This window comes from Polyodon spathula, chromosome 22 (assembly GCF_017654505.1).
Source record: "Polyodon spathula isolate WHYD16114869_AA chromosome 22, ASM1765450v1, whole genome shotgun sequence".
In the NCBI taxonomy this organism is placed as follows: Eukaryota; Metazoa; Chordata; class Actinopteri; order Acipenseriformes; family Polyodontidae; genus Polyodon; species Polyodon spathula.
The window spans coordinates 10,657,649-10,729,464 of record NC_054555.1 but is presented as its reverse complement, the minus strand read 5'-3'; the positions used below and the strand labels follow the sequence as shown (position 1 = coordinate 10,729,464).

The window sequence follows — 71,816 nt, the reverse complement described above, 5'->3', positions numbered from 1 at the left end:
AAATCAAACACACATCTTTAGAGCTGCTCATAGTTAATTCTCATAAAAAATACATTTTAGTCTGTAACTGAATTCCTGTGATATATAAATCATAGAGGCTGGATTACTGAGGATATATTGCATATAGAAGGAAAGTCAGTTTCTTTAGCAAATAGATTAATTAACAGAGCTTTACAGCAACTGACCATGTGAAAACCTACACAACCTTGTGCTATAGCTACTATAAAAAAGGACCAAAAAGAAAGTATGCAAAAATAGTACACAGAACTGCAAACGCAAGTCAAAAAGGAAGTTAGAAAGGCCAAGAGAGCAATAGAAATGAACATTGCTAAGGCAGCTAAAACCAATTCCAAAATGTTTTTCCAATATTACAACAGCAAGCGAACATTCAAAGAGGAGATTAAATGTTTAAGCGATACAAATGGCAAAATCTTAGATGAAGAAATAGCAAATATATTAAATGATTACTTTTCACAAGTTTTTACAAAGGAAGATACTGACAACATGCCCCACATGTCATCCAGTTCCTATCCAGTTTTAAATAACTTTAGCATAACTGAGGCAGAAGTGTTAAAGGGACTAGGAGCTCTTAAAATAAACAAATCCCCTGGGCTGGATGAGATCCTCCCAGTAGTACTCAAATAAATGAAAGAAGTAATTTACAAACTGCTAACCAAGATCATGCAGCAGTCTCTTGACACAGGGGTGGTACCGACAGACTGGAAAATTGCAAACGTAGTACCGATCCACAAAAAGGGAAACAAAACTGAACCAGGTAACTACAGACCAGTAAGCCTGACTTCTATTATATGCAAACTTATGGAAACTATAATAAGATCCAAAATGGAAAATTACCTATATGGTAACAGGGTCCTGGGAGACAGTCAACATGGTTTTAGGAAAGGGAGATCGTGTCTAACTAACTTGCTTGATTTTTTTTGAGGATGCAACATCGATAATGGATAATTGCAAAGCATATGACATGGTTTATTTAGATTTCCGGAAAGCTTTTGACAAAGTCCTGCACAAAAGATTAATTCTCAAACTGAACGCAGTTGGGATTCAAGCAAACACATGTACATGGATTAGGGAGTGGTTAACATGTAGAAAACAGAAAGTACTTATTAGAAGAAAACCTCAGAATGGAGTGTGGTAACCAATTGTGTACAACAGGGATCAGTATTAGGTCCTCTGCTATTCCTAATCTACATTAATGATTTAGATCCTGGTATAATAAGCAAACTTGTTAAATTTGCAGACGACACAAAAGTAGGAGGAGTGGCAAACACTGTTGCAGCAGCAAAGGTCATTCAAAATAATCTAGACAAGATTCAGAACTGGGCAGACACATGGCAAATGACATTTAATAGAGAAAAGTGTAAGATACTGCACGCAGGAAATAAAAATGTGCATTATAAATATCTTATGGGAGATACTGAAATTGGAGATGGAATCTGTGAAAAAGACCTAGGAGTTTTTGTTGAGTGCAAAGAAGAGCGACCAGAATTATTCCGGGCTAAAAGGCATGTCATATGCAGACAGGCTAAAAGAATTGAATCTGTTCAGTCTTGAACAAAGAAGACTACGTGGCGACCTAATTCAAGCATTCAAAATTCTAAAAGGTATTGACAATGTCGACCCAAGGGACTTTTTCAGCCTGAAAAAAGAAAGAAGGACCAGGGGTCACAAATGGAGTTTAGACAAAGGGGCATTCAGAACAGAAAATAGGAGGCACTTTTTTACACAGAGAATTGTGAGGGTCTGGAATCAACTCCCCAGTAATGTTGTTGAAGCTGACACCCTGGGATCCTTCAAGAAGCTGCTTGATGAGATTTTGGGATCAATAAGCTACTAACAACCAAACGAGCAAGATGGGCCGAATGGCCTCCTCTCGTTTGTAAACTTTCTTATGTTCTTATGTTCTTACTGTTTTTATTTTCTTTTTTTTAACAGGACAAACTGTCACAAATTCCAGTAAGACTATGTGCTGCTGGTTAAAGATATATATCCGTTTTATTATAGACTGAATCTGTGCTGGAGAAGACCAGTTTGTCAGACAGTAAGACTGCTTGACCTCTGAAACCATGGATACAGTAGAGTAATGAGGAACAAATCAATTGTCCCAGTGATGTTCAGGTCACCTGACAGACCTTTTATTGCAGGGAAAGGGTTTGGAGGTGCTGGTGGCGCAGTGGGCAGCACTGCTTATAGGGGCTGGAGGAAGTGGTTCAGTTGGGGCACTCGTCCATCTTGACCTTAACATGATTTTAGAGGACGCTGCTTACTATCTGTTGTATTAGATGGGGGCATTAAATAAATTAAGACAGTCTTTCAGGTCCAGTTTGGACAAACTCTGGACCTGGCTAATTCCCCCATACCCGGTCTAAATTCAACACCAATTTCAGTTTTGCCCTGTATTTTTCTACCCAATTTGAAATGTCCAATTCGGATATCGCTTCACCACTGCAACCTCACTTACCGAACGGGTGGATCAAAGGGCAACCTTCATTCACGGTGTCAAACCAATACTTCTTTCACATGCTTAACCTAAGCAATGAATGTTGTCAAACAACTGACCTAGCCCATCTGATTTTCAAGCATCACTATAAAGAAGTACAAAAGCCTATGGCATTTTTTTAAGGGACAGTATGTTTGTTTAAGGTATTTCAGTAATTGCTAGACAGGGTAAACATAATGAGAGCTTGTTTTAAGATGTATGTATACTTTATAAACATGTAAGTGAAAATTGGTAGGCGTTTTAACAGTGTTATATATTTTATATTTAAGAAAGTTGTTACCTAAAACTATTTTTGTGGCACATAGTGTTGACAGAATCAAATGTAAATCAAATGAAAAAAAAATCCCATTTAAATGCATCAAGATTTCAGGTTGTAACACAACAAATTGTGAAAACATCCAAGGGGGGTCAATACTTACTATAGGCACTGTCTGTACTTATGTGTCTTGGTGACTTCTAACAATTATGTATAATTCAGGTGGTCGGAGTCAGTCCCTGTGTTTATATGCATGGTAATGTTATATTATTATTAAGAATACATAGTCTAGTCCTGCGCTGCATGTTTGGAATATGGTGTGCAGAATTAGGAATCTAAACAAAACATTTCACTTCTGTAGAAGAGCCAAAAAGACAAAAGGAATAAATCACAAAATTATTTTTTTTATACAGGAACAGCATGGAATACAGAAAGAAGGTAATGAAGATTTAAGGAAAAAAAAAAAAACCTACAATAATTCAAGCATCCTTATTCATGACTGCAAGAGTATTTTGATATGAGAAACATACACCCTCAAAATATTAACTAATTATATTGTGCTTTTTGTAAAACTGCCCAACAATACACAGAGCTCACATTTTTTTTTATTTTCCTTAAAGAAAACATGATAAGCAAGCACTACTAACTGGACCAACAGAATTAAATATGCATTGTTCTAGTTGTGATGCACCATATTGCTAAACAAGCTTTTTTTAACGTGCTTAATACAATGCTGTTTCTTTTCATGGAAGCTTGCTAGACCCCATTAATCCACTCTGTCAGCCAGTCCCTTGGGATGTACTCCAATTTTTGGCAGCCGATATCATTGACTGCGTAGATCAGTCCTGTTTCTGTCAGAGCTGTGTGAGTGATGGAAGAAGGCAGGTATGAAGCCTGCAGTCCAGTCTGCTGTGAAACTGAGGGAAAGGCTGTTATATTTTTAGAAACAGACATGAAATCTACCTTGTCTTCTTAATGCAGGCTGGCATAGAGTTGTTCGCAGACATTTACCTATACATTGTCACATGCACCCTAGGAAGCAACGTGTTTTCAGCTGTCAGAAAGCAAACGTATTGAAAAACACATTGGTCGGTCTTGTGAAATGTTATCATTATATACAAGAACACATTTTTAGACCTAGAAAAATACATTGATCAGTGGGTTCTCTACTAGACAGTGACATTTCAACTGTTTAACATTTTGAAGTTGGCAATTATTTATTTTACAAAAAGAAACATGCAGTCAGCGATACGACAGTCCACAATTTCACCTTTTCAGTACTGTGCTTTTTTGATTTACCCTATTTGTTTCATAATTTGTCACTGCAACTCACATGCCAAATCAGAAGTACTGTAGATTAGTAGGCATTTATAGCTGGCATAGAGTTATGAGTTAGTCATTGTTTTCTTGCTGCTCTGAAATAACCTGTGCCAGTGAAGTCTCGTGACCCAGTTGTTGTAGCTGATAACGAACAGCATTCTTGTCCTATTGAATAAGAGCTACAGTCATCATAGGGTTATTTAAATTGGCTTAGTTTTCTTTCCTCTTTATGAGCAACAGCATATCATTTTGATTCAATAATATTGCCAGCTATATGTAGCTTTAGGCTGTAGTTATATACTGTTACAGATATGACATTGTCTTGTGAACACATATGTGAATTTTTAACATTATTTATAACTGGTTACTTAAATCTCAACTGGAAAATGGAAACATCATCTCTGAACTAAGAAATTACAGTAATCTTCCTGCTGCAATTCTTCCAGTGACACAGTCAAGAACAGCTAGGCTAAACTTAAAAGCAAGCTGTAGCTTTTACACAGTTGCATTGGCTTTTTAAAAATGTTTTCTTTACATAAAATCAGGGACGCTGGAACTAGGGGTGCTGTGGGTCCGGTAGCACCCCCTGGCTCTGCATGGCTTCCATCATATACAGGGATTACAGTTTTGTTCAGTGGCTTTTAGCACCCCCACTTTAAAAACTGTTCCAGTGTCATTGCATACATCACAGCATTCTTTGGTAGCAGCATAACTTTAAATATTGTTATGCTTGTCATAGGGCCACCTCTTACCCCCCTCACAGTTGCGACAGGTATACAGATATATTTCAATAAACATAGTTCTATTTGCACTTAAGTTTAATTGTTCAATTAATTATGCACAAAATATAAGTTACTAAACGTTGTTAACACTCACTCTAACTTTACCTAAATTTATTTGGCCAATACTGAATATAAATATGATAATCTAGCCCATGAAAATATGATTTTAACAAAAAAATGATTCATACAGTTTAGATGGGAAAACACATTTGCTCATAATAGTAATTAGTATCAGTTGAAAGTTATATATTAGTCAAATTTCAGGGGTGTACTGGCCAATAAATACTGATTCACTGCAGTGTAACAGGCGTTTCTATATATCAACAGTGTAACAGGCGTTTCTATATATCAAATGGACGTGCATGACAGGTAAGATTTGTGCAATCATTTAAAGTGTACAGTTGAAGATTTACTATTTAAAAAGCGCAGGCATTATGCACATTTTGTAGTTTGAATTGTTGTTTCAACATTTATTGGTCACGTTGTGCTTTGGGCAGTGATGTTACACAGCACCTGCATAAACAGAATTAACTGACTCTGTTGCTTATCCAAGATAACATTTGGAATGACCAGAACCTGGAGCCGGACTCAGATCTCCCCTCTGGATGGAGGACTATCCGGGACAGCACAGGGACCTATTACTGGCACATACCCACAGGCACCACGCAGTGGCAGCACCCTGCTTACAGCTCCGAGGGGGACCAGGCTGCAGTGAGTGGGATCACCACCACTGACCAAAAGGTAGGGCTGTCAGAGTGTCTTATCAGGCTGCCATGGTGGGTTAATAGAGTTTGACCTCTGAGGACCTCTGCACGGTCTTCATGGTAGAATCAATTTGATTAAACTACAACTGGCACTGTGCACCTTAAAATGGCCAAGGACTGGAAAGGTATGGACTGCCTATCTAGAAGTGTTTTTTCCATACAGTTATAAAACTGGCAACCAAGGCATAATAAGAAACCATATCACACCTTTTTAACAACTTGAAGCTTTCAATTTTTTTGTTTGTTTGTTTGCAAATCAAACTTAAAACAATGTTCTATTAAGATGACAATTTTAATTACATATTGTAATAAACTCTATGTAATACACATTTAACAGTGTGTTTATAAATGCTGATCAGTGGATCATTAAACTGAAGTGTTCCCCTCCACCCGTCCTCTCTCTCTACAGAGGTGGAGTTCCAGAGGCAGGCAGATTGAGAGTCCGCTGACCTCAATAAGCGACAGGTAGGAAACAGTCTAAAACAACTCAGTCGGAATGCCATTACTATATACTGTAGAAGCATATGTGGCATATATTTAGACACTTTGCAGACGGAATTAAATTCAGTAATACAGTGTCAAGTGGGTCTGACTAATGTATGTTTTTATATATATATATATATATTATATATATATATATACACACACACACACACACACACACACACACATATATATATATATATATATACACACACACACACACTTTTTTACATTTTATAAGAATGTGTACATGAATCCCAATTACAACCACTTACAATGTAACTAATGTATAATTTCTTACTAATTATATGTCAGTGGCTGTTTTTTACTCCCACCCTTCCCTGAAAATCAAGCCTGTTTGGTATCTCGACAGCGGCTCTTATGGCAATGTTCTTTACTGCAGAGTCAGTTTTTTAAAAGATGACATCAGACAACTGAACGTTTGCAGTAAAGTGATGGCTTGAAACCTACTGAACGATAACACTGTTTAACTCATTTATAGGGTACAGTATTATAGTTCACCATATATTACTGTACTGTGGTTAGGATTTAATAAAAACCCACCTCACTGTATAATTTGGAGGTGCTGCTCAGGAATGCATCAACAGCTGCAGAGGAATATTTCTCAAGGAATTGTTTTCTTCAATCAGTTCTGCTAAGAGCTGATTATAAGCAAAGGCTGCAGAGTCCTCTCTCTCTTCTTGGTCTGTGCAGTAGTAGCTTGTTGGTGACCTTGCGAAACCATTGACTGCCTCCTCACAACAGAGAATAGATTGCACATTTTGTAGTTTGTGGTGCTTTGTGCAGTGTCAAGCATCTACATTAGATATGGTCTGGTTAGCTATTGATAATGTCTACAGCCTGTGTCCATTTCATTCACAATACTTTAATCTGTAATCGATCTGCAATGCTGGTACTGTGATAATGATATGCAGTAATTCAAAATTCCTATTTTGTCACACAGTAGAAACCTGTACACCATATAGGAAAATCCTCCCCAAAATATTCTTAATAAACCCAAACCCCTTGATGAATCTGTACAGTAGTCTATATCAGTGGACTTAGGCTTGCAGAATGTGCCTGATGTCTGATGAGAACCTCTGGTACGTCTTTGACTTGCGTGCCTGAGTTGCCACAGGATACAGTCACTTTAGTCTCTTCGGTATACATAAACTCAACCCTATCTCTGACAGCAGTGTAGCAGTGATATTCCCGGGGGGAGGCTCAGCACTGCTGGTGACATGGGGATAGGCACGTATTAATGATAAAAATAACCCAGAAGCTGGTACAGTTGCTCTTGAAAATAGGGACAGAAGGCAAACCTGATGATCACAGCTTGGAAATCTCAAAGAGAGATGGAGAGATGGGAGTGATGGCATGCCCAGTGACCTCGCCTAGTAAGAGCACTACCGCGTGGGGTGCAGGGGGAGTCAGTTTGCTGGATCGAATCTGGGTCGTACCAAGTTGCCGGTGTTGGGATTTTCAATCTCGTAGGTTAGAGATCATCTGGGATAGTTCAGCTCAAATGTATTCACTCGATGAGTTTGGGCCCCTGTTAGCAGACTTCAGGATGTTTCGAAGCAGCAGCAAAGTCGGCTCCAGACAAATATGATTCTCTATTATAGCATCTGAGGGAAACATAAGTCCTTATATTTTAGCTAGCTGGTGCAGTAAGATCCTTTTTACCCTTTGGTACAGATTTTTATATCTTCCACTTTCAAGAAAACAAAAAATGAGAGTAAATAAATGTGACTTTTGTAGGTGTTTAGAATGGGTTTTGGGAGTTCAGTGTCCTACAGTTAATTGTTGGACTCTGTAGTATATTTGGTCAAATAGGACCTCCCAAAAAACAGAAAGAAAATACTAGCAGTACCGCTGTATAAAAATATCTGGTCTGTGATTCAATAGCTAGAGTTCCTGAGTTGACAAAAGGCTCTAGGTAAATTAATTTCAGACCTGTATTTTTGTTAACTTATATGGTAGCGCTGGGACAAATATTCAAAGATTCGACCATCCAGTACATGAAATGACCGGGTGAGTGTTTATAATTGACTATATCAAAAAGCACAGGAGACTAATGTAATGTCTGAAATAAATAACTATCAGAAGAGTGTTTATCTCCTTTGTTTAAAAGCTAATTTGATGGGTTATAGTACCTGGTTTATGTACTGTAATATGGTACACATTATTTAGATTTCCTGCTTATTCAAAACGAAAGACTATTTGAATATTTGTTTAAATATTAAAGTAATATTTGAACATGAAAAACCCAGGTCTCATTTCTAAAAGAGATATAGTTACAGCCTGATTTCTAAATTAAATGCAGTGTTGTAGCGCCATGAATATGAGAAACAGGCTCCTGAGATGCCTAAAATAACCACAACTAATGTCATAAATTATTCCCCTTCAATGACGGCATTGGCCACACAACTCTGCACAGCAGCCTACAGTTGCTGTCTTCTTGCGTATGGCAGTGCAGTTTCTAAAGAGCAGCAGTAAGGCTCATGAAACACATTTTCTACACATGAAACAGATGGATTTTAGACATATTCGTGCTTTGACAATGTCTCTCAGGACTCCTTGGGAAGGAGATGTAAGCTCAAGGCAAATTCACAACGTTTTTTTTTTTTTTTTAATCTTATCCTACTTGAAAGAACAAGCGGCAGCTTTGTAGTTGAGAAAGCCTTCTTTGTACCTTTGTAGTATTGCTCCTGCCTAAATGCAATCCGATACACACCCACAGTCTCTTATCAAGTTTTCTTTCTGTTTGTATTATTTTCTTTGATTGTGTTAGGGTAAGTCATTATTTCTGGTCTATTAAGACAAAATCGTTAGTATAGTTAGTGATTGAGCCTAACGTTCTCCTCCCCCCCCCCCCCCCCCCCCCCCCCCCCCCCCCCCCCCCCCCCCCCGAACAATTATTTTGGGGCTAGTCAAGCAGTAGTTCAGTGCATATTACTGCTGGAATGAACATTGGTTTGTAAAGTTACGATGCTACTTGAACAAATATGTTCATTACCAGTCGATGGGGGCAAAAACACACCTCTGTGTTATTTATTTCATATTTCATTTTTGCATTGGTTTCCTTTGCCTGATATGGTTTTGATCCAGTCAGTTATACATTGTGTTCCATGAACTAATATGAACATGGTCATTTTAACACTGCATACAATCAGTGTTTGTTTGGGTATTTAAATATTTGTCTTAGCACTATCGTATATTTGATGAAGGGTGAAGTATTCATTTTCAGCTGGACATTTTGCACACTATCCCATTCTTTTTTTAAGCTTTACTTTCATTGTAAATAAAGTCACCTGTGTAATGTATAAGAATTATTAAATCTTTTTCAATAAGTGAAGGTGGCCCAGAACATGTGGTTTATTTTAGAGTGGGTAATAACAGGAGGCAGGATAATGTGTCAGCAGCTTTGTTTGTGTCCAGTTGATCTGTATTATAGCTGGGCTAATGGATGTGTCTCTGTGTTACAGGAGCTCACTTCCCTGGCAAGAGGAGGAGTATTTTGGGGCCAACAGTGACCCCGACTCCAAGGTACCACACATCCAATAACACAGTGGATGCACCTGTATGACAATCGCTTATCCAACTGCAATTAAACTTTCTAAAAAGGACATAGAAACAATCTGGAGACATATGGTGGCACATTCACCAGTCCGTTCGTCTCTATGTACACTATGGCACAATTAAAGTTTTTACACATATCTGAGCACTTATTCAGTTCAAATCATATGATAATTAATTGTACATGTGCTGTAATTTACTGCCTTCAGTATTTCATGATTTTTTTCAAATGTGTAAATGATAGTGAAATAGCTACAGAGAATTATGAAAGAACACAAAGTTAAAAGAATTTGCCAGATGTTTGGTGAATGTCGCTCTTTTGCTGGATTCCCTGTATATGTATGCTTTGATGTGCGTATTCCACACCTGATTGCGTGGTCGCCTGTCTCCCTGTTGTAGTGTTTTGCGGTGCGCTCGCTGGGCTGGGTGGAGATCCCAGAGGAGGACCTGACTCCTGGGAAGAGCAGCCTCGCCATCAATAACTGTATCCAGCAGCTGTCCCACAGCAAGTGTGAGGACCGGGATGCCATGGGGGCCTGGGGAGAGGTACAGTGTGGAGAACTGGGGTGCAGACTAGTCAGATCATCATACCTCTTATAGTTTTATAAGCATTACGACTGCTCCTACCTTTCGGGTGCTGAAAATCTTTTTGTTCTTTGCTTGTATTGTATACTGTAATTTGGGGTTTTCAAATCAAATCAAATTTTTTTCCAGGCATCTTATCATTTCCTGTGTTGTAGGTCACATGGCCTGATGGCAGCTAAATCCATTGGAGTGGAACTGAACCACAGCTCGGGAAATGATTCGGTACCAGGAAGCTCCAAGACTTCACTGCTATAGCGAGATCTTTCAGACATCTGTGTATTTCAAATTGATGCACAGAACCAAAAGCTTTACACAGAAACATGTGATCATATTGCTAGCATTTTATAAGAGGTAGTAAAATGTTAAAACTTAAACAATGAATGCAGTAATGTTTACTCTGTCTTGTGTTTGTGTTTTAAAGTTATTAATGGTTAGGGACATTGAAGGAAACAGTGAAATGTTTGTAGATCCTGGCCATCTAATTGCCTTTCTCAAGAACAGATGATATGTATACAGTTTTACACAAATCCACAGTTAGGTACAAACTTAGTTCCTATTCATGTTCAAGGAAATCCATTAAACAGAAGCAGTAGATCATGACCCCATTGTTTATAGTTCAGACGATATAAAGAGGTTGCTGCAGATACCAGAATATATTCTGCTATTCCTGAATACTGAGTCTGATTTATCTATAACACTCAATGATTTTTAAAAAGATGTACTGTATGTTGAAAAGTTTGTCTTCTATCTTCTTTTCTTTGGTCCATATGACATTAGAGTAGAGAAACCAGAGTTGAGGCTGACACCAGCTGTATTCAAGTATTACTCTTAACACTGAGCTGGCACCTTTTAGTGCTGCCAATAGAGGCACATAAGATTGCTGGTTGACATCCCAGTCCCAGCTACATAAAAAAAAATAACTCTAAGTAGAGAACCAAAATACCAGAATCCCATCAGCCAGCTTTCAAATCTGGTTGCGCCTTTTAGCGCAAAAGGACTAAGGAAGACAAACAATTAATTGGTGAAAAATTAAACCATTTATAACAAAGGACGCATATTTAATTGAGGGAACCTGTGTCTACCTCCCCAGGGTCAGGACATGGTGATGATTCTCAAGAAGGACACCCTCAGCCTGGTCGACCCAGTGGACCACAGCCTCATCCACTGCCAGCCAATCATCCATATCCGAGTGTGGGGCGTGGGCTGCAACAATGGCAGGTCAGTAAAATCTCCTGAGGAAGAAAGCAGAATAAACAGGCAGTGTCTACAAAGGGAGCCTGCCTCCAAATTTACAACAAGACCTTCCACTGGGAGTCCCCACAGAAAACTGCTGCAAATGTTCTTAAAATCTGCAAAGAGGAATATTGATTTTCTGCAATGGACAATAGCTTTTCATTATTTATATGCAAGAAAATGTAAGACATTTTTTAAAACCTTGCAGATCCTGAAAGCTTGACAGTGTGTTACTACAGTTTATGTGATCTGCTGATTCACTTAAATATGACCGTAGAACAGGCATGAAAAAGGAGGCAAAACTGAAGAGCTTAGTTGTTAGATCCTGGGTTTGATTTCTGCTCACATTGGCACTGTTGTTTGCTGTTGTTCAGAAAACGAATTACTGTAAGAATTGTATAGTTAACCACAACCCTGTTACTTTCCTGCCGTATAAGCCTGTAGGAACTCTCACAATACTGCTTAGCAAACCGCAAACACAAGGCACTTAGTTGGTTGCGTTCTGGGTATTGGAATTTTCCTTGCTTTCTTGCCAATTGCTATAAGTGGAACGACAACCTGTGACTTTAACTCTCCTGTAGCGGAACTCTCACAAACCGGTTAGCTTTCTCCAGTATTTGGAGCCATTGGAACAACAAAAAAAGCCACAGAGGTAAGGAGGGCGAAATAAGAGGGATGAGAGCGAGTAAGACGCGTGATGTCAATAACCTCGGAACCTTGTTCCCTGGTTTTTTTTTCGGAGTCTATTCCCGATTTTTAGACTCGGTGGAGAGAGAGAGAGAGAGAGAGAGAGAGAGAGAGAGAGAGAGAGAGAGAGAGAGAGAGAGAGAGAGAGAGAGAGAGAGAGAACTATCCCGCCACTCTGTGTCATACAATGACCCATTAATAGTTAGTAAGGTTCAGTAATATACTTACTGGTTATTTTTTTTTTAAATAAAATTGATAACCAAAATGATGCAGATTTAAAAAAAAAAAAATCCTACGAGCACCGAATTGTCATTATGCTAGCTCAAGGTGGGGGCTTGGAAAAAAAAAAAAATATATATATATATATTATAAGTTTCTGACAGGCATGGAATTTCTTGACTATCACTACCATTAATGTCACTTTCTTAGACAAGATAATGTGTTTACTTTCACTAATGGCTTTGATTTTAAAATGAGGAACATCTACAAGCAAAAAAATAATTGAACCATTCCTACCTGCAATTAAAATGTTTCCTGTTAGTCTTATTATTTGTTCAGATAAATCAGGCCAGACTTTGCCCTTGCTTCAAATCTAGGCCCAAGCAGTCAAGTAAGTAATCAAGAATTGACCCCTTTGCTCGCAGTACTTGAAATCTATAGAAACACATCACAGGCCTCTTCATTACTCCATTATCAAAAGGAGATATGTGAAATAAGTTTTCATTTATAACATTTGTACATTTGGTTTGTTAGTGGGTGGAAATGTTTCAGTCTTGCAAACAGAACAAAAGGGACAACTGAGAAATGTAATTCTGAGAAAACTAGGGAACTGATGGAGGAACAGCAAGCCCCCCCCCCTGCGGAAGACGGAGAGCTCCGGCATTCAATCATGCTAAGAATTCTGCTGGGGCATGGAGACTGAACAGTACTCCCTCATCAATCTAATGCCATAGTAAGATGCTAAATGCGTGTATTTAAAAATATATCTCAACTGGTGGTTGTGGGTTCTGGGGAACAGCTTCCCTTAGACACTTAAATTCCCTATTATTTGACAGAAGGGAATGCAATATAATTAATAGACACCACAGGAGATGTTTGCAATGAAAGGACATCCATCATCCATGTCTCACTTAAAGTGTTCTGTTGTTTCTTCTTTCCTTTTTTTCTGCCTGCTTCCATTGCGACAGAGACAGGTAATACCTTTCTACATCTATTTCATCAAAATGTTTGAAAGTAAAGAAACTATGATCTCTTTATCATGGTTTGATGTGAAAAATTAATTTGTATAAACCACATAGAAGAAATGAAGGGGTAGAATGCTGCAGGTGGATGGATTAAACTGATGTAATAGATGTAATCTGAGAGTGTATGTTTCTGAGATCTATATTGAGGCCACATTAATGCTTTAAACTTCTGAGATTTAAAACCAAGATGTGATGACTAAAACAGAAAATGGTTTTAATGAGGTACAAAGTGATTTTAAACAAGAAGAAAACACTAGTTAAGGTAAATGTGTTTTTCCAGACCCATAGTTGCCTTAAGATACACAAGAAGAAAAACACAGCATTCAAAGGAATATTTGCTATGGAATTAACCGATGAAGATGAACAATTCTGCGGTTGCAATGGGATTATAAATACTTAACTAGATTAGTGTTAAAGACCTGCTGGCTGTTGATGGGTTCAGGTGAATGAAGCACTCAAAATAGAGCTATCAAATTATTTGTCTCCTGATCAGTTTTGAACTATTTGATGTCAAATAGTTGTATTCAGACGTTAAAGAATGCACAGATCTTTTAATGGAATGAGTGGATTGAATGGATTCTGTGTGATAGTTCTCCTGTTGGCAAGGCAACTAAATCCATTCTGATCACATTAGCACTGCCAAGGTTTTGCAAGCACAGTATATAATGAATGAATGACTGTAGAAAGGGTGTAGTTACCCACTCATTCTTGCACCTCTCCGTTCTAACGGGAGCATATTTCTACCAGATAATTGCCAATAATTGAATCTGTGTATTGAAGTACATTGCAAAAAAAAAGTTGTAAATGATTCATCATTGGCGCTCTACAAGCAACCATCGTACAGCATACGATACAGTTCTATAGAAACCCTTGGTAACTATGTGCATGATTGTGACCTGTGAATAAGTTAGTAATATGTAAACAAGTGGACATTGAAATGGTAATGAAAGTTTTCTAATAAAGTGTTCCCTTTGATTTGCGCTTACAAATTGAAAACTCACTGTAAGAGTTGTCAGTGGATTTCAATCAGGAATGAGCTCTAGACAAAATAAATGGATGTTTGGTATAGTAGTAATAATCAATAATTATCAAGATGTGTGCTGAGAATGGTGTTGCATAAAAAAAAAAATACATACATCTCTAGTAATTCTTAATTTTCCAAGTTTAGGTTATAAACTCTTGTGTAGAAACCTTGATGCATATTATAAACTTATCAATCACTGCAGCACATACAAGATTCTGTACTGTATGAATTATACTTATTTCAGCAACATCACTGGGTCTTAGATTTCAGAGAGACATAATAAATTTATTTAACAATGTATACCAATGACATTGTTCCAATCCCCATCTCCTCTACATGTTTGATTGCCCTTGTGAATGAGAACCTTTTTTTTTGTTTGTCACTCTCTTCAGAGACTTTGCCTTTGTCGCTAGTGACAAAGACACCTGCATGCTGAAGTGCCATGTCTTCCACTGTGACGTCCCTGCAAAGGCCATCGCCACAGAGCTCCATGAGATGTGCTCAAAGGTAACCGTTCCTTTTGGGAGCTCAAGTTAGCTGTCTTTTAATATATACTCTTCTGTGTGCAGACTGTGAGTAGATCTGTGAGACTTCACTGAACCCATTTTCTAGTTAAAGTAAATGAGGTCTAGGTGGCTCAAAGGGATAATTTATTAGGCTTTCATACATACGAAGGTCTGGGTTCCATTCCGGGTCAAGTACTATGACATCAGTGGTCTCATCTCCGCCCCATCAGAAACCGGATTTGAGAGAATACCAGGGGTTGTTAAAGAGTTAGTAGCGGGGTTCTGTAAAATATAACGTTACTGGTCCCCATGTGCTGCTATAACTGTTTCAATAACGTACCTCTCATTTTTCATTTCATTGTCAACATCCTGAAAACTTTTTATACTTATAACTTTATAATCTGTTTCAGCACTCATTTCAAAATGTTCTCTCTAGTGCACTGTGGTTTGAGATCTGTCCTCTAAATCACTGCAGGAAGAGCGATTAAAAACAAACAAACAAACATAACAACAAGTGCTCTGACTTCTCTGTTCCGTACCACATCATGGATCGTTATTGCTGTGTTACCTGCTTGACAGCGTGGGCAATAACCCTTACACTATCAGTGCACTTGAGCGGCCATTTTGAAATGATCTTTGAAACAGACTTTAAAGGTATAAGTGTAAAAAGTTGTCGGGATGTTAAGAATGAAAGGAAATGACAGGTACGTTATTGAAACAGTTGTAGCAGCACGTGGGGATGTACAACGGTATATTTTTTTGGAACCCCGCTACTTTCTCTTTCTCTTTAAGGTCAGTCTTGAGCTTTGCTTGCAGAGCTGTGAGGGGAAGCTTTCCATAGCACCTACTGAACGTGCTGCTACTGTGTCTGACTGTATCTAATGTAATTGTTCCTCACATATAAGTTATGTTTAATTCATATAAATGATTATGAAGCATGTAGGCATCTATTCAGGCCCTGATTATTCACAGTAAAGCCCCTTATAAATATCAGTTATCACAGAAGTATATTCTAATAAAACATGCAACAAGCCATGACTGCAGGTATTGTTTTGATTTAGATAATGGCAGAACGAGCAACAACGCACTCCTCGATGCCCCGGTCTCTGACAATGGAGAGCATCTCGCCTGAAGATTTACCCCTACAAGGTACCACCATACATGGCTTACAGGAGCTTAGGGGAGATTCAATCAAGAATACAGCAGCATCAACATGATCTGCCTGTTCTATGGTGGTATTCAATACAGTGTTGTAGAAGCAAATATGTACAGATATACCTTTATTTTAAAATAGATGAAACAAGAAGCTTTTTTTTGGTTATGCTCGGGAGGGTTTGGTGTTCGTGTCCTCCTATGTGCCTGAGCAGGGCCCTAATACACAGAAGTAAAGTAGGTTTCTGTTTTTTTTTTTTTTTTTTTTTTATTGACTCAACCTCCTGGTAGGCTATTATGGGATTTTTTAATTTTTTAACAGTAGCATTTAGCTTTTACTTACATTTTTTATATATACACTGAACACAAATGTAAACATAACATGTAAAGTGTTGGTCCCATGTTTCATGAGCTGAAATAAAAGATCCCAGAAATTTTAGTTTTGAGGGAGCGTGCAATTGGCATGCTGACTGCAAGAATGTCCACCAGTGCTGTTGCCAGAGAATTGAATGTTCATTTCTCTACCATAAGCCACCTCCAACGTCATTTTAGAGAATTTGGCAGTACGTCCAACCGGCCTCACAATCGCAGACCACGTGTAACCACGCCAGCCCAGGACCACACATCCGGCTTCTTCACCTGCGGGATCGTCTGAGACCAGTGGTTTGCGCAACCGAAGAATTTCTGCACAAACTGTCAGAAACCGTCTCAGGAAAGCTCATCTGTGTGCTCCTCATCCTCACCAGGGTCTTGACCTGACTGCAGTTTGGCGTCGTAACCGATTCAGTGGGTAAATGCTCACCTTCGATGGCCACTGGCACGCTGGAGAAGTGTGCTCTTCACGGATGAATCCTGGTTTCAAGTGTACCGGGCAGATGGCAGACATTGTGTATGGCATCGTGTGGATGAGCGGTTTGCTGATGTCAACGTTGTGAACAGAGTGCCCCATGGTGGAGTTAAGGTTATGGTATGGGCAGGCATAAGTTACGGACAACGAACACAATTGCATTTTATCGATGGCATTTTGAATGCACAGAGATACCGTGATGAGATCCTGAGGCCCATTGTTGTGCCATTCATCCGCTGCCATCACCTCATGTTTCAGCATAATAATGCATGGCCCCATGTTGCAAGGATCTGTACACAATTCCTGGAAGCTGAAAATGTCCCAATTCTTCCATGGTCTGAATACTCACCAGACATGTCACCCATTGAGCATGTTTGGGATGCTCTGGATCGATGTGTACGACGACGTGTTCCAGATCCTGCCAATATCAGGCAACTTTGCACAGCCATTGAAGAGGAGTGGGACAACATTCCACAGGCCACAATCAACAGCCTGATCAACTCTTTGCGAAGGAGATGTGTCGCGCTGCATGAGGCAAATGGTGGTCACACCAGATACTGACTGGTTTTCTGATCCATGCCCCTACCTTTTTTTTTAAGGTATTTGTGACCAACAGATGCATATCTGTATTCCCAGTCATGTGAAATTCATAGATTAGGGCCTAATGAATTTATTTCAGTTGACTGATTTCCTTATATGAACTGTAACTCAGTAAAATCTTTGAAATTGTTGCATGTTGCGTTTATATTTTTGTTCAGTGTACATTTAGAAAACGGATGCCATTCTGCTTTGATTTACAAATTCCAGTTGAATAAATATGATACAAACATACAGGTTAGTGTAAAGAAGTATACCTGGTGCTGGGATGGACACAAACTATTTACAAAGTAAACCAGGTCCTGGGACAAGATGACACAGGTCATAAAAATAATATAAAATAACGCAAAACCTTTATATTACAGGGCATGAATGTCAATGTTGGTAACTACAATGTGTAATTACATAGAATTGGCCTTGCTTTACAGATTGGTACCTTATGTAATTACAGCACTGAGAGGGAGTTTTATAAACACCCCACAGTTTAGCTTTGAAACACTGTGGTTTAACCTAAGATCCAATGGTACAGGCTATAGACAGTACAGAGTGTGAAATGATTCTGGCTCTGTGGTTTTCCCCAGTCACTTTCCTGGATGCGGTGAGACAGAGTGTTCAGAAGTTTCAAGTGCTGTACATTGGACAACTACCTGTCCCCAAGGCTATGGGTAAGATGTTACACCCCCCCCCCCCCCCCACAAAAGACCACTTCATTGCATAATAGGCTGTATATCACTACACATGAGGTGCAATTCTTAACCCTAAGCTACCTTTTCAAACTAGAACTTTCTCACAAAAGACCACTTCATTGCATTTTCTATTATACTTAAAAATGAAAGAGATACTATCATCTACAGTTTTCTAATATAGGTTTTTAGCTGTTGAATGTCCTGTCATCTGTGTTCTCAATGTTTCTGGTTAGATCTGCCATTACTAACTATTCTAGCAAAAAAGAAAAAAGAAAGATGAACTTTCTGCAACTGATTTTATTTATGCATTTTCAATTTGCTACCTCAGAGTTTTCACAGTTACAATCTACAATATATACAATAGTGTGCTGAATACAAGCTGGTATACACCACTTGGGGACAGCTGGAAAGCATGCCCCCTGCCCTCTCGTGGTGCTATGTCAATTTATATTTATGGAACCCTATCTCCTGTTCTATATATATCAGCAACTTAAGGTAAGGACAAACTGTATCAGAACTGCAGAAACATGACACTCAGTATTGTGGCCTGACTCCAGTTGGCAATAACATCACCTTTATTGTTAATGAGGAACTGCTTCCAGCAGCCAGTGCCAGCCCTCACTGCAATGCTTAATCTTAGAATGATTCTATTATAGCCAAAGGCTTTGCTACTGACTACCTTCAATTAGCATAATGCTGAGACTCATGCGTGAGCAGTACAAAGTAAAGACATTTATTTGTAGTCAATCCACACTCCAAAGCCAATCAAAATTGCTATAAGAGTTATCAAGCATCAAGCATCCCACTGCTGGCATTGAGCTCAATGGAGGTCTTCCAGTCCCACTACTGTCCAGGCTAATCCTTACTTAGCTTCAAAGATCTGTCCGCATATGGTGGAACAAAAACATAAACACTAAGAGTTTTCCCATGTATTAAACATGTGGGCACTTTGTTTTGTAATGAAGGTGTCGAACCCTGTAAATCACTGTTTTTCATGATTTCTCCTGATACAGTCTGTATTTCATGATATCTGTCTATCTATGATAGATAGCTCTAGTATTTTTAACTATTTTTGCAGGGATTGAAGTGCTGAACAGAGCGATTGAGAATGTCATGAATTCAGGAGATAGAGATGAATGGGAGCCCATGGCACTCCATGTGTCCGACACCATCTTGTCCCTGTGGAAAGGGGAGGTAAATACGTACCCTTGAGTGGGAGCATTAATACCAAATAAAAGACAGTGAAGCATATGAAGTTATGAAGTGATTTTTCCATCTATTAGCTACATAGTTCTCAAATGTGCTGTTTTGAAAGAAACACATATTACAGCAAGCATGCATTTTTTGTATTTTAAAACATTATAACTAATGGAAGAGCCGGACAGGAAAGATGTATGGAATTAATTTGGTCGCTACAATCGTTTTAATGTGTGTGTGTGTGTGTGTGTGTGTGTGTGTGTGTGTGTTTATGTGTGTGTGTGTGTGTGTGTGTGTGTGTGTGTGCATGCATGCGTGCGTGTTCAGCTTGTATTCTAAAACTAGGATATAAAACTCTTAAGTTAACATTCTAAAAGAGTTGGAAACTTTAAAAAAAAAATAAAAAAATCAATCCTGTCTGAAAAACAGATGCTAATAAACCTGACACAAAATCTTCCCATCTATCTCTAGTATGAACAGTGTTTGCTCTCTCTGTCAGGACGGGGATGACCCGTTTTGGGAATGCCAGGTGCGCTACCTGACCTTCCTGGGGGTGGGGCAAGACACTCACACGTTTGCTGTGATCGTGGACATGGGACGACAGCGATTCGAGTGCCACGTGTTCTGGTGTGAGCCTGATGCTGGCCACGTCTCAGAGACTGTGCAGGCCGCTTGCATGGTAAGGACATCCTGAACTGAATAAAAGATTATAACCTTAGATACCTTTCATTTCATAAAACTATAAACAAACAATTCCTATCGTTTAATTGCATGTCTATTAAGCACACTGGTAGCATCCAAATCATCACCAGAATGATTTATTCAGATGGCAAAACCCAAGTTATCTAACCAGAAATATACAACTCAGACATTACATTTAGGGGCTTGTGAGTAGACTGAAGTTGTTGTTTGTTTGTTTTGTTTTTTTTCAAGACTTCAAAATTGTGTTGATGAATAAATAGCTTTGAGAATCTAGCCCAAGGATTCCCTATAAAAAAAAAAAACAAAAAACAAAAAACACATTTGACTAACAGCAGTAAGAAAACAGTCCTACAAGCAACTATGCTTCTAATTTTGTTGGGAGTCTATTTTTCAAAGGGCGGGTGGGGATAGTTTTCTCAAGTCTTTCATTGTGCTCTAGTTTAATAATCTGTATATGTGTATTTCTTCTCTTTTGTTACAGGTGCAGTACCAGAAATGTTTGGTGGCCAGAACCCCGCCGTTAAGGTCCAAGATTTCTCGCTCCGGGGCCAAAATTAAGCGAGTGGCCTCCATGGACAGCTCCGCCTTCAATCCCAGTCGCCGCGGTAACTCCCCTCCCAAATTCGGGACCTCCACCATGAAAAAAGGGTTGCTGGCCTTCTTCGAGACCTTCAGAAACAAACAGCCAGCAGTGCAGATGCCCTAGCGCACTTGGGGTTAGAAAACGAGGGGAGAAGAACACAGGCACCCTTTGTTAGTTTAGGTGTTAAAAATAAAAAAATGGATGGGGATGTAGTTTTACACCGAAATGAAATAGATTTTCCCTATTTTAAGGGATTTGTGATATCAGCAATTATCACAATTATTACAGTAGGTAATAGGCTGTATATCACTACACATGAGGTGCAATTCTTAACCCTAAGCTACCTTTTCAAACTAGAACTTTCTTGCAGCATCTCTGCAATACCAGGTCTCGGAAAACAACGTTTCCAAAGTCAGCATTTCAGTCGCCAACATATTTCAATGTATTTTAACATGTTTATACAGAAATTAGTATAGCTGTACAGGAGGAAATGAACAATTCATGTAGCGTTGATGTAATGCTTATTTACAGGTTTGTCCAGCCTATACAAAAATTGTTAAACTTGGGTTATGTATTTTATTTATATATTTATTTACTTTTTACTTTTGCATACTTCTGTCATGTATCGTAACAAACATTTTTTAATAGGACATTTATAATTTTTCAGTTTTAGCACTCCAAGAAGTGCTTGAAAGCACAATTTTGCATTCATTCTGTAATTTTACAATTTCTCTATGGTTTAGGAAGTCAAATGCACTGATTTTGTGAAGTCATATTAGTCATATAATTTTCTGATTTGTGAAGTCTTATTATTCATCACAATTTTTACAAAGGCCCTGAATTTTTTTTCTAATAACTGTTGAATGATTTATTACATAATATGACAACAGTCGTTTCAATTTGCGTCAACAGTTACAAAATGTGACGGGCTAGTTTTGGAAAATACAAACGAACAGAGCAAATGTAGAGAAATATTTGTATCAATTATGTGTAAATAAAAACCATATGTAGCCTTGGGAATTTGGCCCAGGTTTTTATTTCAATAATTTAAATAAAGAAAAGAAAAGAAAAAAAATAGCAAAATGAGATCATACAGAAAGAAATTAATCCTTGGAAGAAAAGCTGTTTTGTTTGATTTTTTTTTTTTTTTTTTTGAGGTTACATGTTATATTTTGGGATAGATTTTGGACATTAAAATTATACTGAAACTTTCAGTACACAATATTTTGTCCATTTTCACTGGCTCACCATCCTGAGCATCAAGACCTATTGTTATATTTGCATTTAACAAATTACATTTCCTACCACTAAATTATTGATGACAAGGGTTTTGGTTGATAAAATATGTACATATTTAGTTCAAAGACACACACTGCCCTCCGAAACTTAGTATGAAAACATTTTGACAAATAGTGTTGACTATGACTATGGGAGGACAGTTTAAGAATTACTCAAAGTATGGGAAGAATATTCATGAATGCTAGGTTGCCATGGAGATTAGAAATCAATGGCAGTTTCTGAAATAAATAATAACACAAAAATAAGGAGTCAGATAAGAATGAGAAGCTCATGATCATAATAGTAGACCAGAGTGTGTAAAGTGTGTTACATGTTTTAAGTTAGTAGAACATTTTTGCTGTCATCTTGTGATTGGTAAAGAGAATGGGGGTGGGGGTATTTGCTGTGTGTGTTAAGTCTGCTTTCTATAGCATGATCATATATCCTGATACAATTCAGTAAGTGCTAACTGAAGTTTAAAATAAAACAAAGAAAATGATTGTCTAACTTAGACAGTTTCTTTTTTTAAAATTCTGAAGTAAAATCAACCCACTGCAGTGAGCAACAGATGGAATTTCATAGAACTGTGTTCTGGATGTCTCACGGTCTGCAGAATTCTACAAGTAGCATGCACCATGTTGCACGGTGTTAGTCCTGTAATGCTAAATGACTAATTCTTATTTCAAATCAGTATTTGGGGTACTGTTATGAATCTATATCTGATTGCTCATCCCTATTAAATATTACAGTATAATATTAAATATTATATCAGACTTCCCGTATTAGGAAAGAAAATATAAGATTGCTGATGATTGCATTATATAGCATGTGATAACAGGTTTATGAAATGTCTTGCCAATTCATTTAAAATGCTAGCATTGTGGTTCATGCTTTACTTTATTTGGTTTGACTATTTATACAAACAGTGAAAAGGATATTGTAGTAGAGCAAAGGATATTAGAATATAATGTGTTTAAATCCAAGTTATTTTTTTGTATTGTAATATTGTATAGACAGTGTGCTGGAGAACCCTTACAAGGGTCTGTGTTGGCTTTAACAATAAACTGCTTGAAAGTCTAAGGTTTCCATTATGCCTGTCCATGGGTAAAATGGTGTCTTCTTGTGGTTAATTTTCAATGTGAAACACTGCTTTCTGCCGGGTTGTGCAGACTGCAGACAGCCTGAAGAAAAGGCAATCCGGAATGGGACACATGCAAGTGCTCATATAGCCCACATCATGCATTGAGAAAAACCACATAAAGCAAACTGAAGAGCACAGAATTCAATGATAAATACAACTCAGTTGTCAAATGTACTTTTATTTGTCCATGCCTACAGCTATATAAATTGGAAAGCCAAAAACAATAATTCACTTGTGGCTGATGTGTAGGAACACATACTGAGGTGTGCAGATCTGGCCAACAGATCCATTTATGTGTAAAGTGACCAGTTTTTACCTGGAACTGGAACTATGACTATGGGTGCATAGGGTATAGTCATATGAGGAAGATCAATACTTTTTTTATACATGATTCATAAAGGCAAATAGTTTTTTTTTTTTTTTTTTAATTTCTACCAGTTTTTAGGAAATTGTGTGTGTGACTTATTTAAAGATTTTAATATATTTGCTAATAGGAGCGATTTGCTAAAATTGGCATTAGCAAGCAGCAAAAAGTGATTTTATACATGCAGCCAACAATCCCCAAGTACAAATCTAGTTTAAAAAGGAAGCATAAAGAGAAGAAAACGGGACTCTGGCTATATGATGTGCATCATTTGTTTTGAATATGAAGAATCTCTGTGCCTCAGCACCTTTTTCCACACTGTTCTATTCACCCTTTCTTCTTATTGGCTCAAGTTATTTTCCAGAAAGCCATGGTTGCAGGTACTGTACACATCTGTTGAAACAACAGAAGAAAAATATCATACTTTTATTTCACTGGCAATGGTATAAATACAGAGTTATACAACAGCTGTTGTATGCAGTAATGACAGTTGGGAGTTTTGGGTTTTCAAACAACGAGTTTTGATATATCTTGCTTTTGACATTTGGCCTCACTGTTTCCTGGCGCTGCGTCCAGTTCCACTGTAAGTGTATGGAAATTAAAAGGAAAAAAAAAAGAATGTACCAAGCCACATTTTCTGTTGAGAATTGCATTTTCTAGAACTAGACAAGTTCTGGGATCAATCAGCTGCTAGAAACTTATTTTTCTTATGTTCTTATATACTTATATTAAAATTCTAGACAACTGAAATGAGAACCATTAATTAGCAAACATCCTTAAACAAAATAAAAAGGTTGGCATTCATCATACAGGTCCAGGCTGTTTCTAGAGAGGGCTTTGAGCTCATTGTGTAAAAGCACTTGAAATAGGTTCCCAATGGTAGTCTTTTAACATTTCTATAAAGACAGCTTCCTGCTATAAAGAAATAATCCTCCACTTTATATGCTGTAAAGCTTACAAGGCTAGAGACTGGTCACAACAATGTAGGATCCAAATACCAAAGTGGGAGGTATAGAACTAGAAAACGGACCACGAAGAGGAAGGTGTTGGTGTTATAATGGAGCCATCGCTGTCAGTGAGCAGACAACGTGGGGAAGCAATTTAAAGGCAAATGGAACACATGACCTAGTCAAAAGTGTAAGGCTCAAATCAAAAGAGGCTATGATAAGGTTTTAGAACGCAATAGTAGGACCGCTCTTTTCAGTTCCATTCTTGGAGTCCTACAAAGCGCAACCAGACAAACCTCAGGCCAAACAGCCTACTTCCGTTTGTAATGTTCTTAAGAGGCAGCTTCTCAGTGCAGTGTGGAAATACCTGTGGCTAACTGACTTATAAATTATAATGTATATATAGTCATTTCATAACCAACCACCATCTATCTCTACTGCAGGAAGTATGGGCCTGTATTTAGTGACCTTTAAGAAAGGAAAACTAAACATGTTTTTTTTTTTTAAAGCAGGCAACTAGTTGTACATTAATTGTTTTTATAACCTAATTTAAAATGTGTACAACTGGAAAATGTCTGCTTTTAAGCAAAATAAGCTACATATTAACTGCTGTTTTTAATTCTGCACAACGCACACAGTTTTCTTGAAATATTATTTGTTCTCTTTAAGGAGTATTAGCAAGGCTTTACATTACCTGTATTTACTTACTACTGCACTCACTTTTATTCTGTTGAAGAGTTTCTATTTGTATTTTATTTTTTATAGTTGTATTTGGAATGCACTGATATATCGACCATTGACTACAGGTGCTTCAACAGTTTATTTTTAAACTTACTAAGCTTACCATTTTTTGGCCTAGTAGCTCTGCTTAAACTCTCATAGTCCATTCTTTCATAATCTTCCTCATTTTGATCACCTGCAAAACAAAAGGTAAGATAAAGCTTTCCCTAGAGGCCAGCTGTACACTCTATACTAGAACCCTTTGACTATTTGTAACAATACATATTTCAATAGTACTGGATGTGTAGGGAGCTCAAATCAATCACATTACAGTATAAATATATACACACTGCGTGGCAACTTTATTAGGACATGTTCCAAGGCAGGCTTGGGCCACCATTTGCCATGATCACAGCCTTGACACGCCATGGCATAGACTCCACAAGGTGCTAAAAGGTTTCTTAAGGGATGCTAATCCATTCAGTCATTAATAATTTCAGATTATTTTCCAGAGAGGTAGGCAGGGTGGTGATGACAAATACATCATTCAAATTCATCCCAAGCAGGGAAGAAATTATGCCGGTACCCACCTGTACCCTGTACTGGGTCTTATTTTAATGCCGGTGTCACAGGAAATAAGCTAGCTGTAAAATAAGTTAGCGTTTGCCTTTTTGAGTCTTTCTGCGCACGCGTGAATTTTAGACTTTAAAGGCAAGGTTAAGACTCCTCCATTTTCTGTCGGTAAACTTTAATTCAGAAAATTGTTTTACTTTTAAAAATGTTGTCAGAATCTTTATTAAAGCTACGTTATATGTGGTTAAAATCGAAAACACATTGTTATAATATTAATAATACTTTTTATTTATCATGTTGTATTTTATTTAATAACTGGGTACCGGGACTTATTTCATCTGCTTTTCATCCAACGCGATTGCATTCCGTTCATTCACACTAGCACAGCGTTTCTCAAATGTGCTTTCATTCAGCACAGTTAATGCTGCCTAAAATGGCTTCTCTGTCTCTTAGCTGCTATTGGCCACCATTAAAGTCAGTATAATCACTGCATGTTGATTGGCCAGACGTTCATTCTGATTAGATTTCACTTTGGCATGCATTACAAATCCTGCCCGTTTCGCTTTGTGTCATTGCTCATTGGCTGAGCAATGAAAGTAGACTTCAGCAGTGAGATGTGAAAACAGAGGCATGAAGTAATTATTGTCTTCTTAAGTTCGGAGAAACTATCTGAATATTTGAACGACCAATGCTGTGCATGAATTTGAAGGCAAAAATTCACGTTAGTGTCCGCCATAAATTACACAGTTGATCAATATTAGAAATAATGATCACAACGTGCTTTGTCTTGCACCGATTTATAAAATGGAAAGTGATGTGTGGGACAGTAGGGATTAACATAAAAAAACAGGATCAACAAAGTAAAGTGCTGCTTCAGATTTGGCAAGTGACTTAGAATTGGGATACAGGTGCAGGTGTGCTTTTATACTTTCCAAACACTGCCCAGCTTGCAAGACAAATGTTAAGTACAGTGATCAAAGTTTTGTTTTGTTGTGATCCTAGTATTTTCTGTTATGAGGACTGTAAATGTACAATGCCTCCTTTTCAACAGTTTATTTAAGTTAAATTTGAGTTTGCATTTGCGTGTAAAGGCTGCGTAATGATATTCCTTTATGAAAATGTGTAATTTGTCACTTTGTTATTTTGTAGGAACCACAATGCCAGGGATTAAAAAAAAAACAAAACAAAAAAAACACATATGTCTACTTTTAAACTGTTTCTGCTGGAAATATACTCATCTTTTTTTCTGGAATAGATCATAGTATAATTCATCTACACAGAAACACAACAGAAAAACACACAGGATATATTGTAGCATAAGTAATCTGTAAATAAATAAATACATTAACATGGATATATGCTATTATATCCAATGCTACCCAATGATATTATTGTAGCATGGTCAGGGCCCGTTGTAGGTGAGTACCCAGGGTCTGGAAAGTATGGGGAGGATTTCAGAGAATACTCTGGAGATTGAAATGGCCAAGTGAGTTTTTGGTTAATCTGTGTTGATCTGCAGTAGTGCCTGGTACATAAAAAATAGAGGGGTATTTCAGCCCGTATTGCAAATTGTTTGACTGAGATTTTTTTGTATCATTTGTTCATAGCACAGCTGTTTTCTTTATACACATTTTGTACAACATCCCCCCTTTTTATGATATCTTGAAACAAAACTTTGTCTACAGCAGTTAATGCATACTGTATTAATTCTTAATACTTACTATTTAAGGTTTAACTTTAGTGTTATATTACAGTACATGGCTAAATGATACATGCAGAGGGTACAAAGCTTTCAGTATTTTCTGCTTCTTTGTTTATGATGACTTGGTTATATTTTATCAGTTATGTTTTAAGGCGTATTTTGTATTCATAAATGTATTGTGTAATTGCTGCACATATGAGTACCTGCATTTTCTTGTTGAGAATTTCACCCCTGATCCCAAGCATATCCAATTGAATTGAAATCCTGGGATGTGGTAGCTGCTGTCTTAAATCATTTGTACATAAGGAACTCATCTTTCTTTTTATTCTACATGCAATAGTAAATAAGACAGACATCAAATTAAATACAGAAATAAATGAGCAATATTTCCTCTGACCTGAAAGGCTGTTCGAGAGGATGTTTGTGTTGTTCCTCTCTATGATTTCTGTGTAGATGTGTTCTTGATTGCTGTCTTGGACGTCATTATTGTTCCTGCTCAAACTGGTAATCCTTGCAAGAAGTCGAATGGTCATTTACACAAGGAGAACAAAACACATTATTTGTAAAGTATTCAGCTTTCCAATAGAATTCCAGCATTAAACTCAACTAAGTGAATTGAGTGAACCATGAGATAACAAGAGTGGATAAGATCTGAGATGGAGTTGAGGTACATTGCTAAGGGGTTAAGAAAGCATCTTTTATGATTGCTCTTAGGACTGTGGTACAAAGCATAGCAGTGTGCAGTATAGCACAAGGAATCAGGGCAATAATATCACATAATTACTACAAGGAACAAGCCAATGAAGAGCCTATTGGGGCTTTTTTGGCCCATGGCTGGATTGAAAAAAGCGAATTTCTGGAAAACTAATTTAATATTATTTGATAGCTGAGAACATACTCATAACACAAAAGAATCACGCCTCACCTTTGCAGGAGCAGTTTGTACCTGCAGTAAAGGAACAGCAGGGGCCCCAGGAGAAGGAAGGTGACACACACACCAATGACAATCACTGTGAGCTGCAGCGATGGGGGGCCTGTGACAGAGCACTTCCCCAGAGGTATAGAGCTCTGGAGAGGAGCAGACTGCACGTTGAGGGGAGGCTCTGTGCTGGCTGTGCTGCCTGTGCTGGCAGGGACTCCTTTCTCTTGTTTTCACAGTGCGAGATAAATAAACAAAACAGAGACACAATAGATTTATTCACTCAGATATCTTTGAATACTTTTAAATTGAGAGAGCAAATTGGTATTAGTGGCACAGTAATTTGGTATTATAAAAGCTTTTCCCATATACTATAGAACTGTGTTTTACCATGTTTTTTTAAAATGTCTTACCATATTTATCAGTAATGTATTGTGGTTGCCTTTGCTTTACCATGCTTTCATGCTTTTACAACATTTCTCTAGCCAAAAGACTGTTGGTGCACAAAACACAATGGGGGCCATGGCATATCATAGTCTCATAAGATAATATTTGATGTTAGTAAAGGTAATTACAAGCGACGTGTGACCTGCAGTTTACAGATTGTCTGGGCTTTTCTTCAAATATTTATTTTGTATGTTTTTGTTTTCAAACAAGCCTCTATGCTTTACAGTCATATGCTTTTCTGCCTGCCCAATAATGCATCCTTCTCATTCTTGGAAAGAGCTTTAGAACATTTTATAAATTGGCTAACTCTTTTCAAATTATTTTCACCAAGACCAAGCCGTTTTAACTGCCATAGTTAAACAATAATTATATACAGGTATTCTGACATACAGGAACCACAACAATAAAAGTGATAATACAGTAATAGCATACCAGTGTCTGTACCAATGAGTACCATCTAAGAACAGCTTTATTTGTCTTCCAAAAATGTCATTACTGGTTATTATGAGGACTTCTAATAGTTCCGCAAAGATTCCTTCAGGGAGTACATTAATAATATCCAAACAATCTTTCTATTAGGGAAGTTTCACAGCTTTGTGTATTGTATAATAAAAGTACTTATTAAAATGACTGAAAACAGCAAAAGCTTACCCCTGTACACCTTGAGTTTGACGGCATAGATCATTCTGATGCTTTTTGAATCGTACAGTGTGCACTGGTAGGAGCCCTCATCAGAGAGCTGGACATCACTGATGGTAAGGGAGAAATCTGCAGTCTGAATCATGTTGGGCTGGGTTTTTATTCTCTCTTGATTCTCTGGGTTTACCACCTCTCCCATAGCTGTTATGGTGACTAACAGTTTCTCGCATTTCTTTTGGAAGCAATGGTGCCAAGAAACCCCTGCATCAGAGTCTGGTTTCCAAAAATCCTTTCCTTTGCACGGCAGAAGAACGGAAGATCCTCTGAGCGAACGGATTATGGAATCACCTGTTCAAAAGTAACTTGAATGCATAAATACATGGGTTTAATTCAAACTATAAAAATAAAGAGAGTTTTAATATTTTAAGGTCCTATAGAGGAAAAAAAAGTTTTTGTTATTGTTTTTAGGACATTCATTGTGTCTTAGCTATAGTAACCCACACTATTTTAAATACAAAGTTACAGCAGTGTGCAAATGTATTAGAACACCTCATTTCTTCTGCTGTTTGATTGGTTGTGCGTATTAAATCAAACCATTTTAACTGAAAATCTTGGAAAATTGTCAAGAAAGGCAAATTAGTGATTGTCTAATTTAATTGATAACTTTAATGGGTCAAACATGGAATTAATTTAAAACAGAAACAGAAAAATAACACAGTCACAAGTGGCAAAATGCATGACTTTTATGAAGTTGTTTAAGATGCCTAATTAAACCACAAGATGGTCTAACATTTGCACACGATTGCCTGTTGTTTCCATCTCACTGATTACTGATCGGAAATTTAAATTTTCAAAGAGGTTTTCATGCAGGTAAGGATATGAATGGCAAAGGTGGTCTAATAAATTTGCACATACCTGTTTTATTAAATGGGCTACCTTACCTTACACAAATAATATGCAAAATACCTGGGTTGTGAAATGGTTTTCCTGGTAGAATAGTTTGATTTTCACACACTTGTAAAAATGAACTAAAATCCTTACCTGAGGTGCCTTTGTAGAGCAGGTGAGCAAAGAAAATGAAAACAATTCTCCTGTCCATGTTGAAAGGCAGAAATTATCATTTGTGTTGTTGTGGGGGTCAATTCTCAGCACTTGAGAGCATCAAAGAGTGGAAAAAAACCTGAACTTCCTGTGCCATAAATGTGTAACCACCTTTGAGTAAAACCACAGTGATACAATTAAAAGAATAATAAACAACACATAAAACACAGCATTTATTTTTTTGTGTTTTAAAACTGATCAAAATTGTTAAGAGCCAGTTTACAACTCATGCTAAAAGTGTTTTGAATACAAACAAACATCACTTTTTTTTTCTGGTTGAACAACAGTTGATTTCATTTTCCAAAGGTCTCTTTGGGTTTTTCAGTTAAACAGACCGCAACTGCTGAAATATCATCTGTGGGGGATTTTTGTTATGCTTTGACAGAGGTAAGCTTAAACAAATTCTGTGGCATATGATTGTTTGACATTTGTATTGAACAGAAGTATACGCAATTGTGTCAAATATAGGACAGCCCATATTTGTTTAGATTGCTATGTAAATATTATTTATTTCTTACTGGTTTTGGAAAATGAATTATTCCACTTAGAAAAAAAAACTGGATCAAACTGTGCACTGGAGAAAAATCTTTTTTAGCTCATAAAAAACAGCATAATCCCCAACCTAAGGAAAAGTGTGTAGAGAAAACGTTGTTGTCTGATATCAGCACGCATGAATTATTAAGTGTGTGCCAGCTTACCCTGCAGTTTCAGTAGCTCTGTACTGTACTTTCAGGAGAGGCCAGTTACTGCACAGTGTGCCAATTGCTCAAACCATCAGCATCAGATTAATGACAAACAATTACAAAAGTTTAAAATTCAGCTGAAAACCAGAGATTATGTCTTAAGCATGCATGGGCTTCTGAATTATGAACACTATTTAAGTAATAAGAGCTAAAAAACACATTTATGAATTGGTGTATTACAATTGCCCAAGCCTTAATGAGCATATACTCCCCTTAAAAACTGTTGTTGACAGTGTCATATGCTGTACCTTCCTACAGAGGGGTCTGTGAGTCAAAGACAACAGACCCTGCAGCATACTGTCCATTGTTATTGTTTGCTGTATGTGGCCCATGTGAAGGCTTCTTTCTATGGCTCGGGTCTGGAAACACATGTTCTTTCTGATTGGTGAATATTTAATGTAGTGTAATGGTTGCTGATGTTGTTGTATATTTAACACATCAGCTGGCTTATATGGTGTTAAATATTTATATCATGTTAGACCAAACCATGTTTTTTTTTTTGTTTTTTTTTTTCATGGTTAAACTGTTAACTTCAGATCAGCCCTGATTTGTCCATCACTATTGCTATTTTCAGGTCTTGCTTAGACCACGTTCTGGTTGAAGTTTATATTTTAAGACAATGGTCATTATTATTCATTGTGATTCATGATCACGAAATTGACAATAAATGCTTTTTATTATCAGTACTACTGGGATCTACATTTTTGTTTATGTGGTGTGTTTGAGACACCTAAATAAAATACACAACCAGTTTCCTATAAATTAACACAAAAGGATGCCTGTTTGGTGGATTTCTTGATTTGTTTTGAAGATCTGAGAACTTAATACCTTTGAGATCATGTTCAATAGTTTTTTTTTTTTCTTCTTTGTTATGTAAAATCCAGTATGAAAAACAAACCTGAAATATGATACCCAATTACATCTTGGTTAGCCTCTTTTTTCAAACCCCGTGTACTGGTACATGAAACTTTTTATTTATTTATTTATTTTTTCCACTGGGTGTATTCAAAATGGAATGAGCTAGGTCTGGCAACATTCCATAACAATCACAATGGAAATAGAGACATGTCATCTGGATTGACGTGGAAGGAATGGTTTGTTTTACAAATAAGTTAACTTACTACCGTTCTATATTTATCTTTGGGGTTCTTAATGTTTGTATTTATTACAATTCGTCTATATATTATTGAGTCGTTCTATTACACATGTTAAAAGAAATTAATGTCTACGTCCTGTTCGAACAACCAATCAGCAGGCTGTAAAGTCACAGCCTATTCCCGTCTTCACAACACGTACTTCATCTGCCAATGGGGTTTTAGCAGTGGAGACCCCGGAAATGGAAGTTGAGTTGTGATTTGGCAGGGAGCACCATGGCAGAGTCGTACGTAAAACCAGGTAATGCCAAAACAAATTACAAAGAAAACACATTTCAAATAAGTTGTATTAAGTGAAAAAATGTTTATTGATGTAGACATATTCATATTTGTAACCTGTGCTGTTGTGACAAGGTTCTTGCTGAATTTTTTTTTTTGCTATTGTTTCTCGTGCAGATCTTTCAATCGTTGACAGACCAACTATTTGTGTTCAGACTTTTTACTTTTACTTCGATTCAAACATAAGTTCCAGTTTTAAAGCAACGCTTTCGATGTATTTAAAGTCTACTTCCATGGTGTAAAGCTTGTTAAATACAAACACAACATTGGTGAAATGTTATGAGCTGTCGCGGTAACGTGTTTGATCGTAAGAATAGTTTATAGAGACCATCATTTATTCAGTACAGTATAAAGTACAATCTAATGACATATTGTTAATTAAAAACATACCGGTATGCAGTATACAAATGTAAACATATACAGACTTCGGTGTGCTATATTATTGTGCTACTTGGTTAAGTCAGACAATTCGAAAACTGTACAGTGTGTATAATCAAAGTTGTTTTATCAGGAGCTTTACATATCCCGGACATTTCAATGTGCTGATAACAATCATCAGGCTACACAAACAGGAGTACCATAAAGTGGGTTTGACAAACAACTATATATTTTTTCTGTTTAGCAAGGTCAAGGTCAAGAACCTGCGTCGTTTTGCTGTTAGAAAACGTGTTTTTCAAAAACCTGTGATCCCCTGTTCTTACCTCAGACCACAGCCACAGCGGTTCTGAAAACACACCTTTGTTTTTTGTGCGCATATTCCCAAGTCAGAATTTTGCTTAATAGGACTGCAAGTGCTGGCACAAAAGGTTTATTTAAAAATGAAGATCATTTATTTGAGTTTGTCAGTATGCAAGTAAAAGTACAGTGTCCCGCAATCACGTTCAATACTGTTCAAAAATGAGATTCTTGTGTGACATTTCATTCTTCCATTGTTTACTGTCCTTATCAGATGTCCTAGTTTACAGTCTCTAAGTGTAGCAATAGCTGCATGTGCTCAAGCTTCCAGTTCTCATTGTGCTGGCCACAGGGTACAGTAAATAGGAAGTAGGCAGGCATATGTGCCTTGGTGCACAATAAGGTTATAACACACACCCTATAGTTATCTTAACACTGAAATTGTTTTTGTACACTAACCTGTTCTGTTGACATCATCAGCCTAGAGCTGATGATGTCAACATGGGCGTATAGAGTAATCCTGTATCTCTTATTTCTAAACTATTTTTAAAACTATAAGGACATACAATGCTTTTAGGGTAGGCTGGGGGAACTGGTTGGATTTTTGGGGTTTGAACTACATGAGGGGCATGGAAAGGCTTTGTTTTAAGGAGAACTATTGAACATCATTGTTCTTTTTGTATTACTAGGTAATCAGGAAAAGGGCTGGAATGACCCTCCACAGTTTTCTTATGGCCTGCAGACACAAGCTCAAGGGGTACAGAAGCGCAATTTCTTGAATAAACGAGTACCCCCACCTCAGCTGGATGGGTCCCAGGGTAAGTGTTGTTTTACATGTTGGACTCATGGTAAGGCTAGAAAATGAGACAGATTTTAAAGGTGTTTTTATTTATTTATTTATTTATTGACACAAGTGTATGTTTCTCAATTTTTCCAAAAATAAAAAACAACCAACCAACAAAAAAAAAAAAAACACACCGCTATGAATTGAAAAATAAACAACCTTACGCTATGAAAGACCTTAAATGTAATACCTAACTGGTTTATTTAAGTGTGTTTTTCATATACTGAACATCAAAAGAAACTTATCACTATTATGACACTTATTTTCGAAAAAAAGGTTTATAAATGATGGACATTGACAAAATGTTTTGTCTTTTTAATCACTCGATCATTCATCCTTGACCATGACACGCTTGAGTGACTATGACTGAAGCATATGCACTTAATCACTTAATTAGTGAGACAGTTGATTGGACACTGGATATGGTGTGATTTCAGCTGTTTAATTGCAAGTTTAAATAAAAGCAATAAAGAACATCAGAGAAAAACACCAACATGCCACAACTGTCAAGAGCAGCACCTTTGTGCAATCAGCATGTTGGAGGCTGGACTAGGGCAGCATACTGTGGTTCGCTGTCTTGGGTGCCCACAGCCTGCAGTTTCAAACCTAGTGAGACGGTAACCAAACACTCTGTCAATGACAGGCCACAAACTGGGAGACCACTGAACAGGCAGATGCTTATCCAGGCACTACAAGAGGAATGGGCCAGGATTACACAAGACAACATCCAAAACCTGGTGCAAAGCATGCTTCGCAGATGTACTGCTTGTATTGTTTCCAACAGTGGTCACACATGCTATTATCCTATGACTTTCACAGTATCCACCGTCCCCCCATAACTTTAGACGGTAAAAAGTCAGTTGTTAATCAGCACAATAAAAGGTCACTGCACCTGCTCTAAAGTTTGTCATTTTTCGATCACATCTAGTGAATTTTATCCAAATATAAGTGATAAGTTTCTTTTGAATCTCAAATATAAGTGGTAAGTTTCTTTGATGCTCAGTATATATTGTTTTTCTTTTATAAAAGCAGTAGTAAAAAAAAATTTTGGATTAAAAGCTTTCTTTAATCTTGGAGGTATATATTTATGTAAAGAAATCAAACAATCAAGACTAGAGGCAAAATAGTCCTTATAATGCTGCTTTTCTCCTTCAAAATGAAATAGAACCCTACAATGCTTTTTTTTTTTTTTTTTTTAATTGAGCATGTGTATACTTCATGATTTTCACAGATTTTTCATGGTTCTGCTCTTTTTAAGTTTCTTTGCCGAGTGGAGCCCCACTACCTGCCAAACCTTTATCTCCTACTTTGCCACTGGCTCCACCTCCATCCACAGTGGTCCTGCCTGCCCGCAGGCTATCTGCAGTGGACTGCACAGCCCTGTCGGCCTCGACTCATACAGAGTGTGAGGCCACTATAGAGGATGTGATGGGGTTACTGGACTGGGCACTGACAGCCTGTAGGACGACAGTCAAGGTAACCATGAAGGGAGCTCCTCTTATCTTCCCTTTTGTATGCTAGGACACATTCTCATTCTAATTTTGTATTTATTAGAGGTGACAGGTTGGGCCCCATTTTAATGCATTAAAAACATGTTCAATAAAAATTAGGGCAGTCAAGCGATTATATTTAACTGATACAATTACTGCATCCATCTGTTTCAAGATTATTATTATTATTATTATTATTATTATTATTATTATTATATATATTTTTTAAGTTCTTCTTATTACCTATAAGGACCTTGGACCTTCTTATCTGCAAGATCTACTGACCCCATATGTCCCTGGTCATTCCCTAAAATTAGTTTGAACTCTGTCTGAGCCAGTGCATTTAGTTATAATGCCTCTCGTCTTTAGAACTTGCTCCGGAATCATATCGGGAATGCTAGCACAATTTAATCTTTTAAATCCCGTTTGAAAACGTATTTATTTGGGTCTGTTTATCAGTGACTAGATTATATATTAGATACAGACTTTTTAATATTTCTTTTTTTAAAGCGCCCTGGAATGCTTCCATGAAGAGTGCTATATAAGTGAAATTTGTATTGTATTGTCATTGTGTTATTATTATCATCCAAAAAACAACCCAGCATAAAGTGTATTTTGAGACATGAAAGGTGCGTTTAGCATGCAGGTGGTGCTTGAGATTAGATGTAGTCTAGATTTGTGATACTGAAAGTTATATCAAAGTTTTTTTTTTTTTTTTTTAAATAAACTTCTCATTCACTTTTAGTATTTTGTTCCATAATGCAGTTATATGACTGACTTTCTATGCAAACAGTGACTGCAGTCATTGCGTTGCATGCACTCGCATTTGACACTGTAAATGAACACCGGACCAAAGATAGTTCATAAAAACAGGTCAGTGTCTGTATATTTATTCAGTACAACACAAACAAAATAAACAAAACAAAAGCCTAAATCCATCAAGGAGTGCTGAACTTTTAAATAAGTTCTTAACTATAACCAGACAACTAATCCTTTTACCAACACACACACTTTTCGTAAGGTCTGTCTACACATACAGGTCTCTCTTGAGTCTAGTGACCTTGGCCTTAACACAGACCCTCCATTTGCTACCCTGCTTATATACATCTGCATACTAATTACAGGCAAGTGTAACTAATTAAATTAGTGCCAGCTCTTTCTGATCCTATCTCAATAAAACTGTTAAACTATCTGGCTGTGTAAAAACCTTGCAGGCCATTAAAACTTTAAAAGTGATTCTTTTTTTTTTTCGTCCGTGGGTATTTCAGCAATAAGCTCAAATGCTCAATTCCAGAAGCTTAAGTTTTGAACAGGAATGCTGTTATATTTATTGTGCCATTCCTTGTGCTCAATAATTGGAGATCTGGCAAGCAACATGTAATACAACATTGAATGTATTGCTGGATTGTGATCAAGTTGATCAGATCAACCTCTTAGTGCATATATTACATGCTTTTAAAGCAGTGCACACAGCAAGATAGGCTCTTTTTTAATGCACCTGTCTTTTTTTTTTTTTCAGAGGCAGGTTTGTGATGAAGTTAGTAAACGGCTCACCCTGTTCCAAGAGATGTGGATCAGTGGAAAGCTATCGTCTCCTGTAAAGAAGAGAATGTACTATCTGGCAGAAGGTAAAGGGGGGTGCATTTCATAACCACTACATTTTATCAACATACTTTGCTGGAATACTTGAATCCAGTAGTGATGCTGGTTTTTAGCTTTGTCTGCATGTTGCGTTGCACCCATACATATTCCCGCACTTTAGAGACTTGAATAGACCTAGAAACCCCTTTTTTAAATTGTGATAAAACTTGCTTTAGCAACGTTATCTTTGCATAGTTACAGAGGACACAATTATATTTTACTTCCCTCTGCAGAACTGTTTAACCAAGAGCTGTCCAATGGTTTCAGACTTTTTTGTTTTAGAGGTTAAGTATGCTTTACTGTTAATGTCTTTAAAAAAGGGTACAGGTGAAATGCAACACAGTTGAATTTGCATTAAATGTTAAATAAGTAGTCTCTTGGTTCAGTCCTCGCATACAGTGTATGCCATGGTGATTTACTTCATACCTTCATACTGTTGTTATTTCAGACGAGTCAGTGAAGACCCTCTGAAAATTCTGTTGCCAAATTGATTTATCTCAAAATAACAAATCAAATACCAAACCATGAGAACAAAGCTGCACACGTATTTAGGGGATCTGATTTTAGTTTTTGTTTACAAAAACGCTGACTAAATTGTAGCAACTACATTAAGACAATGCTTCAGTAGTTTTTTGCTAATTAAAACTGCACACAACATCAATATGCTGTGGTTGCACTTGCTTTAGGCTACATTTTGTCCTTAAACTCCATTAAAACCTTAAATGTGATTCTTCAATACAGCCATAATGTTTTGCTCACTGAGACATTTGTCTCGAGATCCATCCATTAGACAGTCAAAACCCAGCACCCCCAGAGTTAGGTGTACACTATTCCTTGTGTTTTGTGTTTTACAGAATTGAAAAAACAGAACTGGGACTCTGCTGATGAGACTCATCGCTCCCTGATAGTGGATTATGTCAATGAAGTCAGCCAATGGATGGTGGGGGTGAAAAGGCTAATTGCAGAGACCAGAAACCTCCCTACTGAAGTCCTAAATGCTGAGGTGGAAGGACCAAGCCCAAAAGAAGACACAACCCAGAACACCCAATAAGACTAATAAAAAAGAGTAGAAGTCTATATATAAGACATTTTGCTGTGATGACAGCAGCTGTAGTCAGCAAGTTTGGGATTTCTTTTTTTGAACGCAAAGCTGCTGATGTTGTTTCATGACATACAAACAGTTTGAAAGAGTATGCTCTGTTGTTCCATGCAATCAGTTATCGTAATACATAGGAACATAATTTTTTTTCTTTAAAAAAAAAAAAAAAAAGCTTTATACTGCTAAACAGTTGAAATTATTGTACTTTATTGAATGGATCATTTGGTTTGGAGATGGTTATGTTTGGTGGCTGTATTATTTTAAATTGATACCAATGATATTGACATTTTTTCATAAAATTGGTGACAGGTATGATGATACAATTGTGTGTGATGAAACGATTAATAATTAGTGGCTTCACCTATGATAGGGGTAGGTACCCTTCTCTCTTCCTTTTCACTCCATTCCATTCCATTGCAGGATGATTTTTTTCCAACCCTGTTGAAGAACAGTGACATAATCAAGGACCTGATTAGGCCAACTCATTTAGCTGATTTCCCTTGATGCTGGTCCGGTAGTGTAGGTCTTGAAGTTTTCGAGTTTTATTGGTTAACACATGATATCCCTTCAAACTTATTTTGAGCCGATTCTGTTTCCTAATTATACCCAGGAAAAGCTGTTCATCACAAAACAACATCATTTGTTTTTACCTTCATATCTTGACTGAGCCTGATTTCTGTTTCGCTGAATTTTTATTTCAAACAAATTACGTTAATTGCTCATCTCTCACCCTAATTGCATTTCATTCTTGCAGTCGCCTAGTTTATCATTGTGCTTTTGTTATTTTTACTCGTTTAACAGACCCGTCCTGACTGATTTGCTTTTCAGCATAAAATACCATGTAGTGCACACTGATAGCAAGTCCAGCCTTTAATATCTCCTTGATTTGTAGCAAAAAAAAAAAAGAAAACAGTCTTTAATTTAGTAGTTTTCTCTTTATTAGAATGCAGAGACAGCTTAACAACTACTAATTAACATTTACAGGGAGGTAGAGATTTGGAAAATAAAACTCAAAAGTTCAAACCCTGCATATACTACATTTGCTTTTTCCTGGAACAACTTCACAATTAGCAAAATGTGATCAGGGCTAATAGTTTGGGGTAGTTTTGGAGCTTGGGGTAGCATTAATATGTACAATTCTTGAATGCATTAAGCTATGATAAATACAGCATTGTTTTCCAAGCATTATTTCTGCACACGTGTTATGTACTAACACTGTTCACGGACCAGTTTTAACACATGGCAGGGGAAAGATTGCCTGTAAAGGAAAAAATGTAAAGAGCTCAAAATAAACAGGGAATGTAAAACATTACACAAGAGATTTTCCTCAGGGTTTCAATGGGAACAGCTACATTTCTAATCCGCGGTTTTAATTTGAAGGTTTGTGTGCTCGCTGACCTGTGAATAGAGATATAACAAATTATTAAGCTAGCACTTTAATAATGCCCTGTGGATGTAGGTTTAACTTCTGTAATACTGCTTTTAAATTTGGGAAAGGTAGATTAAGCAAATGCACAGCAGTCTTCTAGGTCAGTTTCATGAAAATCAAACCTTATTGTATTCATAAAAACCTATTTTGAAAAGGCATGCCTTCAATAACTAATGAGTTTAAGATGTGTGTACAGTATTAGGCTCATCGTTTCTATTCTGAACACAATAGGACCTCTCTGTGTAGCACACCACACTACCGTTGTTTGTAATATGTTTTTAGAAAGGTAGTTAACCGGTTACACGCGTTTTTATGACATTGTACTTCAACCTAAAAATAGAATCTGTCTCTTTAAGAAAGAACCAGTTGTTGACTTGGGCACAGATAATTTGACGTGTCTAAAACGTCGCCGCCGATTTGTTCATGAACATTGATCCCGTCCCCTGATTGGCCAGACGCCCTAGCAACACAGGCGCCATCTTGGATGAGACATGGAGGAGCGGAGAAGTCACTACGGTCTACTTTATGGATGCAGAAGGTACAAATTAATGTGGTTACGAGGGGGTTTGCAGACTTTATAGAAATATAATTACGTGAAGTAGGTTTGGGTGTATCAGGTGGGATCTAGAGGGGGTGAGGGGGGTGTTAAAACGCCGGTGTTGGCAAGGTTGCAATAAGGCTGTAGCTCATTGGATGCTTGGTCGGGCCCTGAGTTAGTATGAAGGCACAAGAATAACCCATGAGATTGCTAATGGGGGTGGGGGTAGACAAGCGGTGCAGTTGTTGAGGTGGATAAAGGAAGGAGTCTAAAGTACCTATTTCCTTCCTATATATTTCTATAGTATATATATATATTATATATCTATATATATTTCAATATATTAATAATAAGGATTTTCAAATATTAATGAAATGATTGCTTCTCATTATAATCTACTCAACCTTTCACAATTGAATCTGAACAATTTAAATGTACCGTTTCTAATTTGTTTTACCATGTTGATGTCGTGATAGTACGACCAATACACATGATGTATCACTTGCTTGATTCAGTCTGGGTTATGCGAGTCGTGACAGCTCTGCTACAGTGCCATATTCTTGTTTTGTTTTCATTCTGTTCATCTGTAGTAAATTCTGCTTTCATTTCACTTTACAACACATTGCCCGGGAAAATGGCTTATTGACATACTCCATACGGGTTTAAAACTGAAGTGTGTGTGTGTGTATATATATAGAGACAATATATATATGTAACTACATAATACAATGTGAAAAATATACATTCCATCCCTCAATTCCAATGTATCACTACAACAAAATCGTCATTTAGGAGGAATGAAAATGCGTAGAAGTTTCTGGTATGATACTTGAGCATCAACAATCTTGATATAGTTTACCTAGTTTTATTACATCAGATAGCACAGTCACGTAATTTAAAGCTGGCGTTTTATAACTATTTTCCTGGGGGTGAAATGATACTAGCTGCTTGATCACTATGCAGTATCATAAGATGTGATCGAGGATAAAAATTTAATGGGCTAGGAGAACATGTAAATAGCATGTAGTGCTTTAGCCATGTGTCAAAATACACACCTCCATCATTATACAATGAAGTATCTGAACTTCCTGGAATTATTAACGAACCGCACTGTAAACAAGGTCTGCTCTATGATAAAGTAGTACAGAGAAGACTAAATACAGACCTTCACCTGTTAGCCTTTGATGTGTTTAAAGTGAATACAAAGTTTTCCCTCCAAATGATAATTTAAAATAAATGTTTGTCTAAATCAGATAACTATTTCATGTAAAGTGCTGTTTACATTACCACCTTCTTTTGCTTCTTATAAACAAGAATGCATAGGAAACTAAACCAATGTATTTTATTTCACTGAAGAATTGAACATGACTGTGGAACTGTGCTGTTACTAGTGTTAATACAGTACTGCACCCTCACTGTAAATTATACTCGGTTGAGTACAGTAGCATACCCTACTGTGATAGAAGTCAATATTGTATTTTTGTCTGAACACTAGTAATGGATGCTGTTTATGAGGGGACGGAAGTCAAGATAATAACGGAGGAGGAGGAAGGATGCTACGCTTTTATGGAGGTCTCATCACCCAAAAAGAAGAAGAAATGCAAAAGCCACGGAGAAAGTTTGGAAAGAGCAAAAAAGCCAAGGTACTGTATGCGGAGTATAAAACATTACATTATTTAATACATCTGAGCAATAATGCAATCATTTTAATAAAGAAAATCCCTAGTTATAAGTACTGAGACCTAGTTTATTTTTATTAAAACTGCTAAACGATTTGCCACATCATTTGTCCACCCACCCCCCCTCCCCCGAAAAAAAACAAGCAAACAAACTAACAAACATTAAAAGCATGCTGACCAGTTTTAAACACACTGTTTAATAAAATATTCAGATATTCACGTTTGTATGTATTTTGAGTCATGGTATTTTAGGATGTGGTCACAGAACTCTGCTCAGTGTCCGTGTGTTTTTCTTTTAGATCTGCATACCTGTTGTACTACTTCGATATTCACCAGAGCATGCAACAAGAATACCCTCATCTTCCTCAGTCGGAAATCAACAAGAGAATTAGCGAGAACTGGAAAAGACTGACTGTGGCAGATAAGGGATATTATTTGGAGAGGGCCAAGCTTGAGAAGCAGGGGATAGATCCAGTGAGTTCAGTTCTAATTTTCTAGTTGGAAAAAGGCAACCAATAAATGGTCACCTACTGGCTATTAAGGCATGCAAAACAACAAAATATATTCCTGGTTTATCATCAGTAGGCCCTGATGATAAACCATTAGTGATAAGTGGAAGTGCCTGTCGATGAAGGCTCTATCGTGTGGTAGTTGACCGCGACTGGAGTTATGCGTCCAGAGCTAAAGGCGAGCATGGTAAAGAAAGTAAAGGCCAACTACCACATGGTAGAGCCTTCACTGAGAGGGTACTATCACTATTAGAAAAGATTGTTTTCTTTATTTTCTTTAAAAGCCTAGATTTACCTACTTTTAGGAAAGTAGTCCTGAAAATATTCGTAAAGGAACACATACATAATTGGATAAAAAAAAAAAAAAAGCAAACAAAAAAAAACATTATAAAACAAATTACTTTTTTTACTTGTCAAAGGTGCTTACAGTTTATCTGGTCAGTGCCAGATATCTGAAAGAAGCAATATTTTTGAATTGTCTGTGTTTCGGTTTGTTTTTGTTGAAAGATACTGTCTGAGTGCCTGTCGAGCTGACAGGCTGTGATTGGGTGATTCGGCAGTTGTGGATACAGGACTGGTTGCTTTACAAATTTATATTAGACTATTCTGCTATAATAAAAGTATTAAAATTAGGATTCTCCACTACAGTATTCACTGTACAGCAAATAACACAAAACAACTTAGATAGAGATGTTATCGTATATAAACTGGTAATATCTATAACAAATATCTCAATAAAGCTCAATTCCTCACTTTATTTTAATCCAGGATAGTCAAGTGGCAGGGCCTTCAGCTGATGTGCCAGGATTCAGAAAAATCCTCCCCCGTTCCAATTATGTCCTCATCCCAAAAAGCACAGTGCCAGATGGATCCCCGCAGGTGGATCTGTGCTTGAGGCAGGGGGGGTCTGACAGTGAGGCCACCCCTCAGACCCTCTCTCATGACACCCTGTTCTCTCCTATGGGCCTGGGCAGTGAGGTGGAGCTGCCAGAGCACTGCATCGCCATAGAGGGTTTGACGGACGAGACGGCTGCTGCTCTCAGCCAGTCGGGAGCACTGCAGGAGATCCTGTCTCAGTTCTCTAGCACCACTCAAGGCAAAGAGCCAGCTGCTTTTGTACTGGAAGAGGAACCAGCTGTGGAGCTGGTTGATGGCCAGGCCTATGGAGCAGTTAGTGTTGTGATTGAGGAGACTCTTGTGGACGGATCAGGCACAGTAGCTGCCTCCACCACCACTGGACAACAGACTCGGGATGAGGGACATCTTGTGACCATCATCCCAAACCAGGTTAGATCTGAGAAGCTTGTTTCTTATTTTATACCATGTCATAAAAAGTAATTCCAAGGTCAGGGCTCCTTGATGTTCGAACAAAATCCTAATTTATGACAAATGATACTCAACCCCCTCTTACTGCATTGCATTTGACAAGCCTTATGACTACTGTGTATCATTATGTGTGCATTAAGTTGTGGTTAACAGCCTCTTTGTTGATTGTCTTTCTGTAGGAAGCAGCAGACAGCAATGTCTCATCAGGATCCAGTTCTTTAATTTTGGTGCCCATTAATACCAAGCCTGACGCAAGTGCCAACCCTTCCTTTAAACTGGTCAGTAAAGCACATTTCAGGTTATTTTCTATACAGTTATCTTGCTCTATAAAAATGTAAAGAAAAAAAAAAAAAAATATATATATATATATATATATATATATATATATATATATATATATATATACAGTGACTTGCAAAAGTATTCAGACCCCTGACCAATTCTCTCATATTACTGAATTACACATGGTACATTGAAATTTCATTCTGTTCGATGTTTTATTTTAAAACACTGAAACTCAAAATCAATTATTGTAAGGTGACATTTGTTTTATGTTGGGAAATATTTTTAAGAAAAATAAAAAACTGAAATATGTTGCTTGCATAAGTATTCAACCCCCACACATTAATATTTGGTAGAGCCACCTTTCGCTGCAATAACAGCTTTAAGTCTTTTGGGGTAAGTATGTACCAGCTTTGCACACAGTGTCGGAGTGATTTTGGCCCATTCTTCTTGGAAGATTCGCTCCAGGTTGTTCAGGTTGGTTGGACGACGCTTGTGGACCGCAATTTTCAAATAATGCCACAGATTCTCAATGGGATTGAGATCAGGACTTTGACTGGGCCATTGTAGGACATTCACCTTTTTGTTCTTGAGTCACTCCAATGTTGCTTTGGCCTTGTGCTTGGGATCATTATCCTGCTGAAAGGTGTATTTCCTCCCAAGCTTGAGTTTTTTAGCAGACGGAAGCAGATTCTCTTGCAGTATTTTCCTCCATCCATTCTTCCTTCAATTGTAACAAGATGCCCAGTCCCTGCTGATAAGAAGCATCCCCACAGCATGATGCTGCCACCACCATACTTCACTGTAGGGATGGTGTGTCTTGAGGCATGGGCAGTGTTAGGTTTGCGCCACACATAGAGCTTAGAGCTTTGGCCAAAAAGCTCTATCTTGGTCTCATCTGACCACAAAACCTTTTCCCACATTGCAGCTGGGTCACTCTCATGCTTTCTGGCAAACTCCAGACGTGCTTTCAGGTGGTACTTTTTGAGTAACTGCTTCTTTCTTGCCATCCTCCCATACAGGCCAGTGTTATGCAGAGCTCTTGATATGGTTGACTGGTGCACCATTACTCCACTCCCAGCTACTGAACTCTGTAGTGCCTTCAAAGTGATTGTTGGCCTCTCTGTGGCTTCTCTCACAAGTCTCCTTCTTGTTTAAGCGCAGAGTTTTGAGGGATGGCCTTTTCTTGGCAGTGCCTCGGTGGTGTGATGCAGCTTCCACTTCCTGATTATTGATCCAACTGTGCTCACTGGGATATCCAAACACTTGGATATTATTTTGTACCCTTTCTCTAATCTATGCATTTGCATTACTTTATCTCTAACTTCTGTAGAATGCTCTTTGGTCTTCATTTTCCTTCAGATTCACAGTCATAGCAATGATCCTTCAACAGTGGGGTTTTTATCCAGAAAATGTGACAGCAGCTTTAATGGTTCACAGGTGGAGGCCAAGGGTAAGGTAATTGTGTCCTCGTTAGGGCAATTTCTTTCATCGGTGCAAACTGGGAGCTTCCACAGCACAGGGGTTGAATACTTATGCAAGCAAGATATTTCAGTTTTTTATTTTTCTTAAAAATATTTCCCAACATAAAACCAATGTCACCTTACAATAATTGATTCTGAAAAATAGTTTCAGTGTTTAAAAATAAAATATCAAACAGAATAAAATATCAGTGTACCATTTGTAATTCAGTAATTTGAGAGAATTGGTCAGGGGTCTGAATACTTTTGCATATATATATATATATAAACTTTTGCAATATATATATAATATATATAATATATATATATATATATATATATATATATATATATATATATATATATATATATATATATATATATATATATATATAGTATATATAAAAAGCAGCCCTAAACTTTTGTAATCTCTTTGTTTTTAGTCAATAAAGTACACCCGAAGGGGGCGAGGAAGCTGCCGGACTCCGGGCTGTTTGTTTTCCTACGTCACACGACACAAGCCCCCCCAGTGTCCTCAGTGTGGGAAGCACCTAGGTGGAAAATGGTTACCCAGCGCAGGTTCAGAAACATCAGTAAGTAACAGTTACTTGCTCAGTAAGTAAGAGGTGTTTACTTATTGCTTCACTAAATATTTGATACATCATGTAAATGCTCTTGTATGTTCAATACATGCTATCAGTGTGTCTCGGTGAGAAATCACATGCATAGTAAGATAACAGCCTTGGTTGGTTTTATTTACATATGATGCAGATGTGAAATCAACACTGACTTTGTATTTGGTTACACTTTAGTTTAAACATACTTTTATGCACGATAAAGAAATGGTTGACAAAACATTCCATTCCTAAATGGTAATTACCTCATTTAATTCCAGGAACTTTTTTGTGCTAAACATCAGATTTCTGTGCAGTCTTTCACCTATCAACATGTATCCATTCAGTCTTCAGATTGAAACTGGGAGATGTAGCTATTATAAATTACACAATGCATGACATAAATCAGTTGTGTGAGGGAAAGCTATTGTATAAACTTGTGTACCGACTATTACTCACAGTCAACTAATATTGTGTTTAACTGTCTCAGGGGAAGAAAGCACTCGCCAAAGCAGCAACAACAGGCAACAAAGTGACCTCTAAGAAGCAGAAGGAAACTTCTGGTGAGACAAGCCGCCCGTCCCTTGAGACCTTTGAGGCTGTGACACAGCTGATTGTCGCAGCATCGTCCTATGAAATGAACAGCGAGCCTCAGTGGAAGGAAGTGGCTGTAGAAGAGACTGCTGAAGTAGTGAGCGCTCTTCAGAGTGGTAAAGAGGAAACTGCAGGGCAGATTATGAAAGAACCTGAGAACAGTGGGACCAAGGAGGCGGTGAAAAGGGGGAATGCAATTACAAGGAAGTCAACAGCAGGGGGCACAAATTGCAAGACTCCAACCTTGTTGATTCATTCAAGTACTGCTGCAAAACGGTGAGACAAGCTTTGAGCTTCATGAGTTAGCTTGTTAATTTGAAGTTGTTGTTCAGTCCATTTACAGAACATCTGTAAAACAGTGGTCTCTCACTAACATGTTGCTAACTCGCACTATCTATCCTAAATCTGGTTCCTCTACCCTAATGCTAATACTATTTCTGTGCCTTCAGATACTCTGTTTCACTTGTTTATAATTTGAATTTAATTATTGAATACCCTAGCATGGGAAGTAAAACCACAGCAATTCTGCTGGAAAGTTTTTTTTTGTGTTATCTGCCTTAATTGTTTTAGAAATGATAACAAGATAGAATGTTTTTTATGTTGAAAATAATATCAGTTATTATTTAATGCTATAATGCTATTGATTTTGAACAGTGTTATAAAATGTATTCATGATCAATTTTAGCATGTTACTGCTTTCATGTTAATCTGTTTGATAAAGTGTGTGCGTCAGTATGTTCGTTTGTGTAACAGAAGAGGTTTGTTTCCTTCCAGCCTCCCTCCTGTGACAAGTGCCCCCAATCCGAGGAGTAAAGGGAGAGAAAAACCTGCAGTGGTCGCACCCAAGCGTCCTGTCCGAGCCATCCTTCCTGCTCCTACTCAGTCACGTAAGGCTAGTTTGTGTAACTGTGGGCTTGCTTCACTTGGCACCTGATGCAGTTGTCTGTCTTTTCACATAACACTGTTTCCTCTTTTGTTTTCTTTAAAAAAATGTTTTAAAAAAAAAAAAAAAAAAAAAAAACTCGCTCTCAAACTGCCCCATACCTACACTGCCTAAGTGTCTGAATTGAATTTAAAATGAAAAAAATACACCTTATCACTCCTATTGATCTTGTGATACCAAAAAGTTTGTATGTCTTATGTTTGAAAACAGGTGCATGAATTTTGCAGTAAATCACAATACATTTGTAAATCTAGCAACCTTTAATATGAGGTGTTTGAAATTTCATGCCTGACTGTGGGCTATTTCTTCTCAAGCAGGTCTTGAGCTTGGGGCTGCTTATGTTCAATGGGTAGCCGTGCCGCCAAATAAACTAGAAGACTTTGAAATGCCTAAAAACAACAGCAAACCAGGTAAGCCTTTTCTAATATCACCTGACTGGAGTATAGTAGAGACTGTCTCGCTCATTAAATGTGCTGCCAGAACTTTTAGTAAGCTTGACCAAGCTGTTCTAAAAAATTTCAGAGATCTGCATTCACTTTTTTGGATGCAGTAACTATGTAGTTGTGTGTGTGTGTGTGTGTGTGTGTGTGTGTGTTTCTTGATTTATTATGTTTTTCACCCATAGCAGCAAAGCGGTCCTGTGTGAAGGTGTCAGGACTCAAGCCCAATACATTGAAGCATCTGGGACATCCTGTCAAACAGGTGGTCGAGGAACAAGTGAGTTAAGCCCTTCATACGTTTGCTCAGAAATAGACTGATTGTGACACCCATGATCATGTGTCCATAAGTATTATAAACCAACAATGATCCTAGGACATCGGTGATCTGTGATAACCACATACCCACTGTGCTGATACTTTTTAATGTTAGCTTTTACAGGAATAATCTGGAGCTGTGATTCTTTAAAATGCTTTAAAGTTTTAAGTCAAGTCATCTATTTCATTTTCTTCAGGCAGTGCCAAGCCTAACAAATACGAATCAGAATGCCTTGTCTGAAAAAGGAGTGAAGATTTTGTCCATTTTATCCTATAAACACAATCCCAGCACTTCTCTTGTAAGTGGAGACACTTCTTTTTATCCATAATTATAATAATAATAATAAATAATAATAAATAATAACACTATATAATTGCATTAGTATTTTCATATGTATAAACAATTTAATGGGTTTTTAAAAAAATAGAAGATATTTTCTTATCCTTTTGCAGGTTTTCAGTTCCATAATAGTGTTTCTTCACATGTCTACCCAATTTCTTTCCCCTGTCGAGCTGTCTTTTCACTTCCTGAACCTAAGCCACATGTTACGAGCTACTGAACAAGGGCCAAGCCTTGGAATGGAGTTGACAACTTGGTCTTTCTGACATGTTTTCATTAAAATAAATTGGATCACCGCTAGGCTCTCTTTAAAATACCTATGTGGTCTGTTTACTAGGATCTTGGATTGTCAACAGCACGGGGCAGAGGGAAGTGCAAAAACCCCTCCTGTGACTATGTTTACAAAAACAGACACAAACCGCTTGTGTGTCCCAGCTGTGGCTGGGATCTTACCAAGGACAAGCAGGGCAAGAAACCAAAACTCTTTGTAAGTATTATTCAAGACAATTCCATAACTATTAGATCATTAGTTGATGATTGTGTCGTGCTGATAAACCATGAGAACAGATATTAGTTGACTGTGCTGATTTCTGTTGTATAAAGTTTTAAACTAATTCTATAAAAGTCATCTCATGTATTAGCAAAATGAATAAACAGAAATAATTAATTATGATGTTATATATTTTATCTCTTATCCCATCTCACCCCCAGTAATTGAAGTCTCTTCTTGTTTAAATTTGTTCTTAACAGTTGTGAGATTTTGTTTAGGGGTAGAAAATTAAGTTAAGGTGTCATGCACAAATAATCTAATATGTAGATAACAAAAAGCAGATGTTACATTTTCAGTAAACTTTCTGCAAATGTAATATAATTGGCTCTATACCCTCTCGTCTCCTTATGGCGTGTTTGTGGCTGAGCAGGAGAACATGTCGATTCCTGCCCCTGCCCTACTGGACCCCTACCAGCCCCTGAGTGCAGCCCAGCAGGAGGTCCAGCGGCAGTCCACCCTTCAGCTCCTGCGGAAGACAGTGCTGATCCCTGAGAGTGAGGGGGAGCTGGCTGAGGCCATGGCTCTGATCCAGGAGCTCAATGGAACGCAAGTGGTTCTATCCATGGGCAATGAGGAGACCATTGCCATTGAGCAGACAGGCTGGCCCCGCTACTATGAGTCTGCTGCCACTCAGTGTGTACTCTGTGACTTTCCCCTCTTTAAAGGGGGGCAAAGGTATGCATCTACATAGGTGCTGAGAAAGGAACTCTTGTGAAATCTGAATTTCCAAGTTGATACTGTTGTAGAAATGACTCTTAGAGGTGTGCACCTGTCATTTTTGCCTCCTCTGCAACTGTGATTTATAAAGTAATTTTCTATTCAGTAACTCGTTGCTTTTTTGTTTTTCAGCTCAATAGCCGGACAAGAGGACTGCTGGCTGCTGACTGACTCCCATATACAAACTGCTACTGTTCAGCTAAAGATCTGTTTGAACCCTCAGTGTCTAGCACTTCACAGCTTTAATGACATGCATATGGGTAATTAACTACATTTAGAGTATTAAAAAAGGCCTATATCTGTATATTGGTAAACATGATTTAAACATAAGCTAAGAGAAACATATTAATTAAGTCAATAATTTATCTGCAATGCAAAGGATTTGTCAAAACAGCCTAGTGCACTAATTCATTTAAAACACTATCAAAGTTAATTAAAAGTTTATATAAGTAATAAAATTAACCCATACTAATAAACCTTGAGCAAGCATAATAATTAAGGGCCATATTCACAAAGCATTTAACATTCTTCATTTACAGGTATGTGTTGCTTTTTAACATTACATTTGCATTTGGTTAATGCTTTGTGAACACAGGTGTGGCATAGTCTTTTTTTACTGTTCTTGTTATGCTGTCATAAAGCTACAAAACCAATTGTTCTTTTTGTTTTTGTTGCAGGTCTCTTTAATGTTGGTAACAAATTGTTGGTGAGCCTCGACCTTTTTTTCAAGATTAGAAATCAGATCAAGCTTGGGCACAACCCTAAAGATGCAGCTTTACACATACTGGACACGGTTCAAAGCCAGCCTGGTAAAACATATATTATATTACTTTATAGCCAGTCCTAAACAGTAGTGTGGTGTCCACAACCCAAAGAAAACTGGAATCATTCATCAAGGTCTTGATAGTCGTCTGATTGAATGCTTGCACTGATTGATCAGACTTTGGTCTTTTTAAGGGAAAGATAAAAAAAAAAAAAATGAATAATGTATTGAGTTAATTTAGGGGCTTGTTTCAAAATGTATGAGTGGTTTCAAAGAACCACATTAACACTAATGTTGGACTGCCTTACATTAGAATAATTTAATTCTCTCAAAAGCAGCTCACATCTTGACGGCTGCATTTTCATTTCAGGCATCTTAATACAGTTGTTGTTACTGGTGATCAATTGTGTTTTTGTTGGTTTAGAACTACAATACATCTTTACCCAGCAATATAATGTCTGTTTGTGTTTTTCCCAGTAAATACACTGAATCCCAGTGAACTATCGCAGATTCAGGAGCTGCTATGTAATGGATATTGGGCCTTCGAGTGTTTCACTGTCAGAGACTACAATGACATGATTTGTGGGGTGTGCGGCATCGCACCCAAGCTTGAGATCGCACAGAGGAACACAGAAAATGTACTCCATCTGAAAAACGTACAGGTAAGCTGGGAGGAGTATATTGTTCAAAGAACCTGTTGAACATAGCCATTATTATTATTATTATTATTATTATTATTATTATTATTATTATTATTTTTTTTTTTTTTTTTTTTTTTTAATGTCTCCAATCAAGACACATTAGTGATTGGTAACTTTGGTCTAGTATTTAGAACAATAGTATGAAACATTGTTAAAATGAATAACCTGTTTCAGTCCTCCCAGGTGGAACCATAGTAGTAGCAGCACCCTTGTGGAATACATATAAAGCCAGCCGTCACAAAAAAATAAATTGAAGCATCTTACTGCATGAGTTGAACAGCCTTTCTTTGTCTTTCCCAGTTCACTTGGCCAGATTTCCTGGCCCCAGATGAGGTGAACGTTGATGATTTCTGGTCGACAATGGAAGGGGAGGCGATCGAGCAAGCAGCTTTCCCTTCCAGTATGCCTGTTATTAAATTTGATGCCTCCATCATTGCTCCCTTCTTTCCCCCACTAATGAGGAACTCTGTCGTTGTCAACACAGAGAAGGACAAGTATTCCTGTGAACAGACAGTGAAGGGTATGTACAACACTACAGGCAAGGTACTGTAGGCCTATTACATAAACTGCTTCTAAAGTATCTTCTGCGAGCGATGGTGGTAGTTCTTGCATATTGTTGTCCATTGTTTATTTGCTAATTTGTATGGCTCTGCAATTAACTGTTTATGAACTGCAACTGTAAATAGTGGGTGAGTAACTTTGTAGCCACTTTACTTTAGAGAGCCATACAGTATTTGACAAAATGAAGATGGGATCCTAGAAAATCCTGTCTTTCTTTTGAAAAGATGCTCCAGTTCTGTGTCAGTTGCAATGTGCAAGTCATTGTAAGTTAAATGAGTGCTAACCAATGCTTTAAACCTTAGCGAACCTTAGTCCATTTATTCAGCGCTTGTCAGGTCCAATTTATTTTCACACGCGCTGTTTATTTTACACTCGCTGTTTAAAAGTAATTTTATTCAAAGTAAAACGGGTTTAAAAGGCACTGCATATCAACAGGACACTCAGAAAATGGATTTTGATTAGCACTTTTAAACGTAATGGGGTTCATGTATCAAGCGTTTGCGATGGCATTAAAGCCGTAGCGCTGAGTTTACGCCGGCCTTAAAATTGCCCCTTATTGGTCTTATTTGGGCACAAAGAAAAAGTCAGAAAGCAGCTGATAGGAAAGAGCATTATGGCAGCAGTCATAACGTATTTCTTACGATGGAGAGTGCAGGCTCCTCATCTTCCTGAACAACCCAGGAACAGAGGGAGAGTACTGAGAACAAGGGAGAGTATTTAGGGTCTGCATTACCCTTTGGGATGGGGTCAAATTAGTGGCACAGCAGAGCTCTACTTTACAATCCGCCAGTTTAGCACCTCGTCGGTCGATCTTGATACATGTCCCCCATAGTGTTTTTGGTTTATGCATGATGTCTGTGTTAACTGTTTATAAACATTATGATTTTATGGCATTTAAAAATGGTACAGTGTAGAAATGAATGACCAGTTGAAATGTAAACGTGCTTTGCATTTCAGGAGATATTGGTGACCTGGTGAGATTAATACATGCAGGGACTTTCAAACCAGATCAGATCAACTCATACAGTGAAAAGGAGCTGAGAGACATCCTAAACTGCTGTGATATCCCCCACAGGCCAGAAGACACACAGGTACTGTATGGGAGTGTGAGCTTTGAAACTTGTAAAAGTGAAATGTTTTTATGTGGATTCTGTGAAAATTGGCAAAATTAAGAAACCAACTGTGTAGGTAGATTTTTTTCTGATAATATTTTTAATGTTCACATCCCATGTAGTCCAATGATAAGGCATTTATGTTTAAATCCTATGTGACCATCTTTTTGAGACGCTGACAGAAATCCAGAGATTAACTTGCAGTAGGATGCAGCAGGGTTAACATACTGTAATGGTTAACTCTTTGAAACAGGAATCTTAGCGAATGCTGGGTGTTTTGCATTTTTGTAAATAATGTATTATTTCTGTTGTTGCTTGTCAGTCATAAGATGTTAATATGAAGCAGGGGATCCATTTAACACTGATCAGAATCTCCACTCCTGACTGAACCCAACTGAACACCTGCAGTTTTGTTACAGAACGTGAAAATACTTTTGAGTCAGATTTTGACATGCTGAAAGAACCTGGTGTAGAATATGAATATTTGCATGCTGTTGGCTAGCAGTGACATGACTTTCCTAGAAATAAGGTAAGGCAAAGAGGCTTACCTTATTTCTAGAAAGCTTTTCTGAACTTTTAGTTTATGCGCAATCAGTCCTTGTCTTTTTCAAGCCAAATGCTGTTTAAAGTGCCAGTTGCATTGATGGCATTATTATTTCACTCTGTTTGTAATCAAATCAATATGGTTTATCACAATAGGTGTTTTTTCTGGAAGCAAACCAGTGACCTAGATCTGCTTCATTTAACATTATCTGAGCTCAGCCTCAAAGAATTAACCCCATTGGAAGGAGTTGCCTCCTTTTGGACACTAGCTTTTTCAGAACTTTCCCTTTAGCTACCTTGCATTATAATATTTGTTTATTGTTATGTACCTTTTCAGGAACAAATGAGAGTCTCTCTTTTGGGTCTATATGCTTATATCCAGAATGGGACAGCTAAGCAGCATCCTTCTGACGTCACAGGAGGGAAGCTGTACAAGGTGTGCCCACACCAGGTAATGACAACATGTATTTTGCTTCTAGGGTGTAAACCCTTCATAATTATTGTGTTATTAGTTACAGTAGTCTCTGCCAAGCTTATCTTTCATAGACTGGGATACCCGGTGTAGCGAACTGTTTACTGCTGCTGTTCTTTTTAATGTCAGTTTGTGTTGATATTGTTTTTTTTTTTTTTTATTTCCCATGTCCTGTGGTATTGCTACATCACTCATCTTGTTACTGTTTTCACTGTTTCAGTACTTTTCTCTGTTTCAGATTTGTTTTTATATGAGCTTTTTAGTAGTGCTGCCTTAAATGACAAACCTCTTTCGTCTCCTAAAGGTTGTGTGTGGCTCAAAGTACATAGTAAGAGGGGAGTCCGCCCGCGACCATGTTGATCTGCTGGTGTCCTCGCGGTACTGGCCCCCAGTCTATGCAGTGGATATGGCCAAACAGGTGGCGGTCAGCACTGATATCTGGTACCCAGAACTGGCAGCACAGATGTGGGGAAAGAACCAGGGCTGCTTCTCGGATCCTATGGAATTACCAGAGGTCAGCATGTGGCAAGATTTAAAAATGATATACCTTTTGAATAAGGGTATATAAGGTGCACAATTTGTCATTGTTTGGCAATTCCAAAACGTACTCCTTCATGGGATCTGTAAACTGTTTCCTTCTTAAGTTTGTAGAACTGGGTTTATAATGTGTTTATTGTATCGTTCTGTCTGCCTTTACCCACATAAGGCCTTTTTTATTTGGTCCAAGCTGGTGTGTGTCTTCACTATAGTGACTGTAGAATGGGTCTGTGGGAATTAGCAAAATCTATTGTACGGTTTTGACAGCGATAGCACCAAGAATTGTTTATCATAGGCTGGGCCTCACAAATTAGTGCCTTTGCCATTCATAGTTACAAGGCCATTTTTTGAGGTTTATAACATATTTAAAACATCCAAGCTGCTAAATACAGAGGTTCGTTAAACCAACCGTTCTTTCTTCCCTTTACAGTATGTATCGTGCATCGAGTTACAGGACCAGCAGTATAACATGGACCTAACTGTGCCCGAAAACTCCATAGTGCACCCGATCACCAAATCCCCGTCTCGCTGGATTGTGTGCTCCGAGGTGGATCAGGAAGATTCTGGGGACCCCCTGTCCCAGCACCACTCTCTGTCCCTCTGTCGAGAACTGGAGCCCTATAGCTCCATCATCTCAACCATACAGGACAGCAAGACCAGCAATGTGCGGCAACAGCCCTTCTCCTTCGACAACGCAGCCTACTACTACCTCTACAACCGCCTCATTGACTTCCTTACCAGCAAGGACATTGTCAACAATCAGATTGCAGATATCCTGCAGACCTGCCAGCCAGGAGAGGTCGTGATCCGGGACTCTCTGTACCGCCTCGGAGTGGCTCAGATAAACACAGAGGTAGAACCAGAAGAGGTGGAGGTGGAGCAACAGTAGGTTTGTTCAATCCTGTCCTCATTGTGGCCACCACATTATACTTATTCAGCGTGCAGAACTCTGGTAGAACTGTATGAGGCAGCTGGTAGGGTACAGTATGATGTATCTTACAATGCCTTTACTGCCTTTTACAGAAACTGCAGTTTGCTGCAGCAGATTCTAAGCAGGGACATTATTAGTCTGAAAACCAAATGTCTGCAGATATTGTTAGCTGGATTCCACTTAGTCACAAAACAAGCTCAGAGATTTGGTAGGTCATTGTGCTATTAGTTAGGTGGTCTTAATCTTTTGGCATGTTTTTACACTCCACAGGGTTGCGTATACAGCGTGATAGTTTTCTTTTGATCTTGAACTTTTTATTTCACATCTCTTCCATAAATCAACTTGCCCATGTAACACAATATCTGCTTCCTCAGACAGGCCTATCCAGGCTTGTTTTCTGCAAAGCATAAATAATAGTAGCACTGCATGTCTATCTGAAAGAACAGGTCTAAAATAATAAAGCACCTTTTATAAATCTTTGGCTAACTCCCAAATTACTGGATCCTCTTGTTTTGTGTGGCTGGCCCCTATTACTGTCTGTCAGGCCTGGAGTTGAACAATGAACTGATCCAACAGTAAGTACCTGTGTAATTGTTTGTGTGTGGATCCCTACATTGCTCCCTTTCATCTGCTTCATCAGAAGCGAGCACAGATGAAGATCCTATGCTAAGCAGCCACGATGCACTGTTGTTAAACAGCATGATAAATGTAAGCAAGGCTTGCCATGAGGTTGGTAAGAATGGCTTTATTCACAGAACAGAGTGGATAAAAACATGCCTTCCATGAAGGTGCCTTGTAGATCTTTCTATAAATATGATGTAAAACTGTTGTACATTTAAACTGCGAGCCAGCTGATTGCTCTTGTAAAACAATAAATACAACATACAACTTGCTGTTTTGTTTTGAAAAGGACACGTTTGCCTTGTCATTATTTCACGAGTAAGTTATAAGACTAATAGTTTACAGATGTGTCCCACTTTAAATCCAAATGAGGGGAATGATAATAGACTTGAGTCCTGAATTATTCCAGATTATGAGTTTTTAATTGTAGTAATGAATCAGTCTATTTATTGATTCTGTAACCACTGAAAACACTTTTGACTGCTAAAATCTGTTTTGAATATCATTTGTCATCAATTGAAAAGCTTTTTGCTATTTTTGTGTACCGTTTTCTGAAATACATTAAAAAAAAGGAACTCCAACAAAATACCAATATCGCCCAAAGCTAATTTTCTAATTCAGCTGCCTTTCTTCTTTTGCACTCAATTAGGTTAAATTACAAAAACTATGAATTTCCGTTCAGTTTGTAGCTCATATAAAAACACATGCATGCCAGTTCATGTTTGCCAGTTATGAGTTTACACAAAGTATTTCCTGTTAACTGAAGTATATGGAAGATATAACACCCTGTATATAGTGGTACTTAAAATAATATATTTAATCTGCGTAAGAAAGGTCTATTTAAATTAACATCTGCTGGGTTGTGAATCTTTAGGAGAATGAGCCACAAGGTCTAATAGATGCAACTCTATTTTCTTAAATCTATCTCTATGAAGAACATAAAAAAGATATAAATGAGAGGATTCTTGCTCGTTTGGTTGTTAATAGCTTCTCATCAGGCAGCTTCTTGAAGGATCCCAGCTTTAACAACATTACTGGGGTGTTGACTCCAGATTCCCACAATTCTCTGTGCAAAAAAGTGCCAAATATTTTTTGTTCTAAATGTCCCTTTATCTAATCTCCATTTGTGACCCCTGGTCCTTGTTTCTTTTTTCATGTTGAAAAAGTCCCCTGGGTCGACACTGTCAATACCTTTTAGAATTTTGAATGCTTGAATCAGATTGTCGCATATTCTTTGTTCAAGACTGAATAGATTCAGTTTGTTTAGCCTTTCTGCATATGACATGCCTTTTAAACCAGGAATAATTCTGGTTGCTCTTGTTTGCACTCTTTCTAGAGCAGCAATATTCTTTTTGTAGCGAGGTGACCAGAACTGAACATAATATTCTAGATGAGGTCTTACTAATGCATTGTAAATTTTTAATATTACTGCCCTTGATTTAAATTTCACTTTACACTATATATCCGAGCATTTTGTTGGCGTTTTGTGGTGGGTAATTCACTGACACACGGGAGACAGACGGGTGTACTTGAAACAATGCTCAGGTTTATTTAGTTATTTTTTTTGGTTGCTACTTGTGATGCTTTCTTTTAGCCTGCAGGGGGCGCTTTTGCCCATGGTGATTACCAATGATGGTAAAGAGATACTTGCGGCGCTTTCACAAGTGCTCTGAAATGATAATAGTAACAAAAGGCAAAATCAAAAAGAGAAAATAAAACACTGTAATTAAAAACTACAAAGAAAATGTGCTGCACTTGGCAGTGTTATCCCAACCGTCTGTACCAGCACGGCCCTGGTCCCTGTCCTAAGCTTTACTGCTCCCTCAGCCTGCTGGTTGTACACTTATGGGGTCTGCCCAAGGTTTCCCCGCTAACACTATTTTTGTTTTCTTCTCTTTGAGTTCTGTCGTTTCTTTTTCTCCCGGCTGTTTACTTCTTAGAGGGGCAGACCTAAGGGAACAGCAGAACGTTATTTTATAGGACTAGCAATCCCCCACCCTATGGCCCGCCTCATTTGAAAATAACTACACCCCCCATGCCTGTTGGGTGGACAACCCTGAAGGCATAGGGCTGCAAGGCCAAGAACCACTGTGTGATTCTGGCATTGCTATCTTTTATTCGGGAAAGCCATGCTTAGGGGGCATGATCTGTAACTAGGGTGAAGTGTCGTCCCAGGAGGTAATACCGGAGTGACTCAACTAACCATTTTACCACGTGACACTCCTTCTTGATTGTACTATAGTTTTTCTCACGGGGAAGGAGCTTCCTGCTGATGTACAGGACCAGGTGCTCGCTTCACCGGACCTCCTGAGACAACACTACCCCGAGACCTCTCTTTGACTTATCCATCTGCAGAGTGAACCGCTTACTAAAATCCAGACTGCACAGCACTGGCTATAATATTCCTATAATAGCTTGCTAGTCAGCCAAGGCTTTCATCTTAGCAATCAGTGGTCTGATCTGGCCACTCCCTACTCGATACCCCAAATACTCCGACACACCTTTGCTTGAGTTGCAAAACCAGGCCATGTCACGGAAGGGGAATATATCTCCAATTACAATAGGGAGTACAGGGCTGTCAGGGCAGCTAACCAATCATTGAACTGCCCACAGTCCCGTCCCAGAACTACTGGTACTGGCAATTGAGGACACAATCCTACCTGTACTTGCGTCCCCTGCTGGCCAATTGTTATATTTATACTAATCTTGGGATAAGAGCGTACATCCCCATGAATACATTTAATATGCACTTGTCCCAATATTTGTTTATGCCCCGGTGAGATTAGGCTCTCCTGTATTAGGGACTGGCCACACTCTGAATCCAAGAGAGCCTGGGTTTTTGTACCATCCACTGTCACAGGAATAACAAAACCCGTCTGCTAAAGTGACTGAGGTAACTGAACATGCTTACCTAGTCGTCTGAGGTCACACTCTATCACGGGGCAATCCCGGGCGATGTGACCCACCTCCCTGCACGTCCAACACTGCGGTGGACTAGTTTCTCGCCCTGGAGCCTCAGCAAGAGGTGAAAATACTGGAGTCATTAAAGGGGCTGAATGGTAAGGAGATAGCGCGAGACCTCAGTCTGTCAACACGGCAGCCCGTGAGTAACCTCACCCTTCCTGGTTCCCGGCCCGGGATCTTCCACCACCCCCCATACAGAAACCTGTCTACGCCTTCCCCCCAGTCCTTTCGCCCTATCAGGGGTCTGTAGAGGGGGTGATCCGGTAGTGCTTTGCCTAGGCAACCTAGCCGGCATAGTTTCCACTACCTGGTACTGCTCTGCCAGTGTGACCGCCTGATCCAGAATGGGCGGTGCCTGCCGCTGCACCCACAGCTGTGGTCCCGGAGCCAGCACTCCAGAAATCACTTGACCACAATGATCTCCACCAGTCTGGCTTTGGTGATTGCGTCCAGGTTCAGCCACCCCATGGCGTACTAGTTCAGGTGATGAGCAATGGTTCTGGGGTGCTCCTCCGGTGAGAATCGCACCTCCCAAAACTTTTAGTGTTATCCCTCCGGTGTGGCCCCCACGTGATTAAGGATGGCTATTTTCAGCATGGGGTAATCCATCATCCATTCCTCGACGCAGCTTGTGCCTCCCCCGTTAGCTGGGGCAGGAGATAACTAGCCCATTGGGCCGGGGCCCAACTGGCAGAAGTCACCAGGGCCTCAAACACCTCCAGGTAGGCTTAGGGTCGATCCTCTGCCATCATTTTGGTTGGTTTTTGCAAACTAGGATCTGGTCCTGTCGGCCTAGCAGCCACTTGCACCACAGAGGTCAAGGTCTGGCGCGGGAGAGTCATCATCTCCGCGAACTGGATGGCATCCATTTTCGCTCCTTCTCTCTAGTGCACTGCTGGAATTGGGCTGTTCCAATGAATTCCCACGTGTGGAAGGGTGGTGGGTAATTTACTGACACACGGGAGACAGTAGGGTATACTTGAAACAATGCACAGGTGCCCAGTTTTATTTAGTTATTTTTTTGGTTGCTATTTGTGATGTTTTCTTTTAGCCCGCAGAGGGCGCTGTTGCCCGTGGCCTGAATACCAATGATGGTAAACAGGACAACAGGAATACCCACAGGTAAAGAGATACTTGGTGCACTTTCACAAGTGCTCTGAAATGATAATAGTAACAAAAGGCAAAATCAAAAAGAGAAAATAAAACACAGTAATCAAAAACTACAAAGAAAAAGTGTTGCACTCGGCAGCATTACCCTGGCTGTTGCTACCCACACGGCCCGGGTCCCTGTCCTATGCTTTACCGCTTCCTCAGCCTGCTGGTTGTACACTTATGGGGTCTGCCCAAGGATTCCCTACTACCACTATTTTTGTTTTCTTCTCATTGGGTTTCTTTTGTTTCTTTTTCTCCCAGCTGTTCTCTGTCCTGGACCAGAACTTCTACTAGCTCGTTTACTTCTTAGAGGGGCAGACCTGAGGGAACAGCAGAACGTTATTTTATAGGGCTAGCAATCCCCCCCCCAAGGCCCACCTCTCAGCCACTCAGAGAGAGGGAGAGCCCACACACCCTCTCTTCCACCTCTCTGTGTCACTGCCATGACTGACAGGTGGATATTGTAAGGCTTCTGCCCGCTTCCTGCAGCACTATGAAAGCACCAGAAGAGTCAGGACAGATCTCCCCTTTTTTTTTATAGCTTCCCCACATTGTCTAGATGAAGACATTTCTGAGTCAACATAAATTCCTAGGTCTTTTTCATAGATTCCTTCTTCAATTTCAGTATCACGCATATGGTGTTTATAATGGACATTTGTATTGCCTGCGTTCAGTACCTTACACTTTTCTATATTAAATGTAATTTGTCATGTGTCTGCAGTTCTGAATGTTGTCTTGATAATTTTGAATGACCTTTGCTGCTGCAAAGAGGGGTGATTGGTACTGGAATAGTGTAATCTTGGAATGTTTTGTTTTTGCATGGATATAGGGTTTGAAAGTCACAGTGGCTATTAATTATATATCAGTATTGATACATGATTTTCAAAAGTACTGGACACAAAACAAGTGTTCTATAAACAAGTACATTTCACATAGAATGCAAAATCATAATACTGTACAATATAAAACAATTTATAAAACAATGATACAGTAGTTAATAAATATATTTACCCTTCTTGAACTTCACAGTTTTCACACAAAATATGTTCTTTTAATTCCCAAGACAACTGTCAAAAGGTGAGGTACTGAAAAATAACATAAAAATATCTGATTTACATTCCTGTGCAGTGCAGGTACATCATTTCTACGTGACATTATTCAGCCATAATATATGTAAATAATACATGTAAAACATCTGTATACATTTGTATAAAATATAATATTTTAATTGATCCATTGCCTAAGTGTATAGTTTAGAAATAGAGACTGAAATGAATGCTCATTATTATTTTGCATTTTGCTTCATAATTCAGATGTATTTCACAATAGTTTGCGTAATTGAAAACTACAAGTGTTTCGAAGTAATTTCATATATAGTAAACGGATATCTACATAACCCATAGATATCCAAGTAGTAATAATATAAATGTGAATCAAATCATTTTGCATTGATGGTGTCAATACTTTTGAACACCACTGTAATATAGGAGCACTAAAACAAACAGACATAAAGACAATGATTGACATTGACATCAGTGCTGCATGAAACAAGTATTCGGATAAGCTCTCCACAGGTGAGGGTCATTGGGGTTAATTGGGCTAATTTAACATTCCAAGTGAAACAGGTGAAGAAACAGCTGCTTGGATTTCTGATGATTGCTGCTTTTCTTAGACAACAGCAGTCCACACAAATCTAAGCAGCTGTTTCTTTAATTGTTTCACGTGGAATGGTAAATTAGCCCAGTCACCATCAAAGACCCTCACCTCCAAATGATCATTTTGCACTGCTCAACTTGACATTCCCCCTTGACAAGCAAACCAAACGGTACCATTTTTTGTAACTTGAACTTTCTTCACCAACTTGAAGAGGGTGTATCAACATATAATAGTAAGGTAATAAAGGGTTAATGGATCATTTTAACGCTTGACAGGAAAGTGTAACTAAAAACACGTAGGCACTCCTTGTTCAGTACCCCTTGTGAAAGTTGTTCTGGTCATTTGGTTTTGGACTTGTTTTTAATGTTGGCAAGCGCTCCTTTTTAAATGTTTTGTTAACATGCCATTGTTCTGAAACAGAATCATCAGTGCTAAATTCAAAATTACAGGAACATAAATGGTTGAAACCCTTGCAGTATATATAATATGTATTAATATACCATAATAACAAAACCTTTTATAATAATACATGTATAACATTTTTGTGACCAGCACATACAATGATTTAGCACAGCAATACAAATCTCTACAAGGTATTGAGGCAGGATAAACTGCAGCTCAAGAATAACATTTTAAAAAAAAAATCTTAATTGGCTATTTTTATAATGACTTGATAAACAAAAATCATTATAGTCTATCAATTATATAGTGTACCTATTTTGTTGTTTTTTATTGTTTTAAAACAAAATTTCATTTTAAACAATGGCAGCCCATTATTATCTACAGTATAACAAAAAATAAAAGCTGTTTTTATTGTTATTGAAATCTTTATAATTAAATGAAAAAAAAAACCTCTGTATAAGATTCCTATGATTGTTTTTAGTAATTTACAGAAAAAAAAAGGTTTTTTACTTTTCAGTAGCACTTCCTTTTTTCCTTGCTACCTACAGCCTCACTGCACCACACACCAAAAGCTCCTAAAGTATGCTGAAGTAGGAGGACAATCTGGTCTAAATGCTGTCATTTAAAAGAGGGGACCATTGACTGGGTATATCAGGAAATAGCTTATTAAAGTCATGCCAAAAGGGTGGCCCAGCAAAGAAAGAAAAAATAAATAAATAATAAAATAATTATTTGATTTGTAATCAATTATTCTACCTTTTTAAGTACCTAAAATATCCTTTTCTTTTTTTTTAGTTTTTCTTATTGATCATTTTGGTACACAGCAGTCTTCCTTTTTCTCAAACTTACTTTATATATATATAATATATATATATATATATATATATATATATATATATATATATATATATATAACTATATTATATCTATGATAATATACTGACCATTGGCCTCTGATAATTTCAAACCCTGCTATAAATAATATATCCTTTAATCAATATGACCGGTAGTATGCACTGGTAGACATGGCAATGTATGATTAGAGAACACAAACTTGTGAAACAGGCATAAGTGCACGCCATTTTGTATATTAAAGAATAGCTGCTGAAATCTAATTATTTATCTTTTATTTAACACATAATAGCTACAACCTTTAGTTTACTGGTTCCAAAGTGCGTACTTTGTAATAAATACCATGATTTTGCTTAGTTGATAATTTCACGTTTCATGCTTCAGATTGTAAAGCATGGTAAGTTTCCCCAGGAATTCACACCTTAGTGTCCTTCTCTTCAGATCATACATGCTGAAGTGAGACCCACAGCATAGTTCACTGTGTAGTTTTTGTTTTCACCAATTGCAGATGTCTTCTTGACCTTTTTCTGTTTATTTTTTTCTGAAGTGCTAAACAGGACTCTGCAGATGCACATGCCATCTTGTTCCATCAAGCCAGTTCGTAAGATCTCATGTAGTTCGGTATGCAGTGACAGACATAGTGGCTGAAATAAAATCCAGATGCACATCTTCTGCTCTGAGTCCTACAGGGTAGCCGGTAACAGCTGGAAAAAAAAAAAAAAAAATGCCTGATCTTGTCTGCTGAACTTGGTGGGTGGTCAACTCATTTTAAAGGCTCAAGTTCTAAAGCCAGTGCCAAGAAACTTGGTGACTGCAAGCAGGCAGAATTTGTTTGAAACTGAAATCGACATGAAATTCCATGGTTTACATTTGACGCTATCTTGCACGCAATGCTTTGGCAAAAAGTATCAAGCCGTTTGTTTGGCTCATGATACGTTTATAGTGTGCTATTTCAATCACACTCCCACGGTAACAACCTTTAGTCCTGCCAAAAAAATATTCCTGCAGCTTTATTAATCATGAATATGACACAAGCAGGTTGATTTTATAAGTGAATTCATTCGCATTTAATCCTTTATTAAAGAGCACAGTGAAACCTTGCTTTAGGGGTACCTCAATATGGAGATTGTTAAAGACAAGGTGTAACAGTCCTGATTTGCTTCTATTAACTGTGAAGTCACCATCAATATACACAGCCATGTATTCAGTATCAAGGCCACCATTTGCAGTCTCAAGTATATTAAACATCTATTCATTTACCTCTGTCATAAAACCAACATGATGAAAATTATCTTTTTTTAAAGCAATCTAAAAACAGATGCAACACAATGTAACTAATTTACACACCTCAATTATATATATGCGAAACAGACACAGTAAATGAGAAAAAAAATAATTCTTAAATTACAGTAACTCATGAATTTTTTTTTTTTTTTACCAGTTAAATATCATAAAAAATCCAAATACCTGCAAGCATTGGGGTTGAATTTCTTCCCCAGAAGCAGACAGGTGGCGTCGCTCTCTTTGCACTCGCACTGGCAGGTAACTGGGTTCAGGGGCTGTCTGCTTGGACAGCTCTCCCTGCAGACACAGCTGCACTGCTTCTCATCCCAGCTCTGATCAGGCCGGCAGGACTCGGGGCCTGAATCCTCACCACAGATGCACTTGCACGAGGCCTCGTCCAGCCGCTGCCTGGCTCCACAACTCGACTGGGTCAGCCCGTTTCGGCACACACACCGACAGCTCTCCTCATCAAACCTCATTCGAGGTCCGCAAAAGTCAGCCAGAGCCTCGCTCAGGGATCCTGTTTGGAAGTAAACAAGGAAAGAAAGCAGAGAGGATGAGAGGCAAGTTCATAGAATGTAAAGGGTACCTGACAGGAAATGTGCTGTATGGAGAGTTGAAGCCAGTTCTAAGTCTAGTTTAAACTTTGCTACCTCCTGCAATCAAATTTTTCCTTTGATTAATTACCTTTCCTCAATATTCCACATATTAAGTCAGATAGTGTAATAAAGAAGTTCTGTGCTGCATATTGTTGCAATATCTCAGCAACCTCTTACAACATTTTATAAATAAAGTCTACTCCAGATAAAGATCATTGTTTTTTTTTTTTTTTTTTTTTTTTTTTTGGAAGCTGACCCAGTGGTTGAAAAAAGACATTAGATAGCAAGCATGGGAAATAGTGAACTAAGCAGAAACAGATAATGATTGCACACATACGTAACAGGATAGTAAACTGGTAAGAAATGAAATATTAAGAGAAATTGATGTTTAGAGCAGCTGCAACAAACCTACCAAATGTGCTCATGTCATCTGGAACACACTGACAGTCAACAGGGTCCCAGGACAGACCAGCAGGGCAGGTTGAGTCTGTCCCAGCACATCTGTAAAAACATGAATGGTTATGAGCTCTCTTGGTCTTATACTGACGCTAACCTTTTAATTATCATTGTCCCACTGACTCTATGGATTCGTGTAGAACCAATTTCCGCCAATAGACAGTTGTGTAGTGGAGCGAGAACACAGCGGAACATCATTCCGGTACTATTTTCTATAGACTGCAGTGGCGTAGTGGAGCGAGAACTTAGTGGAACATTGTTCCGGTACTATTTTCTATAGACAGCAGTGGTGTAATAGAGCCAGAACTCAAAAAGCTCAGATCTCCTGCACAACTGTCGATTCGTCAGTAAGTCCTCTTGATGCAATAAAAAAAGCATTAGGAACTTCTTCTATTACGAACTACTTCTTTAAGAAAGCTAAAAATGCTGACGAAGATGACAGCTACAGCGGAATCATTTCAGCTATGCAAAAACTTGGCTAAGACATCATCATTCTGCCACTGACAAGATGGAGAAAGACTCTTTGTGGAAATACTTGTAGAAATTAGATACATGCATTACCTATAATTAGCTGTTCTTACTAGTGGAGTACACCACTGCCAATAGAGTTTAATGGTTACATGATTTTTGTGGAATCCAGAACCAAAGACAATTTGCAAATAACAAAGGCTATTGAATTGCAAATGTCAGAATACATACATCTGGTTTTGTCACTTTACAAATGCATTTTCATTTCTCCCAAACTAATAAATAGCTTAAGTTTCGCTATTGTACAATTATTTAATACAAAATATTTCTTCAATTTTTTACCTTTAAGCCAGTTACTTTTGACAAAAGGTAGTTGGAAATAAGCAATGCATTTCTGTACATCATGACTGAAACACATCACAACAAGAAAGACATACTTGCTCACTTTGCTTAGCCCTCCTTTTAGGTTTTGAGATTTTTTAGTACTCACAGAGCAAGTTTGTCCTTTGTCGACCTCCTGATGATGGAGTGGGGTGGTCTGGTTGGGTTGCTTTTGGATTTGCACTCACAAGATGTGTGGTTTACAAAGCTGACCATAACTATCTCCGGGTGTCCAGACGGAGGAACTGTGAACTCAAGAAGCTAAAATAACAAGTATGTTAGTAACGTAAATCCCCCATCGCAGCTGCAAATACAAAACTAGTGCTATCAGTATCGTGGAAAAGCAGATCAACATGATCAACATCCACAGACTGTCCATATAAAATGTAACATTCAGCCGGACATGTTCCTTCATATATTCCCATGCTCTACAAATCTCAATTTCTTGAATACCAACCACATGTAATCACAATTTGATATTTATGTGAAACGGGCAGTGTTGTGTTACGGATTGTGAACCCTGTCGTGAGAGGAGGAAAAAAAAAACCCACAAATGCCAACAAGCCTTTTTTGTAGTTAAGTAGCATGCTTGTGAAGTCACAGGTTCAGAACTGGTATCAACCTTGTTACATGTACGGACATGTATATCGCCTACCTCACTGTATTACCTGCCCAGAAGAGAAAACACATCGACTGTGGCAGGAATCAACCAAAGAACACTTGCCGTTGCGTAGTGTTATTCCCCTGTTAGAGTAACATTCAAGTTCACTTTACAGGGTGGAAGAGTATATCAGAATGCATGTCTTCATGGTGTGCAGGGTAATCAGATGCTTACTGTTTTTATGCTGTAGTTGTGGCTGCTGTTGGTGCAATGCCAGCCCTCATGATTGCAGCAGCCTCCACAGCGATGCACAGACACACAAGATGGCTTGTAGAAGTGAACTGTGCTCTCAGGGAACTCCTTGGTGATGTCCAGGCACACTTCTCTAGGAGTGCATTGTGTCTTTTCATATTCCAGCATGATACCTGTTACAAAAAAAAGCTTACAGCTAGTAATAGAAAAATAATTCTAAACTATATTAACTCGATAACCAAGCAGCTGATGTAGTTTGAATACGTTTCAATACTGGCAAGAGACCCTGTACTGTGTTATTGTTTATACAGGATTGCCTGTAAGACTTCTCATTTTTCTAGGTAAAACACAAATTCAGAAACACATGTAATTATTTATATCCCACCATAAGGTAGAACCCACCATTCAGCAATAAGCCTCAGAATTTAGACAAATATGTTGAGGAATGCCCAGGCTGGATGATTCCATTATTAATTATTGATTCCTGATTAAGTGGCTACAGGAGTGGTTTCAGTGCCTTACTTTGTAAGCTCTCCTCAGTCATTCCTCCTACGTACAGCGGAGCCTCCTTCACATAGCCCCAAGCTGTCTCTTCATGTTCGAGTTCATGGGGTAAGAGAGCAGCCCTCCTGTGCAGGCACTGCTGGAGAAGGCGGTACTCTGGGAATAGGAGGTCCAGCAGATCATCCACACTCGAGACAAACTGCAGCCGTTCCACCAGATCACTGCCTAACTGCCCCTGCAAAAAGAAAGCAGCGTGCATGGCTAATGGCATCATTCTGTAAACCTTACCCGTTGTGTATTTCTGTTTGCTACATAGGTCTCACGGGTGCAGTTTTGACTATATAGCAAATGTGTATTTTTCATTTTAACTGGCTGTAAAGTATGTCAGTCAATAAGGAAGCAGCTAGTTGGGCATTGGCAGGAAATACCTTGAAAGGGCGGGGCAAATTTCAGTCTCCAGGTGAAATGAGCAAAGGAAAGTCAACCAATGTTGACTTTTTTCCTACTTTGCATACATTTTTGTAAGTGAGCGCCATCTTTGAAAAATATTATCTTTTAAGTTTCATCTTATATCATAATGCTAAAAAATGTACCGAACAATGAAGGTGTTTAAAGATGATTTAAAAAAAAAAAAAAAAAAAAAAAAAAAGTTGTAAAATAAGGAAAAATTACCTTAAAATTTGCAAAATTGCTTGTGGGCTTACATCGGATTCTATACACATAGCAATAGACAAGTTAATTTCTGCAAAACTTCTCTAGTAAATATTACATTTTTGGCTGTTGCTTGTAGTCAAAATTCCCATTATATTTACTGTATTTACTTGTTAATCTGGTCCTTAAATAGCCTAGGCCAAACTCAATGACTACCAATCTGCAAAGAAACAACCCGTTTGGGTTTGCGTTGAGAACTTAGCTTTTTAATACAGTGTCTCTCTTTCAAACTTGAACACCGCTCACTCTGCTCAAGTTCCCTGGGGTTTGAAGTACAACAAAAAAATGAAAAGAGAGTTTTACACCTGGGCATGTTCAGAAAGTACACTGGGCTGATTCAAATATCCCTTGGGGAGTGCTGAAATGCTGAACGTTTTCAAACACAGTATCCTCTTTTATTTAGAGAAGTTCACAGGTGCAGCTTAAAAACATTGGTGGCCAGATTAACGACCAACTGCACAAAGGATGGATGTTCACTTCCTTTCCCCAGGCAAGGTGCAGCATAATCGGCCACTGTAATGTATTTAGTGTCCTTGAAAGAGGATTGACAGCAGTATATAAAAAGCCCATTGCAAAACAGAGACAGCAGTTTCCACAAAACACAGAATGATTTCTTTTTCTGTAGAGTCTTGGTTTGGCCTGTTCTCAGATAGTGGTCTGGAGAATGTTTTTACAGGTTTTCTCATTAAAACATTTTTAACCAAAAATAAAGCATGGTGTAGGTTTTTCAGTGATGTTCACTGCAGTTATGTCAAACATCAGACCCCTCTGTTCCCCTCAGAAAAACAATGCTTAAAACTCTTAGCTCTTGTATTTTACTTTCTCCTTTGACATCTAGATAGTATGAGAAAAAACTAAATTTGTTGTTATATAAACATAGATACAATGCTGTAAAATGCTCTAAAGCAAATAGCAGTGGTGTATATAGGTTGCTCAAAGCAAACCTTAAGGGTAGTAGGCACATGTTTCAGCTAGTTTCCAGCTATTATCCTTATCTTACGACACAGACTCGGTTAATTCCCTGAATGCAACAGATCTGTTGGATACTGTCAGGTTTGTTAAGTATGTAGCTTTCAGTTGCAAATGACTCATACCTTAAAGGCCTTTTTTAACTTATGACATAATCTACAAATCATTTCAATTATATTGTTGCATAATATTATTACTTCTTTATTTCACATTTCCATAATTTGGGGCTCTGTAAAGGATGGCTCTTCATATGTGGCTCCACTTAGAAGTGGATTATCTCATTATCCCAGGCTCTTAATGGGGTTGAAAAGGCTACAAGGACAAGCTGTGATCTTTGGTAGCAAGTACAGTCAAAATGCAAAGAAATGGATGTTTAAACATGGCTCATGTCTAATGAATGCAAACATACTGATGCTGTGTCTTTGTACAGTCTGGTTAAACCTCTTTTTCATCTGTCTTTTTAAAAGGTCTCTGCTGCTATAAAGTCAGCTATTTAGTTTTAATAACTAAACATTTAATGACTGTCTTTCTTTTCTTCTGTTAGCTATTGCACTGCCCTTAATATTTCACCAATGTTTAATTCTGATAGAATAATGGGAAGAGTACTGCAAATTCTAGGTAACTGGAAACCACAGTGTGATTAGTAACAGTACAATCAGTACAGAGACCACCTCGCTATACGATTTGCTCCTATTGAACGCAATGCAAAGTCACCATCAATATTAAGACCACCCTTGTGTTCAGTAATTAGACTCTGCAGTTCCAAGTGTATCAAACAGCTGTTCTAAAAAGATCTCTGTTCTAAAAAAAAAAACATTTTCTCATTTAAATAAAAAAAAAAAATCTATAAATATGGTTAAATCATTCAATAAAGTGTTCTCGAGCTCAATACATCCTTTTTAACTAATCAAAAACATAAGATAATAAATGTTTCAAGGAAATCTATGTTTCTTTACATTTTGTTGGCTCTAATGAGGTTTCACTGTAATTAAAAGAAAGAGCAAGGCTTTGATAATGACAGCATCTCACCTCAGCTTCTTCCCCCTCCTTATAGTACTCATAATAATCCTGGCCAGATTGAGATCCACAGCTGGGTGTAAACACTTGTAGAATCCAAAAGTAAATCTGAAATCTCCACATAGTGCAAAGAGTACCACAAAGGAAGAAGAGCAACCAATGAGCTCAATGAAGTAAAGTGCTTCCCTTGCTGTGATGAATTAATGTCCAGTTAGCGGTACCAAATGAAGCAACCCTCCGTGTTCAGAAAGAGAACACCTTTAACCTTGTCTAGAGTTGCAACATCACAGACTTTCCCTCCTTTGGATTTTCAATAAGACCTTAGTTGCACTCTTCAATTTTCTTGGCATTTGCTGTTTTATATTTAAATCAGTCAGTGAAAGTTGCCAAAGCTTTGCCTACGTTTATTTGCAAAGACAATTCAGGCAGATACTGAATTCGCATGAAGCTGTCGGGACAGAGAGAGAGAGAGAGAGAGAGAGAGAGAGAGAGAGAGACCGTTTCTGACAGGATAGATATACTTAAGCCTGGCTTTTGCTACCGGGAACTCCCCTCCTATCTGACGTGGGTAGAGATGTTAATAGGAGGAGCTGTTTTTTTTTAGCTTGCTTCATACTTGTTTTATCAACAGACAAATTTTTGCAGAGGATGAACAAGTCTGAACAGCAGCGCTGCTGCTTCTTCTCTCTGGATTGTTTCACTATCAGTTAACCGCTTGTATGCATGATAGTTCTTCTAAAAGCCTTGGAAACAACATGGATTAAAAGCACCATTGAACTGGACACACACTATTGTATTACACTTAGTATTTTAACTTAATAACAAGGACAAGCCGGGTGGCTATGTCACGTTTTGGGACATTAGTGTTCAAAGAGAAAGGTGTGTTGCTTCTGAGCTATGCATACAATATGAAGCAAACACAACGTGTTCACTGTGTTGCTATTTTAAAATGAGCAGCTCTAGATGCCTGACTGAAAACTTAATGGTGTCATTCATGAGGAAGAACAGTCATTATAATCAATAGATTTCATTAATAGCACAGCTCCCCCCCACCCCTAAACAGCCTCATG

General features: G+C 38.1%; 4 protein-coding genes across 7 annotated transcripts in view; 3 read left to right on the top strand and 1 right to left on the bottom strand.

Annotated features, from left to right (window-relative positions):
• LOC121297474 (amyloid-beta A4 precursor protein-binding family B member 3-like) overlaps nt 1-23,002 on the top strand; it is a 26,809-nt gene extending 3,807 nt beyond the window's left edge. Inside the window, exons 2-13 of one of the 2 annotated variants that reach the window (XM_041223823.1) lie at nt 5,430-5,617; nt 6,050-6,105; nt 9,612-9,672; nt 10,102-10,248; nt 11,378-11,505; nt 13,395-13,400; nt 14,868-14,982; nt 16,043-16,130; nt 18,159-18,242; nt 19,342-19,457; nt 19,960-20,139; nt 20,644-23,002. In XM_041223823.1, coding sequence (XP_041079757.1) covers nt 5,430-5,617; nt 6,050-6,105; nt 9,612-9,672; nt 10,102-10,248; nt 11,378-11,505; nt 13,395-13,400; nt 14,868-14,982; nt 16,043-16,130; nt 18,159-18,242; nt 19,342-19,457; nt 19,960-20,139; nt 20,644-20,868 — 1,394 coding nt within the window. In that variant the 3' untranslated portion in view covers nt 20,869-23,002. The remainder of the gene's footprint in view (nt 1-5,429; nt 5,618-6,049; nt 6,106-9,611; nt 9,673-10,101; nt 10,249-11,377; nt 11,506-13,394; nt 13,401-14,867; nt 14,983-16,042; nt 16,131-18,158; nt 18,243-19,341; nt 19,458-19,959; nt 20,140-20,643) is intronic. The other variant, XM_041223824.1, reaches the window with a different exon arrangement.
• A 9,610-nt stretch (nt 23,003-32,612) lies between these two features.
• sra1 (steroid receptor RNA activator 1) lies at nt 32,613-39,156 on the top strand. The gene is made up of 5 exons (XM_041223910.1): nt 32,613-32,714; nt 34,117-34,245; nt 35,530-35,747; nt 37,281-37,389; nt 38,257-39,156. The coding sequence occupies exons 1-5, from the start codon at nt 32,690-32,692 to the stop codon at nt 38,451-38,453; spliced, it is 678 nt and encodes a 225-aa protein (XP_041079844.1). The 5' UTR covers nt 32,613-32,689; the 3' UTR covers nt 38,454-39,156.
• A 1,130-nt stretch (nt 39,157-40,286) lies between these two features.
• Nucleotides 40,287-56,332, top strand: hmgxb3 (HMG box domain containing 3). 3 transcript variants are annotated; one of them, XM_041223410.1, is made up of 21 exons: nt 40,292-40,468; nt 41,964-42,111; nt 42,447-42,621; nt 43,425-43,943; nt 44,162-44,260; nt 46,168-46,317; nt 46,829-47,208; nt 47,707-47,819; nt 48,193-48,285; nt 48,504-48,592; nt 48,828-48,929; nt 49,308-49,457; nt 49,891-50,195; nt 50,370-50,497; nt 50,915-51,046; nt 51,478-51,662; nt 52,002-52,221; nt 53,220-53,353; nt 54,255-54,368; nt 54,694-54,903; nt 55,357-56,332. In XM_041223410.1, the coding sequence occupies exons 1-21, from the start codon at nt 40,456-40,458 to the stop codon at nt 55,813-55,815; spliced, it is 3,918 nt and encodes a 1,305-aa protein (XP_041079344.1). In that variant the 5' UTR covers nt 40,292-40,455; the 3' UTR covers nt 55,816-56,332. The 3 variants fall into 3 exon arrangements, with proteins under 3 accessions (XP_041079345.1, XP_041079344.1, XP_041079342.1); XM_041223408.1 differs by having other exon boundaries at nt 40,294-40,468; nt 48,501-48,592; XM_041223411.1 differs by lacking the exons at nt 54,255-54,368; nt 54,694-54,903; nt 55,357-56,332 and adding an exon at nt 53,697-54,194 and having other exon boundaries at nt 40,287-40,468; nt 48,501-48,592.
• A 7,265-nt stretch (nt 56,333-63,597) lies between these two features.
• LOC121296796 (vascular endothelial growth factor C-like) lies at nt 63,598-71,228 on the bottom strand. Its single transcript, XM_041222605.1, has 7 exons — nt 70,759-71,228; nt 68,068-68,284; nt 67,528-67,718; nt 66,802-66,953; nt 65,800-65,888; nt 64,972-65,308; nt 63,598-64,208 (listed from the first exon to the last, which is right to left on the bottom strand). Exons 1-7 carry the CDS (start codon nt 70,867-70,869, stop codon nt 64,094-64,096), a joined length of 1,212 nt encoding a protein of 403 aa, XP_041078539.1. The 5' UTR covers nt 70,870-71,228; the 3' UTR covers nt 63,598-64,093.
• Nucleotides 71,229-71,816: the final 588 nt, after the last annotated feature.

Excerpts from the sequence above, each read along its gene's own strand:
- sra1 (XM_041223910.1), top strand. The coding sequence starts at position 32,690 with ATGGCAGAGTCGTACGTAAAACCAG. Across the intron at positions 35,748-37,280 it reads CCTGTAGGACGACAGTCAAG|AGGCAGGTTTGTGATGAAGT; the intron begins GTAACCATGAAG and ends TTTTTTTTTCAG. Across the intron at positions 37,390-38,256 it reads AATGTACTATCTGGCAGAAG|AATTGAAAAAACAGAACTGG; the intron begins GTAAAGGGGGGT and ends TGTGTTTTACAG.
- hmgxb3 (XM_041223408.1), top strand. Across the intron at positions 51,047-51,477 it reads CACGGTTCAAAGCCAGCCTG|TAAATACACTGAATCCCAGT; the intron begins GTAAAACATATA and ends TGTTTTTCCCAG. Across the intron at positions 54,904-55,356 it reads ATCCTATGGAATTACCAGAG|TATGTATCGTGCATCGAGTT; the intron begins GTCAGCATGTGG and ends TTCCCTTTACAG.
- LOC121296796 (XM_041222605.1), bottom strand. The coding sequence starts at position 70,869 with ATGTGGAGATTTCAGATTTACTTTTGGATTCTACAAGTGTTTACACCC. Across the intron at positions 68,285-70,758 it reads AGGAGGGGGAAGAAGCTGAG|GGGCAGTTAGGCAGTGATCT; the intron begins GTGAGATGCTGT and ends TTCTTTTTGCAG. Across the intron at positions 67,719-68,067 it reads GACTGAGGAGAGCTTACAAA|GTATCATGCTGGAATATGAA; the intron begins GTAAGGCACTGA and ends TTTTTGTAACAG.